At 39.5% G+C, this 61,752-nt stretch overlaps 2 protein-coding genes across 6 annotated transcripts; one reads left to right on the top strand and one right to left on the bottom strand.

Moving 5' to 3' along the window:
• Window positions 1–10,884: 10,884 nt before the first annotated feature.
• LOC116545888 (clathrin heavy chain linker domain-containing protein 1) lies at window positions 10,885–58,277 on the bottom strand. Of its 5 annotated transcripts, none has more exons than XM_032272298.1 (9): window positions 58,147–58,277; window positions 49,987–50,245; window positions 45,492–45,679; window positions 40,765–40,898; window positions 37,659–37,860; window positions 37,427–37,539; window positions 36,959–37,064; window positions 34,803–34,909; window positions 10,885–11,271 (listed from the first exon to the last, which is right to left on the bottom strand). In XM_032272298.1, the coding sequence occupies exons 2-9, from the start codon at window positions 50,161–50,163 to the stop codon at window positions 11,093–11,095; spliced, it is 1,206 nt and encodes a 401-aa protein (XP_032128189.1). In that variant the 5' UTR covers window positions 50,164–50,245; window positions 58,147–58,277; the 3' UTR covers window positions 10,885–11,092. The 5 variants fall into 5 exon arrangements, with proteins under 5 accessions (XP_032128189.1, XP_032128190.1, XP_032128191.1 ...); XM_032272299.1 differs by having other exon boundaries at window positions 36,959–37,043; XM_032272300.1 differs by having other exon boundaries at window positions 50,088–50,245; window positions 58,147–58,240.
• Window positions 58,278–58,407: 130 nt separating this feature from the next.
• LOC116545890 (ubiquitin-40S ribosomal protein S27a) lies at window positions 58,408–61,434 on the top strand. Its single transcript, XM_032272303.1, has 6 exons — window positions 58,408–58,626; window positions 58,720–58,790; window positions 59,279–59,333; window positions 59,999–60,084; window positions 60,660–60,791; window positions 61,257–61,434. Exons 2-6 carry the CDS (start codon window positions 58,743–58,745, stop codon window positions 61,404–61,406), a joined length of 471 nt encoding a protein of 156 aa, XP_032128194.1. The 5' UTR covers window positions 58,408–58,626; window positions 58,720–58,742; the 3' UTR covers window positions 61,407–61,434.
• The last annotated feature ends 318 nt before the right edge of the window (window positions 61,435–61,752 follow it).

The following is a 61,752-nucleotide window of genomic DNA, read 5'->3' as shown; positions in this document are numbered from 1 at the left end:
TATATATTTTTGTTGCTGTTGGTTTTTTTTTTTTTTTTTTTTTTTTTGAGACAACATTTAATTCTGTTGCCCAGGCTGGAGGACAGTGGCATGCTCAAGCTCACTGAAGCCTTGCTCTCCCAGGCTCAAGTAATCCTCCTACCTCAGTCTCCTAAGTAGCTGAGCCTACAGGTCTGCACCACCATGTCTGGATTATTTTGTTCTATTTCTTTTCATAGAGGCAAGGTCTCCTATGTTGTCCAGGTTGGTCTTGAACCCCTGAGCTCAAGCAATCCTCCTGCCCTGGCCTCCCAAAGTGTCGGGATCACAGGCATGAGCCACCATGACCAGCCTTCAAATTTTCTTTATAAGCTAACAAAACTGATTTTCTTGTTTTGTTCAAAGTTTAACAAAATTCAAAACATTTCTGGCAGGGTGCTGGGGCTCACACCTGCAATCCCAGCACTTTGGGAGGCCAAGGCGGGCGGATCACCTGAGGTTGGGAGTTCAAGACCAGCCTGACCAACATGGAGAAACCCTGTCTCTACTAAAGATACAAAAATTAGCCAGGTGTGTTGGCTCATGGCTGTAGTTCTAGCTACTGGGGAAGCAGAGGCAGGAGAATTGCTTGAACCCAGGAGGCGAAGGTTGTGATGAGCTGAGATCACACCATTGCACTCCAGCTTGGGCAATAAGAGCAAAACATCATCTCAAAAAAAAAAAAATTGTAAATAGCTGACACGACAGCCAGGTAAATCCACAAAGATGGGAAAAAACCAGCGCAAAAAAGATGAAACCATCAAAGACCAGAACACCTCTTCTCCTTCAAGGGATCACAACTTCTCAACAACACAGGATCACAACTTGACCAAGGAGTGTGACAGATTGACAGAAACAGGCTTGAAGGTGGATAATTAACAAACTTTTCTGAGCTAAAGGAACACGTTCTAACTCAAAGCAAAGAAACAAAAACCTTGAAAAAAGGTTAGATGAAATGCTAACTAGAATAACCAGCTTAGAGAAGAACATAAACGACTTGATGGAGTTGAAAAACACAGCACAAGAACTATGTGAAGCAAACACAAGTTTTAATAGCCGAATCAATCAAGCAAAGGAAAGGATATCAGAGATTGAAGATCAACTCAATGAAATAAAAAGAGAAGGCAAGACAAGAGAAAAAAGAGTGAAAAGAAATGAACAAAGCCTCCAAGAAATACGGGATTATGTGAAAAGACCTAACCTATGCTTGATTGTTGTACCTGAATATGATGGGGAGAATGAAGCCAAGCTGGAAAACATGCTCCAGCTAATATATCCAGGAGAACTTCCCAAGCCTAGCAAGCCAGTCCAAATTTCAAATTCAAGAAATACAGAGAACTCCACAAAGATATTCCTCAACAAGAGCAACCCCAAGGCACATAATCGTCAGATTCACCAGGGTCGAAATAAAGGAAAAAATGCTGAAGGCAGCTAGAGAGAAAGGTCAGGTCATCCACAGAGGGAAGCCAATCAGACTCACAGCAGATCTCTTGGCAGAAACCCTACAAGCCAGAAGAGAGTGGGGGCCAATATTCAACATCCTTAAAGAAAAGAACTTTCAACTCAGAATCTCATATCCAGCCAAACTAAGCTTCGTAAGTGAAGGAGAAATAAAATCCTTTATGGACAAGCAATTATTGAGAGATTTTGTCACCACCAGACCTGCCCTACAAGAGTTCCTGAAAGAAACACTAAGCACGGAAAGGAACAAGTACCAGTCACTGCAAAAGCAAACCAGTTGGCAAAGACCAAAAATGCAATGAAGAAAATGAGTCAACTAATGGGAAAGAAAACCAGCCAGTAACAAAATGGCAGGATCAAATTCACATATAACAATATTAACATTGAATGTAAATGACCTAAACACCCCAATCAAAAGACACAGACTGGCAAACTGGGTAAAATGTCAGAACCCATGGGTGTGCTGTATTGAGGAAACCAATCTCACATACAAAGACACACATAGACTCAAAATAAAAGGATGGAAGAAGATTTACCAAGCAAATGGAGAACAACAACAAAAAAAAAGCAGGGGTTGGAATCCTAGTCTCTGATAAAATGAACTTCAAACCAACAAAGATCAAAAGAGACAAAGAGGGACACTACATAATGGTAAAAGGATCAATCCAACAGGAAGCGCTAACTATCCTAAATATATATGCCCCCACCACAGGAGCACCCAGATACATAAAGCAAGTTCTTAATGACCTAAAACGAGACTTGGACTCCCACACAATAATAGTGGGACACTTCAACACTCCACTGTCAATATTAGACAGATCAAGAAGACAGAAAATTAACAAGGATATCCAGGACTTGAATGCAGAGCTGGACCAATTGGACCTAATAGACATACAGAATGCTCCACCTGAAATCCACAGAATATACATTTTTCTCAGCACCACATTGCACTTACTCTAAAATTGACCACATCATTGGAAGCAAGTCATTCCTCAGCAAATGCAAAAGAACAGAAATCATAACAAACAGTCTATCAGACCACAGCGCAATCAGACTAGAACTCAGGATCAAGAAACACACTCAAACCCGCACAACCACTTGGAAACTGAACAACTTGCTTCTGAGTGTCGACTGGATAAACAATCAAATGAAGGCAGAAATAAAGATGTTCTTTGAAACCAACCAGAATGAAGACACAACTTACCAGAGTCTCTGGGACACCTTTAAAGCAGTGTCAAGAGGGAAATTTATAGCCTCTTGACCAGAGAAGAGAGGAAAGATCCAAAATTGACACCCTATTGTCAAAATTGAAAGAGCTAGAGGAGCAAGATAAAAAAAAAACTCAAAACCTAGCAGAAGACAAGAAATAACTAAGATCAGAGCAGAAATGAAGGAGATAGAGACACAAAAAACCCTTCAAAAACATCAATAAATCCAGGAGCTGGTTTTTTGAAAAGATCAACAAAATAGACAGACCGCTAGCCAGATTAATAAAAAAGAAAAGGGAGAAGAATCAAATAGAAGCAATAAAAAATGATAAAGGGGATTTCACCACTGATCCCACAGAAATACAAACTACCATCAGCGATTACTACAAACAGCTCTACTCACATAAACCAGTAAACCAGGAAGAAATGGATAAATTCCTAGACTCTTGTACTCTACCAAGACTAAACCAGGAGGAAGTTGAAACCCTGAATAGACCAATAACAAGGGCTGAAGTAGAGGCAGCAATCAATAGCCTACCAACCAAAAAAAGTCCAGGTCCAGGTGGGTTCACAGCTGAATTCTACTAGACGTACAAAGAGGAGCTGGTTCCATTCCTTCTGAAACTGTATCAAACAATACAAAAGGAGGGAATCCTCCCTAACTCATTTTATGAGACCAACATTATCCTGATACCAAAACCCGGCAAAGACTCAACTAAAAACGGAAACTTCAGGCAAATGTCCATGATGAACATGGATGCAAAAATCTTCAATAAAATACTGGCAAACAGATTGCAGCAGCACATCAAGAAGCTTATCCATCACAACCAAGTAGACTTCATCCCAGATATGCAAGGCTGGTTCAACATACGCAAATCGATAAATATAATCCATTATATAAACAGAACCAAAGACAAGAACCACATGATTATCTCAATAGATGCAGAGAAGGCCTTTGATAAAACTCAACAGCCCTTCATGCTAAAAACTCTCAATAAACTAGGTATTGATGGAACGTATCATAAAATTATAAAAGCTATATATGACAAACCTACAGCCAATATCATACTGAACAGGTAAAAGCTGGAAGAATTCCCTTTGAAATCAGGCAGTAGACAAGGATGCCCTTTCTCACCACTCCTATTCAACATAGTATTGGAAGTTCTAGCCAGAGCAATGAGGCAAGAAAAAGAAATAAAGGGTATTCAAGTAGGAAAGGAGGAAGCCAAACTGTCTCTATTTGCAGATGACATGATTGTATATCTAGGAGACCCCATCGTCTCAGCCCAAAATCTTCTCAAACTGATAAGCAACTTCAGCAAAGTCTCAGGATACAAAATCAATGTGCAAATCACAAGCATTCCTATATACCAATAACAGACAAACAGCCAAATCAAGAACGAACTCCCATTCACAATTGCTACAAAGAGAATAAAATACCTAGGAATACAACTTATAAAGTATGTAAAGGACCTTTTCAAGGATAACTACAAACCACTGCTCAACAAAATAAGAGAGGACAAAAGCAGATGGAGAAACATTCCATGCTCATGGTTAGGAAGAATCAATATTGTGAAAATGGCCATACTGCCCAAAGTAATCTACAGATTCATCACTATCCCCATCAAGTTACCAATGACCTTCTTCACAGAACTGGATAAAACCACTTTAAACTTCATATAGAATCACAGAAGACCCCACATAGCCAAGACAATCCTAAGCAAAAAGAACAAAGCCAGAGGCATCACACTGCTGGACTTCAAACTATACTACAATGCTACAGTAATCAAAACAGCATGGCACTGGTACCAAAACAGAGACATAGACCAACGGAACAGAACAGAGACCCCAGAAGAAACACCACACATCTACAACCATCTGATCTTTGACAAACCTGGGAAAAACAAGCAATGGGGAAAGGACTCCATGTTTAATAAATGGTGTTAGGAAAACTGGCTAGCAATGTGCAGAAAGCAGAAACTGGACCCCTAACTGTCACTTTACACTAAAATTAACTCCAGATGGATCAAAGATTTAAACATAAAACCTAACACCAAAAAAACACTAGAAAGAAAACATACACAAAACCATCTAGGACATAGGCATAGGCAAGGACTTCATGACTAAAACACCAAAAGCAATGGCAATAAAAGCCAAGATAGACAAATGGGATCTAATTAAACTCCAGAGCTTCTGTACAGCAAAAGAAACCGTCATTAGAGTGAACTGGCAACCAACAGAATGGGAAAAAATTTTTGCAATCTACCCATCTGACAAAGGGCTAATATCCAGAATCTACAAAGAACTAAAACAGATATACAAGAAAAAAACAAAGAACCCCATTCAAAAGTGGGTGAAGGATATAAACAGACACTTTTCAAAAGAGGACATATACAACACACATATGAAAAAATGCTCATCATCACTGGTCATTAGAGAAATGCAAATCAAAACCACTCAGAGATAACATCTCACGCCAGTTAGAATGGCAATCATTAAAAAATCTGGAGACAACAGATGCTGGAGAGGATGTGGAGAAATAGGAACACTCTTACACAGTTGGTGGGAGTGTAAATTAGTTCAACCATTGTGGAAGACAGTGTGGTGATTTCTCAAGGATCTAGAAATAGAAATTCCATTTGACCCAGCAATACCACTACTTGGCATATACCCAAAGAACTATAAATTGTTCTACTATAAAGACACATGCACACATATGTTCACTGCAGCCCTGTGTACAATAGCAAAGACCTGGAACCAACCCAAATGCCCATCAATGATAGATGGACAAAGAAAATGTGGTACATATACATCATGGAATATGATGCAGCCATAAAAAATGATGAGTTCATGTCCTTTGTAGGGACTTGGATGAATCTGGAAACCATCATTCTCAACAAACTGACACAAGAACAGAAAGCCAAACACCGTATGTTCTCACTCATAGGTGTGTGTTGAACAATGAGAACACGTGGACTCAGGGAGAGGAGCATCACACACTCGGGACAGTTGGGGGGTGTAGGGGAGAGACAGCGGGAGGTGGGGAGGGAAGAAAGGGTGGGGAGGGATAACATGGGGAGAAATGCCAGATATAGTATGCACCTAAAGTAAAATAAATAAATTGAAAAAAAAAAACAAAAAACATTTTTTTCAGCCAAAAAAAAATTGTAAATAAAAAGTCAGTGTCTGAATAAACTGTATAATTTTGTGAAACATGATAATTTTAGGTACATGGGGACAGGTTATCAGGCCCTAAGATGTGGTTCTTCTTATTGGGAAAACCGAAGACTGATTCTGCCCTACCCCAAGGTATTCACACAGGAATGTGCTGTGAAAGGTCCTTACTTGTTCCCAAGCTTACAATTGTGATAGATATGTATACAAATATGTATATCCCCAGGGTGAGTATACACTTCCTTACAATCATTCCTACAATTGCTTTATGGTTTGCCATAAAGCAATTATGAAAAGCCAGCAGGCACAGCAACTGTTCGATTGTTCTACTTATAGTCAGAAGTATCCACAAGGAGAGAAATCTTATAGGAAAACCCAAGATTATTTTCTTGGATGACCTGATAGGATTTTCACCCTTTGCAGCTGTGTGACTGGTAAGAAAATTTCATAGACTAGGAAAGTCAAACATTTGGTTGAAATGTTGCTGCTCTGTTCTCTGCTCTAGCTGGGAGCCATCTTCCTGTAGATGCTACTTTAAAGCATCTCCTCCCTTTGCCTATGTCTATTGATAACTCTTGTCAATTTCTGTCACCCCGATAACAGTCAGTCAATATAAAAATAAAGTTATTTGGAATGTAGTTGTGTATTTGCTAAGAAAATTAGATTTCTATAGGAAATTAAATATTTTTTTTTTTTTTTTTTTTTTTTTTTTTTTTTTTTTAGATGGAGTCTGGCTGTATTACCCAGGCTGGAGTGCAGTGGTATGATCTTGGCTCACTGAAGCCTCCACCTCCCTGGTTCAATCAAGTCTCCTGCCTCTGCTTCCAGAGTAGGTGGGACCACAGCCATGAGCCACCACTCCTGGCTGATTTTTGTATGTTTAGCAGAGATGGGGTTTCACCATCTTGGCCAGACTGTTACTGAACTCCTGACCTCAAGTCATCTGCCCACCTCAGACTCCCAAAGTGCTGGGATTACAGGCGTGAGCCGCTGCGTCCCGCCTAGATGCATATTTTTATTTTCCATTTTCCTTTCAAATGGAAAGGGGAATGCTTTATTCAATCACTGAAAATCTGTGAAATGATTCTCTTTAAAAGACAAACTTTCAAGTCAGTAGACTGTAAAGCAGATTGCCCTCTCCAAAGTGGGTGCGCCCCATCCAATCAGTTGAAGACCTGAACAGTACAAAAAGGCTGACCCTCTCTTGAGTAAGGGGAATCCTCCTACCTGCTGCTTGAGCTAGCACATCAGTCTTTTCCTGCCTTCAGACTCAAACTGAAATATCAGCTCTTCTTGGGTCTCTAGCCTGCTAGCTTTCTGACTGGAACGACATCATTGGCGCTCCTGTGTCCCCAGAGCTTTCTGACTGAAGATCTTGGGATTTCTTAGCCTCCACAATTGCATGGGCCAATTTCTTATTTGTGTGTGTGTATAGATAGATACATACATACATTGATATACATATATATGTATATTAGATATAGATATAGGTATATATCTCCTATTAGCTCTGTTTCTCTGGAGAACACTGACTGATATATTCCTCAAGTAGACTACTGGGCATGAAAGTTGAGCAGGGTCAGTCTTATTTTCGAGATCCAGGTATTTACAATTGTCACTGGTTTAAGAAATAAACTTTTAAATACAAAGTGGTCTATTTGAAAAGAAAAAAGAAATATTCTTGAGCTCAGGAGTTTGAGACCAGCTTGAGCAACATGGTGAAATCCCATCTCTGCCAAAAATACAAAATAATAATAATAATAATAGTTGTGTGTGGTGGCACACACCTGTGGTCCCAGCTACTCAGGTGGCTGAGTTGGAAGGACTGGTTTCACCAGGAGGGAGGTGGAGGTTGCAATGAGCCGAAATCATGCCACTGTACTCCAGCCTGGGTGACAGAGTGAGACCCAATCCAAAAACAGTAATACTTTATCCTAAAGAATATCACTTCAAAGAATGAAGTGACAAGCTAACATTACCTGGATTCCACCTGAATCATCCATGGACCAAGTTTGGTTTTGGGGTTTTTTTCTTTCTCAGTCTGCTGGTTTTAGGTAAATCCATCCCTCATGAGGTCCTAGGTATGAGTTGCAGTAATGTCTCCCAGTCAATGGTAGCTGACATAGAGTCTGGGCCACCTGTCCATGAAGCTTATATATGTGCTCTGGGCCTGCTCCAGCCCAATCTTGGTTGTATCTGATTTTGGATGGATTCCTCAGAGCCTACCTGACCTCATGAGTTGGTGAGTCTGTCAGAATGCCATTCATGATGGGCAGTCCTCATTGCACAGTCTGATGTCCCATGGATAAATGCTCCAGCTTTAGCATGGCCTAGTAGCTGTTTTTTGAATGGCATACAGTTCTCAGTTATAGGTGGCAAATTATCTACTGGGATGTCTCAGGGTACTTCCATGCCAACTAAAAACTGCTAGAGGGTAAATCAACAACTGCAGTTTGATAAAGTCATGGTAACCAGGCTCGTCCTGCCAGGCAAGCTATCAAGATCAACGGAAGTCCAAGAGTGAGAAAAATCTAAAATGGGTGATAGAGGAGAAAAACAATGAATACTAATTAGTATGGATAAATCTCAGGCTGGGCGCAGTGGCTCATGCCTGTAATCCCAACACTTTGGGAACGCCAAGGTGGACAGATCACCTGAGGTCAGGAGTTCAAGATCAGCCTGGCCAAAAAGGCAAACCACCAACTTTACCAAAAATTAGCCAGGTGTGGTGGTGGGCACCTGTAATCTCAACTACTTGGGAGGCTGAGGCAGGAGAATCGCTTGAACCTAGGAGGTGGAAGTTGCAATGAGCTGAGATCACGCCATTGCACTCCAGCCTGGGCAACAAGAGTGAAACTCCATCTCAAAAAAAGATCTCAAAATAGCCAGGCGCAGCTCACTCCTATAATCCTAGCACTTTGGGAGGCTGAGGTGGGTGGATCACCTGAGGTCAGGAGTTCAAGACCAGCCTAGCCATCATGGTGAAACTCCACCTTTAAAAAAAAAAAAAAAAAAAAAAAAAAAAACTCAAAATAATTAAGATGAATGAAAGAAGCCAGTCCAAGAAAAAAAAAAAAAGAATATATACTATAGGATTTCATCTATTTAAAATTCTAGAAGATACAAACTAATCTATAGTGACAGAAAGCAGATAAGTTATTACCTGGAGATAGAGTAGAGTGGACTGAGAAGACAGGATGGAGGAGGAAGCATTACAAAGGACATCAGGAAACATATGTTTATTATCTTAATTATGGTGATGATGTTATGAGTATATGTACATGTCAAAACTTGTCAAATCCTACACTTTAAATATGTGTGGTTTATTGTATGTCAATTATATCCCAGTAAGGCTGGTTTTTGAAAAACTCATCAAGGCCAGGTGCAGTGGCTCATGCCTGCAATCCCAGCACTTTTGGAGGCCGAGGAGGGCAGATCAGCTGAGGTCAGGAGTTCGAGACCAGCCTGGCCAGCATGGCAAAACCCTGTCTCCATTAAAAATAGAAAAACTATCTGGGCGTGGTGGTGCACACTTGTAGTCCCAGATACTCAGGAGGCTGAGGCAGGAGAATGCCTTGAACCCAGGAGGCAGAAGTTGCAGTGAGCTGAAATCGAGCCACTGTACTCCAGCCTGGGGGACAGAGCGAGACTCTGTCTAAAGAAAGGAAAAAAAAAAAAGAAAGAAAAAAAATACCTCATCAAATTGTACACTTTAAATATATGTAGTTTATTCTATGTAAACTATAACTCAATAAAGTTGTAAAAAAAAATTAGATTTAGGACCAGCTGTAGCTATCGTAGGGAGCTACTGTGCATCCCACTAGCCCTCCTGTGTAAAGGGCTTACTTATCCTTTACATGTATTCACAGTCTGTATAAAAGCAGGTTTCTGCCTTTTTCCTCCAGCAGTGAGTTTTCTCAGGAATTATGACCACGGAATCTTGGAGAAGCTGTGTCGAGATACAGTGAACTTAATGTGAGAAGGAAAGAGACAAATAGATCTGTGTTGTGCAAATGGCTGACTGGGATAGATGTTGCTTTAGGGCGTCCTCCTTACTGAAATCCTCCTTACTAGGCAGTGTACCCTTCCCCTGCAGCTCTGGGTATTGACTGTCAATGGCTCATAGGTGCCTCTCCTCTACAGCAATTGTTGTTGGCTAGTGCTCCCACCCTCTCCAGGCAGCTCAGAGCCCTTGACCGATTGACAGAAAGAAACAAGAGGCAGGCCCTAGCCTCACAGAACAGCTCTGTATCATGGTTTATGCTCCAGAGTCATCATAAGCCAAAAGTAGACTTTTTCCTGAGGCCACATCCTTGGTTGGCTCTTTCCCCTTCTCTGTTCTGCTTCACTCACTCCCTTTTAGGTATTGCCTGAGAAGCCCTCCATCTATCAATCACAGGCATCCAAATTCCTGTCTCAGGCTTTGGCTCTAGGGAACGTAACCTAAGAGAACTCTGAACAAACTTGCCAATCAGTACTGAGACCCAGCTCCAAGAAGCCACCTCCTGCCCATCTGTGTTGGCTTGTATGTTCTAAATGCGACCTCAGTCCATGTCCTTCTGGCTTATATGTTATCTCTGGGTTTACCTTTATATCTGCTCACATCCTGCCTAGAACTAGGTTCCTGCCTTTTCCCTCCCAGCAGAGTGATACCCACCAATTCTCTATCTTCATTGCTCAACTTACATCCACCATTAAGTCATAATGAATCATCTTGAGAACTGTCAAGAATCAACTCTCGATCTGGGCTCATTGTGACTGGGCCTCATTACTCCATGAATTCTTAGAAAACACTTTTTTTTTTTTTTTTTGAGACAGAGTCTCGCTTTGTCACCCAAGCTGGAGTGCAGTGGTGCGATTTCAGCTCACTGCAACCTCTGCCTCCCAGGCTCAAGCGATTCTCCTGCCTCAGCCTCCTGAATAGCTGGGATTATAGCTGTGCGACACCATCCCAGCTAATTTTTGTATTTTTAGTAGAGACAGGGTTTTACCATGTTGGCCAAGTTGATCTTGAACTCCTGACCTCAAGTGATCCTCCCACCTCGGCCTCCCAAAGTGCGAGGATTACAGGTATAAGCCACCATACCCAACCACTAAACACTTTCTGATTAATTGCAATAGGGACCTGAAGCAAATGTACAAATAATGTATTGATAAGAAAATTATTAATATTTTTAGAGCAAACAACTTTATAACCAAATGTCAAAATTGAGTTAAAAGCTTAACGTTGCTTACCTTTCCTGTGTAACCCAATTGATAACTAAATCTAACCGTTTTTCTGATAATCCACATTTGATTCCTTCCAGGGTTAGAGCTGCATCAACAGGACATCGAAAAGCATGACTTGTGATAAAGAGGGCCTCAAAAAATAAGAGTAATGGAAGAGGCTTTCCTCTAATTTTTCCAACAGCTACAGAAAGAAGAAAATTTTCTGAGTCAAATACTTTAAGAAATAGTTTGCTTTTTCTTATTTCATATTACTATTTTCGTGCCTTTGGTTTTTGAAAACTTTAGCCATCTAAAATTATACATTTATAATTTTTAACACATGCTTATAAAGTTTATACTTTGGATAATAACTAAATGTCACGTGCCAAGTGAAGATGGAGGCAGAGACTGGAATGATCTGCTACCAGTCGGGGGAGGCTAACAATCCTGACAATCCTCAGAAGCCAGGAGAGAGGCATGGAAAGGAACCTCCCTTAAAGCCTCCAGAAGGAGTGACCCCTTGACATCATGATTTCAGACTTCTGGCCTCCAGAGCTGTGAGAGAGTATATTTTTCTTTTAAGTCATAGGATTCTCCTGTTAATGATGCCAATTTGCTATGACCAAAGAAAACAAAAGGTGCTGCTGCAGATACACAGAGGGTAAAATTCCTAATACAAACTATCCTGCTCTAATGACCAGTCAAATGAGGCATATATAAAACTGGACATTTAGAGGTATATATTTAGTCTAATATACTCTAACTTTGAAAATAATTCAAGGAGAATGACAAGTTAGGATCCTGAAATTTACATGTAGACTCAGCCACTGACCAAATAAAGTATGTCAATTTCAAATCAGCATGACTACAATTCACTTCTTTATTAAGCTGTATGTACACTCAATGCTTGAACTTGCAGGGGAGGAAGACTGTCCATTTGAATTCTTAATTAATTCATCAGACTATTTTCCTTTTGTGAGCAGAAAATAATTTTACCACCATAACTTATTTCCTAGATTTTTATTGAACTCTCCTCCTCAAAGTCAAGTGAGACATTTTAGAGAGAACAACTGGACATGGGTGTCTTACAATTTTGAGAACAAAAAGACCAGAGCCTGATATTTGCCTGGAAAGTTTAAAGGTGAAAGGCTAGATTGAGTAAAGGGAATTAAAGTACAAGCAAATTCTACTTCGACAAGATTGCATGTTCCTCAAGGGTGAAGGAGATTCCATGGAAGGCAGCTAGGCTGGTTGTCTTGAAAAGGCCCTCTCAGAGAGGTCTGCATGTGGGACCAGATAACTCCACTAAAGAGAGTCTTTGGGGGCACACCCTACCAGAATTAGCTAAAGGGGAATCATAAGCAGCCAGCTAAAGTAATACCCCCCGAATCAATAAAAGGCACAATGGAAAGTCCCCAGCTAAAAAGCAAAGATTAAAGCAGTCAACTAGGAGCCAACATGGGGCATCTGCCGCACCCAAGAAACATCAAAGCCAAATGACCACTGCACCTGTTGAGAAGATCTTTCCTGTCCCTTACATAACCCCACTGCAAAGCTGCCTCGTGATTAGAAGAGGAGGGAGTAGCAGAGTAAAGAAGAAGCAAATATGTCTCCTGAGCCTCAATAGGTTCTAGAGCCAAATCAGAGCAAAACCAGGGTAAGGGGGAAATTTTTAATTCAACAAGCGATTATAGTTTCTATTTAGTTTAGGCTAGACTTTTGGGTATCTAAAAATAAAACTATTAGTATCTGAAAGTGAATGAAAAGAAGCTATGTGATATGACCAGTATATTGTCCAATAAAAGAAATAGGAAAGTCAACACAGCCCTTTTAAAGGGCAATGGAGAGGAAGAATAAAGTTGTACTCTATCAAGTCTAGCTTGAACTTTAGACTCTATCATATCTAACTGATCTATGATTCAGTTTCATAGATATCAAACTTGGTAAAACCAGGTATGAAATAAAAAATTGATTCTGGGTCTGATTGAGGATCTACCAACAAAATGTATGGATTTTCACATACAGAATATATAATACCTATTTTTATTGTTCACAGACTTTTAAACTTACTTCTCAATTCTCAGATACACTGTATTATTAATAAAATTAATTCTGAATAAGTGGCATGGTACTAAAACCCCTAAAGCTTATATAGTGCTTTGAAATTATCAACTGATCTTAACCAATGACCCTAATAAGGTGGGTATCATCAACATTCCTAGCTTTCTTTTTGTTTGTTTGTTTGAGACATGGTATCACTCTGTCGCCCAGGCTGGAGTGCAGTGGCACAATCACGGCTCACTGCAGCCTTGACTTCCCAGGCTCAGGTGATCCTCGCACTTTAGCTTCCTGGGTAGCTGGGACTACAGTCATGTGCCACCACGGCCGGCTAATTTTTTGTATTTTTTGCAGTGACCAGGTTTCGTCATGTTGCCCAGGTTGGTCTTGAACTCCTGAGCCAAGCAATCTGCCCACCTAAGCCTCCCAAAGTGTTGCTATTACAGGCATGAGCCACTGCACCTAGCCAAAATTCCTATTTTTCAAGTAATAAAACTGAATTTCAAGGAGATAAGGTAGCTTGCCCAAAGATCACAATGCAAGTGTATACTAAAGACAAAATTGAAACAAAAGTATTGTGCCTCCTACGCAACATTTTATAATGTTCTATTCTCTTCATGTTTTGTGATTAATTAAATATGTATATATTTACACACATATATGATAGAAGAAAATAAAATATTTCTTATACCTACTATAGATTAACAAGATTAAGCACAATTCAATTAGACTTTGAAGTAAAGATGGTAGACTGAACACACATATTCAATCTTAGTTCATAAAGTCATTAAAGTAACAGTAAAGAAATTTCACAGAGCAAATTTAAAAGGAAATAACCAACACAATTCTGAAAGCCAGAAAATAGAGGGTGGCAACTAGCGTAGCAGATTCTTAAAAGTTTGATTCCTAAACTGTCAATAAGGAAAACCAAGAAGAAGCAATTCAATACACACCAAACGACACATAAAGTCTCAGGAATTGTCAGCACCAGGAACCTCTGTAATGAAATGAACTAAAACTAGAAATCTTGGCTGAAAGACTGTTTAAAAAGCTATCCCTCACCCAGTCAGATGATACCCCCTTCCAGTACCTAGAAAAAACTGAGGCTTATTTTCTGAAAAAGATAAAACAAAAGGTGTCTACATGAAGACAACAGGCACAGTTGAGGGTAGGAATACAAAACTGTTAATATTCCTTCTTTGAATTTCCAGAGAATGTTCTTCGTATCACTAAAATCACACTACATGTAAGCTCCGTGTTGTAAATCATTTGTGAAGGTTTTATTTTCTGCTGTATCCCAGCACCTAGAACAATGCCAAGCACATATCAGAGAACTAACTTTGTTGAATGAATGAAAGAATAAATGAATAAACAAACGAATAAGCTAGTTCCACACTTGTCTGCCTCTTCATCTCTCTTTTCGATTAGACCTTTATCTCATTGAAAGGATTGGGTCTTACTCATCTTGTATCTTAGTACCAAGGTCATAATAGTTTAATCTACAGTTAAAAACAGTCTATTTATAGAAATTTTCTGAAAATGTTATAGGAATGTACTGCTGTGAACATTATCAGAAGCTCTGTTTCTACCAATGATACCATCTTTGAGCTTTAATATGTCTTAAAAACTAGGTTTTATACAAACTTTTAAAAACAGAAAGCAACTGTCTCAAATATAAGTATTTTAAGATTTAAGTAATTTTAATCTAGTCTAAGCTATCAAACTTGAGAGAGGCCTTTAAAGATCTAAGACTCTGAAAACATGACAGTGTGGCTTACGTGGACTACTGATCCTGGCTATATTTTTCCCTCTCCTTAGATAAAGTAAAACAGCCTATATCCACATGGGAATTGAGTCTGAATTTCAGTTATGTATGTGATTCAGGAAGCCAAAGCCAAGAAATTAACAAAGAGCAGCTTAAGGCTGTTGAAACATTAGAGACCAGGCAGAGACAAATATAAAGCCTTTCCAGAGAATACACACTAATCCCACAGTAGGGGAGAAATTAAGATCACAATATTATAATTTTTTAAAGTGTACAATATTATACATAAAAATTATCAGTCACACAAATCACATGAGCAAGAGTGAGGATATCCAATAATCTGGAGAATTTATATACTTCAGAACTAGAAACAACTGACTATAAAAGAGACTATAAAATATCTATGTTTGGGTGGGCACAGTGGCTCACGCCTATAATTCCAGAACTTTGGGAGGCCAAGTCGGGCAGATCACTTGCGCTCAGGAGTTCCAGACCCTCCTGGCCAACATGGCAAAACCCTGTCTCTACCAAAAATATAAAAGTTAACTGGGTGTGGTGGTGCATGCCTGTAGTCTCAACTACTAAATGGTTGAGACATAAGAATCATTTGAGCCCAGGAGGAGGAGTTTGCAGTGAGCTGAGATCACACCACTGCACTCCAGGTAACAGAGCAAGACTCTGCTCCTGCCAAAATAAAAAAAAAAAAAAAAAAAAAAAAACTGAACTCCCAAATTATACTGAACACAAAACCAAGTTTCAGGTAGCTTATAAACCTAAATGTGAATAGCAAAACTATGATATTTTCAGAGCAGAAAAAAGAAGAATGATTTGGGATAGGGAAGGACTTTTACATAACACATAAAAATAACCTCAGAGGAAAAGACTGATACATTCCACTACATTAAAATTTAAAACTTCTGTTCATCTTAAGATATCATAATGAAAAAAAAATATTTGTAACTCATTTTAATTAACAAAAGACTAATATTCATAATACATAAGTAACTCCTAAAAATCATTGAGAAAAATATAGACAATCCAATAGCAAAATGGGCAAAAGATCTTAAGTACTTCACAAAACAGGAAATCCAAATACAAAGATATATATATATGAGCTGGGTACACAGGCTCACACTTATAATCCCAGCACTTTGAGTGGCCAGGGTGGGAGGATTGCTTAAGGCCAGGAATTTGAGACCAGCCTGGGCAACATAGCAAGTCCCCATCTCTACAAAAAAAACTTTAAAAGTTAGCCAGGCATGGTGGCTCACAGCTGTAGTTTGAGAGGCTGAGGTGGGAGGATCACTTGACCCCAGAAGGGCGAGGCTGCAGTGAGCCATGTTTGTATCACTGCATTTCAGGCTAGGTGACAAAGCAAGACCCTGTCTTAAAAAAAAAAAAGGTATATATATATATATATATATATATGCCTACACACACACAGACACACACACACACAAACACACACAGACACACACACACAAACACACACAGACACACACACACACACACACACACACACACATATGAAAAGATACTCAGTTTCACTGGTAATGAGGGAAGTTCATATTAAAACCATAATAAATTTACATAACCACAAGAATGATAAACATTTAAAGGTCTAACACTCCCAACTATTGTCAAAGATATGGAGCATAGAAAATCACATACTTTACCATTGGAAATATAAATTAATACAACACTTTGGGAAAATGTTTGGCATTCAAAAGCTGAAGATATGTATACCTTAGGACCCAGAGAGTTCAATCTTAGACACATATCCCAGAGAATTTTACATATGTGCACCAAGATATATTTTCATAGCAAAATTTTTTATAATAGCCCTAAACTAGAAACCATCTAAATGTCCATCTACCAGAGTAGATAAATACATTGTAGTATATTTCATTCTAGAAGGTTTAAAATAAACCACAGCTACATGTAGAAACAAGGCTAAATTTCACAACTAATGTAGTGAAAAAAGACATAAAACAATATAATTATAAGCAATGGTATAGTTCAGGAGCACATGTGATATTTAAGAACATATACAGTATAATTCAACTAACATTTAAGTGGAGTGGATTGCAAGGATATGATCCAGGAGGCAGGGATTAACAGAGACCATTTTAGAAGCTGCCTATCTCAGTAAATATAAAAGACATATTTTTATTTTCATCATTTCCTTAAAACATAAGTGAATACTTAAGGCAAAAATAGTAACAATGTATATGATAATAGCACAAAAGAAGAAAGGTGATGGTAAGGTTCATGCATCATATGTAGAGTAGTAAATTATTAATTCAAGGTAGACTCTGGCAAGGAGTGAATATATAATCCTTAGAACAACAACTAAAACAATAATACAAAGAGGTATAGCCAAAAAGCCAAGATAGAAGAAAAGAGGGAATTCTTAAAAACTACTCAATTTATACAATATAAGGTTGAAAAGAAGAAACTAAGGAACAAAGAACTGATGAAAATAATTGGGAAAAATATAGCAAAATGATAGGCTTAAAACCAAATATATCAATAATTTTGTTAAATAGTTATTATGTTAATTATGTTTAGTTATAGCAAATGAACTAAACATTCCAATTAAAATACAGAGGTTAGGACTCCTGCTTCTGGCATGAAACAACCATGAAACTAGATAAAATATATAAAATAACAGCCTTTAAGTCATTGGACATAAGGTAGAGAAGGACAGTGATCCTTGAAAAGTGGGGGAAAAAAAAATCAAGGTGAACTTGTCAGGGTAGACCCCGATCCCACGACGGATGAATAAATTCACTCAGACATGGAATACACTGAAAAGGCAAGCTAGGGGTGTCCGTGGCCTCTTACCCAAAGGAGTTAACGGCTGCTGCCCCCAACTCTCTGGCCTTCCTGGCCTTTATTCAACACACATTAAATGTCAAAGGCTTTGAGTCAACACCACTATAGGGTAAAGATTAAAGGCCAGGTTCTGAGGCCTAAAGCAAATACCATTAGAGGGTAATTAACTCTACTGACACCCCTAGTAGGAGGCAGTCAAGCACGGATGGGCAAAGGATGGTCTTAGGACAAAAAGCCATTAGATGAAGTCCTTTGCATTCCCCTATTAACTGCCTTATGCTTCAAGCCTCAAGATAAAAGAACTAACCACCTTCAGCCCATTCTTTCATCTGAAGGTATGTAAACCGCCTGGCCTTCCAAGGGTGTTTTGTGACTGTTTCCTATAACTATGCCTAATATTTTTCCCTTAACATTTTTTCCACCACCCTGACTGAACTACCACATGATCCCAACAATAGCCTCAGTTTATTGCCTGGAGAGAGTTTCCAAGCCAGAGTACAAAGATGGGGAAGCCAGTTACAGTCTGGGTTCCTGAATTGAGGACATGGAGCTGGAAGTTTGGAAAGGTCAATGCATATAAAGATCACAGGTCAGACACCAGAAAAAAGAGAGCTACCTAGAGTAAGAGCTTCAAATATCTGTACAGGGTCTCCCACAGGTCATCAGCTGAGTACTGATTAGCACCTACTGGTGAGGAAGCTACTTAAGGCCAGGGAAAGAACTACCCAGAAGGATTAGAGGGACTAATCCCTAGGCCTCAGAAATAGCTGAGAATAACTCTTACACCAGAATGGAAAACTTCATAATTCTCAAGTATCAGGTAGAACATTCAGAAGGGTTATGCCTCAAACCAAACACTGCTCCAGTCCTGCCTTACACAATTTGGAAACAAGCACCAGAAGGATCATATTGTTTCCAAGTAACTTACTATATCCTGGAACAAAGGTCAAGAAGAATTTACAAATACAAAATCCAACACACATCAAGGTAAAATTCTTAATGTCTTTCATCCAATCAAAAGTTAAACTTGCAAAGAAGCAAGAAAATATTACCCATGAGAAAAAAATTAATAAATCAAATTTGACATGATAGAATTTATGGAAAAGGGTATTAAAAGTTATTAGAACTATATTATTTCATATTTACAAGGGAGAGGAAAGATGAAATATGTTAAGTAGAAACATGAGCTATATATGAAAAACTCAAATCAAAGTTATAGAGATGAAAACTACAATTTCTGAAATGAAAAATACACTGGATGGGATTACTGCTAATTAGATACTGAAGATTAGTAATTTAAAGACAGCAATAGAAAATATCCAAAATAAAACAGTAAAAGACTAAAACTTGGACAAAGAATAAATGAGTTGTAGGACAACTTCAAGCATATAATTGATGTCCCTGAATGGTGAGTGGGGAGAAGGGAGGCTGGGGCAGAAACATATTTGAAAAATAATGGCTATATATTTTTGTATTTGAGGAAAACCAAAACCCACAGATCCAAGAATCTCAATGGACTCCAAGCATAAGAAGCATGAAAACAAAAGTATACTAATGCTCATAATCAAATTTCCAAAAAAAAGTAATAATGAGAAAATCTTTAAAGTAGTTATAGAGAAAAGATACAAATATAAAGATAAAGATGACAGAATATTTCTCAGCAGAAATAATGCAAACCAGAAGACAGTGAAACAAAATCCTTTATGTGCAGAAAGGAAAAATAAATAAATAAATTCTATCTAGAATTCTATACTCAGTAAAAATACCTTTCAAAAGACAGGTAAAATGAAGAATTTAAAAGCTGAATGAATTTGTCACCAGCAGATCTGTGCTAAAAGATTAACAGTTTTTCAAACAGAAGTAAAATGATACCAGATGGAAAAATATTATTTTTTTCTTTGAGATGGAGTCTTGCTCTGTCAGGTTGGAGGGCAGAAGCACGATCTTGGCTCACTGCACCTCCACCTCCTGGATTCCAGTGATTCTCCTGCCTCAGTTTCTCAAGTAGCTGGGATTACAGGTGTGTGCCACTACACACAGCTAATTTTTGTATTTTGGGTAGAGACGGGGTTTCACCATGCTGGCCAAGCTGGTCTCAAGCTCCTGACCTTGTAATCCACCCACCTCGGCCTCTCAAAGTGCTGGGATTACAGACATGAGCCACCATCCCTAGCTGGAAAAATAGATTTATACAAAGAAATGAAGACCAGAAATGGTATATACTATGAATATAAGTATTTAGATGTGTAGTGTTTTCATACTATACATCAAGTGGTATAATATCACTTGAGGATAGAATGGGATAAGTTAAAGATATAATTTATAAAACCTACAGCACAACCAAAATAAGCCAATAATGAATTATATAGCTCCTAAGTAAACAAAAGAGAAACACTGAATCATAAAAAATATTCAATTAATCCAAAAGAAGCCAGAAAAAGCAGAAAAACGTTAAAAAAAAAAAAGAAGAGATAAGAAAAATGGAAACAACATAAAACACACCAGTAAGGTGTGGTGGTACGGTGGTGCACACCTGCACTTCCAGTTACTCTAGAGGCTAAGGCAGGAAGATCCCTTGAGTACAGAAGTTTGGATTGTAATGCACTATGATTGTGCCTGTGAATGGCCAATGCACTCCAGCTTTGGCAACATAGTAAGATCCTGACTCTAAAAATAAATAAATAAAAACAAAACATAACCATGTCAACAACAACATTAAATGTAAATAACCTAAGCACTCCAACTAAAAGGCAAAGACCGTCAAATTGTTGTTGTTTTTGAGATGGAGGCTCACTCTGTCACCCAGGCTGGGGTGCAGTAGTGTGATCTTGGCTCACTGCAACCTCTGCCTCCCTGGTTCAGGCAATTCTCCTGTCTCAGCCTCACGAATAACTGGGATTACAAGCACATGCCACCATGGCCAGCTAATTTTTGTATTTTTAGTAGAGACAAGGTTTTACCATGTTGGTTAGGCTGGTCTTGAATTCCTGACCTCAAGCGATCTGCCCACCTCAGACTCCCAATGTGCTGGGATTATAGGCGTGAGCCACCGTGTCCAGCCTCAAATTATATTTTTAAAAAGTAGGATCCAAGTATATCTTGCTTAGAAGAAACTGATATACAAAGACACTCATAGATTAAAAGTTAGAGGACTGAAAAAGATATACCATGCTAATACTAACTAAAGAAAGAAAGAATCACTCTTCTCATTTCAAAACTTACTACTAAACTACAGTAAACAAGACAGTATACTACTGGCATGGGGTGGACATCTAAAGCAATGGGATAAAATTAAAAGTCAGGAAATAAACTTTGAATATTTATAGTCAATGATTTTTGACAAAGAGGCCAAAATTCAGTGGATACAAAGTATTTTTCCAACATGGTGCTGGAAAACCAGATTATCCATAAGCAAAAGAATGAAACTGGACACCCACCTCACACCATACACAAACATTAACCAAAAGGAGATCATATATCTGAATGTGTAAAACTCTTATAAGAAAACAGGAGTAGATCTCTGTGATCCTAAGTTAGGCAAAGATTTCATAGCTACAACCTAAAAGGCAAAGCCATAAAAGAGAAAATTCCTAAGTGGAACTTATCAAAATTAAAAACTTTTAATTTCAAAATAAACCAGTGAAATACTTTTTTAAAATCAAAAACAGTAAAAAGGCAACCTACAGGTGGGGAAAAAAATTGTAAATCAAATATCAAACAGGGTTTTAATTCAGAATAGATAAAGAAGCCTTAAAACTTAATAATAAAAACACAATTTACAAATGAGCAAAGAATAGACATTTCTCCAAAGAAGATATCCAAATGGCCAAGAGACAAGTGAAAAGATGCCCAACATTATTGGTTATTATGGACATGTAAATAAAAATGAGATACAACTTCACACTTATTAGAAAGTCTATAATCAAAAGATAGATAAAAACACATCCTGTTCATAAGGAACCCTTATACATTGCTAGCAGGAATGAAAAATAGTGCAACCAAACAGATTAGCAATTCTTCAAAGTGGTAATACAGAGTTACCATATAATTTAGCTCCACAATTTCACTCCTAAGTCTCTACCCAAGAGAAATAAAAACATATAACCACATAAAAATTTGTATACAAATATTCATAGCAGCATTATTCATAATAGCCAAAAAGTGGGAAAAGCCTAATGACCATCAACTGATGAATGTACAGACAAAATGCAGTACATTCATACAATGGAGTACTATTTGGCCACATAAAGACATGATACATGCTACAGCAAGAGCAAACCTCAAAAACATTATGCTAAGTGAAAGAAGCCTGTAACAAAAAGACCACATAGTATATGATCCTATTTACACAAAAGGACCAAAACAGGTAAATCTATACTGACAGCAAGTAGAAGAGTAGTTGCTTACAGTTTGGAGAGGAGGAAGAGAGCACAGAATGAGGAGTTAGAGGGTACAAAGTTTGTTTTTGGAATGATGAAAACGTTCTAAAATTAGGTTATGGTGATTGTTTCTCAACTCTGTATTACAGTAAAATCATTGAATTTTGTGGAGATTTTCCCACAAAGGCAACATATTCATTACACTAATAGAAAAGAACAAAACTAACATAATCATCTCAATAAATGTAAAAAAGTATTTGACCAATCTAATATCCATTCCTGATCAAAATTCTCATCAACCATGAGTACAGGGAATTTCTTCAACCTCATAAAGGGCATCTATGAAAAACCTACAGCTAATGATTCACAATGAAAAACTAAGTTCTTTATCCCTAAGATCAGGAACAAGGCAGGAATATCCACTTTCATCACTTCTACTCAAACTATATTGGAGGAAATAGCCAGTGTGATAAAGCAAGAGAAAAATGTCATTCAGATTAGAAAAGAAGTAAAACTGTCTTTATTAGCTGATGCCATGTTCACTTATACAGAACATTCTAAGAAAGCCACAAAAATACTAGAACTAACAAAGATTTAGCCAAGTCACAGGATACAAGACCAATATACAAAAGTCAAATGTTTTTAAATTGCTTTTTAAAAAAATAAAAACTATATATCTGTATATATTTAAAGTTTACAAGATGATGTTTGATGTACATAGAGAAATTATTACTATGTCAAGCTAATTAACATATTCATTACCTCTGTGTGTGTACGTGTGTGTGTGTGTGTGTGTGTGTGTGTGGGTGGGTGGGTGTGCGCACGTGCATGTGTGTTGAGAACACTTACACTCCACTCTCTTAGCAACTTTATTTTTTGAGATGGGGTATTGTTCTGTCACCAGTCTGGAGTACAGTGGTGTGATCATACCTCATTGCAGACTCAAACTCCTGGGCTCAAGCAATTCTCCTGCCTCAGCCTCTCAACTAAGCTGGTACTACAGTTATGTGCCACCATGCCCAGCTATGCAATTTTGATTATGCAATATAGTATTAACTGTAGTCAATATGCTGTACATTTATCCTACATAACTCAAACTTTGTATCCTCTGACCACAATTTCCCTATTTCCCCCACCTACCCTGTCCTTAGTAACCACCATTCCATTCTCTGCTTCTATGAATTCAACTTTTTTGGATTCCACATATAAATGAAATAATGTACTATTTGTGTTTCTGTGCCTGGCTTATTTCGTTTAGTATAATATGCTCCAGGTTCATCTATGTTGTTGTATCTGATGAAAGAAATTAAAGAAGATGCAAATAAATGGAGAGATATGCCATGCTATGAACTGGAAGAATAAATATTGTTAAAATATCCAGGAAGGCAGAGCATGATGGCTGAATAGAAGCCTCCACTGATTTTCCTTCCCACAGGAACAACAAATTTCACTATCTACATGGCCTAGCATGGCGGCTCATGCCTGTAATTCCAGTGCTTTGAGAGGTGTAGGCAGGCAGATCACTTGAGGTCAGGCGTTTGAGACCAGCCTGGCCAACATGGTGAAACTCCATCTCTACTAAAAATCCAAAAATTAGCCAGGCATGGTGGTGGGCACCTGTAATCCCAGATATTGGGGAGGCTGAGGCAGGAGAATCACTTGAACCTGGGAGGCAGAGGTTGCAGTGAACAGATCACACAACTGCACTCCAGCCTTGGTGACAGAGTGAGACTCTGTCTCAAAAACAAACAAACAAAAAACAAAACCAAAAAAACTATCTACACAAAAAAGCACCTTCATAAGAACAAAAGGTCAGTTGTGTAATCACAGCATGTGATTTTAGCTTCATATCACTGAGAGAGGCACTGAAGAGGGTAGGAAAGAGTCTTGAATTGCCAACTCACCACTCCCCCATCCTTTGACAGTGGCCATGTGCCATGGAGAACGTGTATTTCGGGGAGGGAGAGTGCAGTGATTGTTAGACTTTGCATTGGAGCTCAGTGCTGCCCTTCCACAGTGGAAAGCAACATCAGGCAGAACTCAACAAATTCTCATGCAGGAAGCAGTTAGACCAGCCCTAGCCAGAAGAGAATCATCTATCCCAGCAGGCTGGAATTTGAGTTCTGGCAAGCCTCATCGCCACAGGCTCAAGTGCTTTGGGGTCCTAAATAAACTTGAAAGGCAGTCTATACCACTAGGACTACAACTCCTAGGCAAGTACTAGTGCTGTGCTGGATGCACAGCCAGTGGACATGGAGGGCATATTACCTAGTAATAAATCAGACGATGTGGCCAAGGGAGTTTGTGCCACCGCTCTCCCAACCCAGGGAGTGCAGCTCACAGCTCTGAAAGAGAGTCCTTCTTTCCACTTGAGAAGAGGATATGAAAGAGTAAAGAGGACTTTGTCTTGCAATTTGGATACCAGCTCAGCCACAATAGGACAGGGAACCAGGCAGAGTCACGAGACGCCTGTTCCAGGCCCAGGCTCCTGGACAACATTTCTAGACACACACTGGTCAGAAGGGAAGCCACTGTCTTGAAAGGAAGGGCCCAATCCTGGCAGGATTCATCACCTGCTGACTAAACAGCCCTTGGGTCCCAAATAATCAGCAGTAGTAGTACATGCTGTGGGCCTTGGGTAAGGCTGGCTTCAGGTGTGACCCAGCACATTCCCAGCTGTGATGGCTATGAGGAGAGACTCCTTCTTCTTGAGAAAAGGAGAAGAGTAAAAAAGACTTTGTCTTGCAGCTTAGGTACCAGCTTGGCCATAGTGAGGTAGAGCACAAGCAGGCTCTTGGGGTCCCCAATTCCAGCACTTGGCTCTTGGATGGTATTTATAGACCTACCCTGAAACAGAAGGGAGTCCACTGCCCTAAGAGGTGAGTTCCAGGCCTGGTAGCATTCACCACAAGCTGACTGAGGAGCCTCTGGGCCTTGAGTGAACATTGGTGGTAGCGTGTTAGTACTTCCTATGGCCCTAGGTAGTGGTATCCATAGGGAGAGACTCCTCTGCCTATGGGAAGGAGAGGAAAAAATGGGAAGGACTTTGTCTTATGGTCTGGGTACAAGCTTAGCCACAATAGAATACAGCACCAGGTAGATTCCTAATGTTTCCAACTCCAGGCCCTGGCTTCTGATGGTATCTCTGAAGCCACCCAGGCCCAGGGAACTCACTACCATGAAGGGAAAAAAACCAAGCCTGGATGGCTTCACCAGCTGCTGACTGTAGAGCCTTAGGGCCTTCAGCAAATGTACGAGGTAGCCAGGTAGTGGTTACAGTGGGCCTTGGACAAGACCCTAGTATACTCCCAGAGCTGGTGACCACAGTGGTGCTTGTGTTCTACCCCTTCTCCAGCTTCAGGCAGCTCAGCACAGATCTGAAGCAGTCTAACTCACAAAGACTGCAACTTGGAGAGACTCCATGTTGGGGGAGAACGTAATGGAAGAGAACAAGAGTCTCTACCTGGCAATCCAGAGAATGCTTCTGGATCTCATCTAAAACCACAAAGGTGGTACCTCTATAAGTCTGCAAAAAACACAACATTAGTGGGTTTGGGGTGCCCCCTAATGCAGATATGGTTGCAGTAACAAAAAACTTAGATCACAACACCCAAATCTCCCTTAATATCTGCAAAGCCTTCCCAAAAAGGACAGTTACAAACAAGCCCAGACTGTGAAGACTATAATAAATATCCAACTCTTCAATGCCTAGACACAGATAAACATCCACAAGCATCAAGACCATCCAGGAAAACATGACCTCACCAAACAAACTAAATAAGGTACCAGGGACCAATCCCAGAAAGACAAAGATATGTGACCTTTCAGGCAGAGAATTCAAAATAGCTGTTTTGAAGAAACTCAACAAAATTTCAGATAACACAGAGAAGGAATCCAGAATCCTATCCGAGAAATTTAACAAAGAGACTGAAATAATTAAAAAGAGTCAAGCACAAATTCTGGAGTTGTAAAATGCAACTGACATGCTGAAGAATATATCAAAGTCTCTTAGCAGCAGAATTAATCAAGCAGAAGATTAGTGATTTTGACGCCAGACTATCTGAAAATAACACAGTGAGAGGAGACAAAAGAAAAAAAGAATAAAAAATAATAAAGCACACCTTTAAGATCTAGAAAATAACCTCAAAAGTGCAAATCAAAGAGTTACTGGTCTTAAAGAGGAGGTAGAAAGAGAGAGATGGGGTAGAAAGTTTGTTCAAAGGGATAATAGCTGGCTGGGTGTGGTGGCTCACACCTGTAATCCCAGCACTTTGGAAGGCCAAGGAGGGCAGATCACCTGAGGTCAGGAGTTTGAGACCAGCCTGGCCAACATGGCAAAACCATGTCTCTACTGAAAAATTAGTTGGGCGTGGTGGTGCACCTGTAGTTTCAGCTATTCTACAGGCTGAGGCAGGAGAATCGTTTGAACCCAGGAAGTGGAGGTTGCAGTGAGCCAAGATCACACCACTGCACTCAGGCCTGGGTGACAGAGAGTAACTCAGTCTCAAAAAACCCAAAACAAACAAGAGATAATGCCAGAGAACTTTCCAAACCTAGAGAAAGTTATCAATATTCAAGTACAAGAAGGTTATAGAACACCAAGCAGATTTAGCCCAAAGAAGAGTACCTCAAGGCATTTAATAATCAAACTCCCAAAGGTCAAGGATAAAGAAAAGATTCTAAAAGCACCAAGAGAAAACAAATGACATACAATGGAGTTCCAATATGTCTGGCAGCAGATATTTTAGTGGAAACCTCACAGGCCAGGAGAGAGTGGCAGGACATGTTTAATGCGTTGAAGAAAAAAAAGTTTATCCTAGAATAATATGACTGGCAAAAATATCTTTCAAACGTGAAAGAGAAATAAAGACCCTCACAGACAAACAAGCTGAGGGATTTCATCAACATCATACTTCTCCCTTAAGAAATGCTGAGGGGAGTACTTCAATCAGAAAGAAAAGGATATCAATGAGCAATAAGAAAGTACTAAATATACAAAATTCACTGGTAATAGTAAGGTCACACAAAAAAGACAGTATTGTAACACTGCAATTGTGGTGTGTAAATATTCATACCTTAAGAAGAAAGGCTAAAGGATGAACTGATCAAAAAGAATTACTACAAAAACTTCTCAAGACATTTACAGCACAAGATATAAACAGAAACAACAAAAAATTAAGCGAGAGGACAAAGTTAAGGTGTAAAGTTTTTATTAGGTTTCTCTTTGCTTCTTTGTTAGGTTTTTGTTTGTTTATGCAATCAGTGTTAAGTTGTCAACAGTTGAAAATAATGGGTTATAAGGTTTCATTTGCAGGTCTCATGATAACCTCAAATCAAAAAACATACAATGGACACACAAAAAATAAAAAGCAAGAAATTCAAACATACCACCAGAGAAAATCATCTTTACTAAAAGAAAGACAGGAAGGAAGGAAAGAAGGAAGAGAAGACCACAAAACAACCACAAAATAACAAAATGGCAGGAGTGAGTCCTTACTTAAGAATATCACTGAATGTTAACAGACTAAACTTTCTAATCAAAAGACATAGAGTGGGCCAGGCACAGTGGCTCACAACTGTAATGTCAGCACTTGGGAGGCCAAGGCAGGAAGATCACCTGAACCCAAGAGTTCAAGACCAGCCCAGGCAACATGGTGAGACTGTCTCCACAAAAAATATAAAAATTAGCCAAGCGTGGTGGTGCATGCCTGTGGTCCCAGCCACTTGAGAGGGTGAGATGGTAGGATCACTTGAGCCCAAGGGTTAAGACTGCAGTGCACTGTGCTCATACCACTGCACTAAAGCCTGGGTGACAGAAAAAGATTGTCTCCTTTTTTTTTTTTTTTTTTTTAAAGAGTGGCTGAATGGATTAAAAAATAAGGCTCAATGATCTGTTGCCTACTAGAAACATTTCATCTTTAAAGACGCATATAGTTGGAAAATAAAGGGATATTAAAAGATATTCCATGCAAATGGAAACCAAAAAAAAACAGGAGTAGACAAAACAGATTTCAAGGCAAAAACTATAAAAAGAGACAAAGAAAACATTATATAATGATATATTGTCCTGCCATTAACTAAAAAAAAAAAAGAGAGAACAAAAAAAAAAAAAAAGAAAAAAATGAGAAAGTCATTATATAATGATAAAGGGTTCAATTCAACAAGAGGATATAACAATTGTAGATATATATGCCACTAACACTGAAGCAACCAGCTACATAAAGCGAATATTAGAACTAAAGAGGGAAATAGACCCCATACAATAATAGTTGGAGACTTCAACACCCTCACTTTCAGCATTGGACAGATCACCCAGACAGGAAATCAACATAGAATAATCAGACTTAATGTGCACTACAGACAAAATGTACCTAACACATATTTACAGAACATTTCACCCAACAGTTGCAGAATACACATTCTTCTCAGCACATGGATCATTCTCAAGGAAAGACCATATGTTAGGCCACAAAGCAAGTATTCAAACATCAAAAAGCTGAAATAATATCAAGCATATTTTCTGATCACAATGAAATAAAACTAGAAATCAATAAGAGAAATATTGGGAACTATATGAATATGGAAATTAAACAACATGCTCCTGAATAATCAGTGGCTCAATGAAGAGATTAAGAAGGAAATTTAGATTTCTTGAAACAAACAATAATGGAAATACAACATACCAAAACCTATGGAATAACAATAAAAGCAATACTAAAAAAAAAAGTTTATAGCTATAAATGCTTACATCAAAAAAAAAAAAAAAAGAAAAACTTCAAATGAGCACCCTAATGATGCATCTTAAACAACTAGAAAAGCAAGAGCAAACCAAACCCAAAATTACTAGAAGAAAAGAAACAATAAAGATCAGAGCACAAATAAATGAAATTGAAATGAAGAAAATAATTTTAAAAATCAATAAAGTTTAAAAAGTAAAATAAAATTGACAAATCCTTAGCCACACTAAGTAAGAAAAAAAAGAGAGAAGACCAAATAAATAAAATCAAAGATGAAAAGGAGACATTACAACTGATACCACAGAAATTCATAAATTACTATAAGCAACTATATGCCAATAAATTGGAAAACCTAGAAGAAATGAATAAATTCTTAGACACATAAAACCTAACAATATTAAACCATGAAGAAATCCAAAACCTGGACAGACCAATAATAAGTAATGAGACTGAAGCCATAATATAAAGTCTCCTAGAAAAGAAAAGCCCAGGACCTAATGGCTTTGCTGCTGACTACCAAACATTTAAAGAAGAACTAATACCAATCCTACTCAAGCTATTCCAAAAAATAGAGGCAGAGGGAATACTTCTAAATTCATCCTACAAGGTCAGTATTGCCTTGATACCAAAACCAGACAAAGACATATCAAAAAAAGAAAACTAAATATCAATAATTCTGATAAACATTGATGCAAAAATAATCAACAAAATACTAGCAAACTAAATCCAGTAACACATTAAAAAGAACATCACGACCAAGTGGGATTTATCCTGGGGATGCAAGGATGGTTCTACATACACAAATGAATCAATGTCATATATCATGTATCAACAGAATAAAGGACAAAAACTATACGATCATTTCAACTGATGCTGAAAAAAGCATTTAATAAAATTCAACATCCGTCATGATAAAAACCATAAAAATATCTGGGGATCCCAGCACGTTGGGAGGTCAAGGCCAACATGGCGAAACCATGTCTCTACTAATAATAAAAAAAAAAAAATTAGCTGGGCATGGTGGTGTGTGCCCGTAGTCCCAGCTACTCAGGAGGCTGAGGCAGGAGAATCACTTGAACCCAGGAGGTGAAGGTTATAGTGAGCTGAGATTGCATCACTGCACTCCAGCCTAGAGTGGGATTCTTTCTCAAAACAAAAACAAAAACAAAAACTTTTAGAACTGATAAGCTCAGTAAACTTGAAAGATACAAAATCAACATATAAAAATTAGGGCACTTCTATATGCCAACAACAATCTGAAAAAGAAACTTAAAAAAGGAATTGTGCTGTAAAAGCCACAAATTAAATACCTAGAATTAACTTAACTGAAGCATTGAATAATATCTATAATTAAAACTAGAAAACACTGATGAAAGAAACTGAAGAGGACACACAAAAAATGGAAAGATATTCCATGTTCATGGATTGGAAGATCAATACTGCTAAAATGTCTATACCACCCAAAGCAATCTACAGATTTAATGCAATCCTTACCAAAATACCATGAAATTCTTCACAAAAATAGAAAAAAAAAAAAAAAACGCAAAATACAATTTTTTTGTATTATTAGTAGAGGCAGGGTTTCACCATGTTGCCCAGTCTGGCTGCAAACACAAAAGACCCAGAATAGCCAAAACCATCCAAAGCAAAAGGAACAAAACTGGAGAAATCACATTATCTAACTTCAAATTATACTCTAGAGCTATAGTAATCAAAACAGCATGGTAATGGACTAAAAACAGAGACATAGACCAATGGAACAGAATAAAGAACCCAGAAACAATCCACGCACCTATAGTGAAATCACTTTTGACAAAGGTGCCAAGAACATACACTGGGGAAAAGACAGTCTCTTCAGTAAACGGTGTGGGGAAAACTGGATATCCATATGCAGAAGAATGAAACTAGACCCCTATCTCTTGTCATATAAAAATCAAATCAAAATGGATTAAATATTTAAATCTAATATCTCAAACTGTGAAACAACTGCAAGAAAACACTGGGGAAATTCTCCAAGACATCGGTCTGGGCAAAAATTTCTTGCATAATATCCCCACAAGCAAGACAATTGAAGAAAAAAATAGACAAATGGGATCACATCAAGGTAAAAATCTTCTGCACAGAAAGGATAAATCACAAAGCAAAGAGAAAACTCACAGAATGGGAGAAGATATTTGCAAATTACCCATCTAACAAGGAATTAATAACCAGAATACATAAGGAGCTCAAACAACTCCACAGGAAAAAAAAGCTAATAATCTGATTAAAAATGGGCAAAAGATTTGAATAGACATTTCTCAAAAGAAGACATACAAATGGCAAATAGGCATATGAAAAGGTACTCAACATAACTGATCATTAGAGACATGCAAATCAAAACTACAACGAAATATCATGTCAGCCCAGTTAAAACAGCTTTTATCCAAGAGTCAGGCAATAAGAAATGCTGGCAAGGATGTGGAGAAAAGGGAGCCCTTGTAAGTGTACAAGAGTCAGTGGGAATGTAAATTAGTACAATCACTATGGAAAACAATTTGAAGGTTCCTCACAAAACTAAAAATTGGGCTACTATATGATCCAGCAATCCTATGATCATACCATATGATCAACAGTCCTATAATTAATGAAGTGCTATTCACAATAGCCAAGATTTGGAAGCAACCTAAGTGTCTATCAACAGACAAATGGATAAAGAAAATGTGGTGCTTATAGGCAATGGAGTACTATTCAGTCATAAAAAAGAATGAGATCCTATCATTTGCAGCAACATGGATGGAAATGGAGGTCATGATGTTAAGTGAAATAAGCCAGGCACTGAAAGACAAACTTCACATGTTCTCACTTATTTGTGGAGTTAAAAATAAAAACAAATGAACTCATGAACATAGCAGAAGGTTGGTTACCAGAGGCTGTGAAGGGTAGTAGGAGACTTGGGTGGGGGGAAATGGGGCTGTTTAATGGGTTAAAAAAATATTTAAATTGTTATGGCCATACTTCGCAAATCAGGGAAATCTACAAAGCAGGGAACTACAAAGCCGCAACGAGATACCATCTTACACCAATCAGAATGGCTACTAATAAAAAGTCAAAAAGCAACAGATGTTAGAAAGGATGTGGAGAAAAGGGAATGCTTATACATTTTTGGTGGGAATGTAAATTAGTACAATCTTTATGGAATACAGTATGGAAATTTCTCAACGACCTAAAAATAGAACTACCATTCAATCCAGCAATCCCACTGTTGGGTATCTACCCAAAGGAAAAGAAACCATTGTATGAAAAAGACACCTGCACTCATTATGTTTACCACAGCACTATTCACAACAGCAAAGTCAATCAACCTGTGTCCATCAAGGGATGACTGGATAAAGAAAATACACACACACACACACACACACACACACACGCACACTCTCTCTCTCTTTCTCTTTCACTCCACAGAATACTACTCAGCCATAAAACAGAACTGAAAGCCATTATCCTAAGTAAAATTAGCCAGGTGTGGTGGCACATGCCTGCAGTCCCATACTTTCCCTGCTTTGGGAAGTACAGCCATAACAATTTAACTATTTTTTTAACCCATTAAACAGCCCCATTTCCCCCTACCCAAGTCTCCTACTACCCTTCACAGCCTCTGGTAACCAACTTGGGAGGCTAAGGCAGGAGAATCACTTGAATCCAGTAGGCAGAAGGTTGCAATGAGCCAAGATTACACCACTGCACTCCAGCCTGGGTGACAGAACAAGACTCCATCTCAAGAAAAAAAAAAAAAAAAAAAAAAAAAGGCCAGGCGCAGTAGCTCACACCTGTAATCTCAGAACTTTGGGAGGCCGAGGTGGGCGGATCACCTGAAGTCAGGAGTTCGAGACCAGCCTGGTTAACATGGTGAAACCTCGTCCCACCTAAAAATACAAATTTAGCTGGGCATGGTGGTGTGCACCTGTAATCCCAGCTGCTGGGGAGGCTAAGGCAGGAGAATCACATGAACCTGGGAGGTGGAGGTTGCAGTGATCTGGGATTGCACCACTGCACTGCAGCCTGGGTGACAGAGTGAGGCTCCATCTCAAAAAAAAAAAAAAAGAAAGAAAGAAAAGAAAATATGAACCATTTAAGGATAAATCTTACAAAAGATGTGCAGACCTGACTACAAAATATTTCTGAGAGAAAATTTAAAAGACATAAATAAATGGAGAGATATATCATTTTCATGCGTTGATTGGGTCAGAAGATCCAATACTATTCAGTGTCTTTTTTCTCCAGATTGATCTATAAATTCAATGCAATCCCAATTCTAGCAGGCTATTTTGTAGAAATTGAAAGGCTGACTATAAAAATGTGTACAGAAATGGCTGGGTGCGGTGGCTCACGCCTGTAGTTCCAGCACTCTGGGAAGCCAAGGTAGGCGGAGATTGCGAGACCAGCCTGGTTAACATGGTAAAACCCCATCTCTACTAAAAATACAAAATTAGCTAGGCATGGTGGCGTGCACTTGTAATCCCAGCTACTTGGGAGGCTGAGGCAGATGAATAGTTTGAACCCGGGAGGTGGAGGTTGTAGTAAGCTGGGATAGTGCCTGGGTGACAGAATGAGATTCTGTCTCAAAAAAAAAAAAACTGTACAGAAATACAAAAGCTCTAGAATAGCCAAATCAAATTTGATAAAGAATAGCATTTGAAGATTCACACTATCTGATTTCAAGACATATAAAGCTAATATTTATACACACACACACACACATACATCCCTCCCAAAGTGCTGGGATTACAAATTCGAGCTACTGTGTGTATTTAAGACAGTGTGGTATTTCTATCCAGACAAATGAGTAGATCAATGAGACAGAAACAACCCACACATATATGGACAACTGATTTTCAACAAAGATACAAAGGCAATTCAGCAAAAAAAATCTTAATGAATTGTCCTGGAACAACTGGACCAGTCAGAGGCATATATCTGATAAAGGACTCCTATTCATACAATGGGATACTACTCATCAATAAAAAGAAATGAACTACTGGATAGATCCAACAACATAAATTTCAAAATAGTTATGCTGAGTACAAGAAGTCAGTCAAAAAGAATACTTACTGTATGATTCAATTTGCATAAAACTCTAGAAAATGCAAACTAATCTATTGTGACTAAAAGCACACTAGTGTTTGCCTGTAGACTGGGGGAAGGAGAGGCTGTCGGAGAGGAAAGGGTGAGAGAACTAGGAAGTAGTGGGAAGAGAGGGATACAGAGGGGCATGAGGGAACTTTTGAGTGATAATCTCATGGTTGTATACATATGTCAAAACTTACCAAATTGGGCCAGGTGCTATGGGAAGCCAAAGCAGGAGGGTTACCCGAGGTCAGGAGTTTGAGACCAGCCTGGCCAACATGGTGAAACCCCATCTCTACTAAAAATATAAAAAAATTAGCTGGGCATGGTGGTACACACCTGTAGTCCCAGGTACTTGGGAGGCGGGGCTGGGGGAGAATTGCTTCAACCCGGGAGGTGGAGGTTGTGGTTGCAGTGAGCCAAGACTGTACACTGAACTCCAACCTGGGCAACAAGAGTGAAACTCTGTCTCAAAAAAAAAAAAAAAAAAAAAAATCTTACTAAATACTTTAATATGTACAATTTTTTGTATTATGACAATTTTACCACAAGAAAGCTGTTTTAAAGGAATGTGGAGCAAATTTGACAAAACACTAACATTTATTAAATCGTAAGAGTGAGTACATGGGTGTTAATGTTCCTCCATACTTTTCTATATACTTAAAATCGTTCATAATACAATTTAGGAAATTTAATCAAACCCCTTAGTATTACTGTTAAGCAAACTGAGTAAATGGTAGAGATTGGGCTGGGGCCTAAATCTTTAGTCTCCCAGTTTAGTGCTTTTTCCATTCTATGACAGAAAAAGTAGTAAATGTGCATACATATATAAGGTTCAGAGAGAAATGCTTACCCTTAAATGTATTCACTGTACCAATGTTTCGAAGAATTCTTCTAGGACTGTTGGCTGCATAACTAGCTGCCTTTTCATATTCACCAAGTGAGATTAATTCATTAAATCTATAGCCATCACATTTTATAATGCATTATAATGACACAAAGAAAAAGAAAAGACAGATTACAAATGTTTAATACAGACTAAATATAGTGGCATAACGATAACCACAAAACAAAAAGGAATTCTAATAAACTATAATTAGAATCATCCACTCTATAAGATGTTCTTTGAAATATTTCTCTAATATTCTGTTGGTTTTTTTTTTAAAGTCTCAGAATAAAACTCTCAATTGCTAGCTGACTTTGAACATGATCCTATACTTTATTCCTATAGCACTTACAGTGAGCCATAGAGAATAGAACTTGAATTTATTATTAACTCAGATTTTTTCCCTTCATATCATCTCCACATGAAAAAGTCCTGGTATCAGGGGAAAGAAGGGCAATCTGCTTAGAAACACAGCCTCGAGGAAATATTAATTGGACATAAAAGTTGCTCAATTGGAGAACAAGAGGTGTCCTTGGCATTCAGAAGCCTATGTTGTTCTGCCAGGCAATAGGCTCCCAATCAAAGATTAACACAAGAAGGGAAGATAATAGTTACAATAACTTAAGCCTCTACTCCTCTTCCTATGGCAAAAGATCTTCAAATCAGTCCTTACCTCACAATTAATAAAAATATGACAAACAGAAGTTACTTAGTGTTGCAAACAAATGTGGAACTCCAGGGGGAAAACCCACTAAAGTAATATGAAACAAAATACATAAAACTGTCTATTTCAACCAGGGTTTTTCTCTCATATCAAACTGTTAGACTTAGAGAAGCATTACAGTACAAGGAAATAACACAAGCTTTTCTGACCTCTCCAAAATTATCTTTACCCCCCTCTTTTTACCATACCAACAACTGAAATAACAGCTAAAAATTGTTCAACATATAAGACCAGGAATATTACATATGTTCATCACAGATAAGCCTCATAGCCTATGAATTAACCTCTTAAAGAATAAGTCTTACTATATATTAAAAATGTTTAAAAATCTAAGGACATGTTAAACACCAGGGGAACAGCTATGTGAGGAGACAAGGAGGGAAAAGGGATTGAAGATAGGAGGGATGGTACACAGCGGGACGCCAACAAACTTCTACAAAAAGGGCTGAAGTAAATATGGCAATATGTTAATTTCCTGCAAAGCTGGTAAACAGTTGACACATGGGTGTTCATTTTGTTAGTGTTACTCTCTGTATTTTTATGTATACTTGAAATATTTGATAAAAAGTAAAACAAAGTATAAAAAAGAATATAGTCTCAGATCTCTTTAATCTTCTATTATATACCATACATAATAACTTAACTGTTAGGGAGAAATACACCTTCTTAATAAGTCATGGGATAGAAATAATGAGAAAAAAAGGACTGAATTGGCTAGAATCATCTGAATCAGGAATACATTTTTTTTTTCCTCTCCAAATACGGTTTCAGCAAGGAAGACATTCTCAAAAACACTTTGTAACATCAGGTTGACAGCCAGGAAATGTAAGAAAAATACAGGTTGAGTTTCCCTTATTTGGGACCATAAGTGTTTTGGATTTCAGATTTTTTCATGTTTTGGAATATACACATATACATAATGAGGTATCTTGGGGATGGGACCCAAATCTAAACACAAAATTTATGGTTCATATACACCATATACACATAGCCTGAAGGTAATTTTATACAATATTTCTGATAAGTTTGTGCATGAAATAAAGTTTGTGTATACTGATCCATCAGAAAACAGAGGCATCAGTATCTCGTGTCAGCCCTCAAAATTTTTCAGATTTTGGAGCATTTCAGATCTCAAATTTTTGGATTAGGAATGCTTAACCTGTATAAATAAAACATATCAACATTATAATCCTCTTATCTCCTCTGAAAAATCTCCTAGATTCCCAATCTGGTATTTTTTTCACAAAGAATCTATGAAAAAATATAATTCTAGTTTGTTTTCTAATTCATAAAGATAAGAAAGCTAGAGACTATGACTTATTTTGATGAGCCAAAATACAAAATAAACAGTAAATATGGTCACTTTAACATGGAAAATTAAAGCTTTAAAAATATTTGCCTTTCAATGTAGTGAAGCGTCATTTCAGCTTCTTTTGCCCTGTGTGGATCATCTTTCAGTAGTTCTTCAACAACGCCTTGGTCACCTGTAAATATTGGAAGTACCACTGAAAGATATTTAAGGTTACTTATCAATAGAAAATAACAAACATACATGTGTTTAATACCAACAACTTGTTGCTATGGTTCCTAACAGCATCAACCTCTTCCAAAACTTAGTGGCCTCCCTGTCCCTTCCCTCTTTATCTTGAGGTACATTTTCAGGCATTCTGTCTTTGGCTCACCAAGTCTGTTCTTTACTAACTACCTGTTAGCTGTTGAAGGAAGAAACCCATAGGGTAACAGAGAACTAGCTGAAGTATGTTTTTGCTTTCTTTAAATTCAGCCTAAGAAAACCCCATTCTAACTTTCTAGGGAAAAAAAAATGTCTTCCATTATCCATACTAATGTAAAACTATAGATAATCTACCTTGTAAACATTTGGTTTTCTGAATTTGCTCCACAAAATCTTGAAATGGGGTGCTCATGTCAGATGTTATCCATGAAGTAAGTGCCTGTGAAATTATCTGCAGTCTTTGATGACTATAAAGATTAAAAAAAAAAAATCAATAACATACTGAACCTAAAATCAAATGGTGGAATATTAGAATAAACACAAATAAAAGCTCCAAACTTTAAAAACATATAATCAACTTCCATACCTAAACTGTAATTTTTTGTTCAGATTTTCAGCTACATCTCGCCGTTTTACTAACACAATCATTTCTTCATCTAAATCAGCCTTCCTCTGAGCTGGTACATATTTTATCAACATAGTTTGTTTAATTTCTGCATATTTGTCTTCAAGATGTTTCATGTATTCAGTGAGAGCATCTAGATTGACGGATTCCTGGACAGTCATGCCTGTGGGAAAAGGGAAGAAATCAAGCAGTCTAAGCCATGTGTGGGACTCCTGTGTTCAAAGAGCAAGTCTTAGCAAGATAGTTCACTGTGTTAAGAAACCATAGTATGTACTTGTAGCTTAATGAACATATGTAAAATTAGCATAAATTTGTAAATGGCTAGCAGGTTGGTTGGTTGGTTGGTTGACTGATTGATTGACTGTATAGGGACAGGGTCTTGCTATGTTGCTCAGGCTAGTCTTAAACTCCTGGGCTCAAGCAATCTGCCCACTTCAGCCTACCAAAGTGCTGGGATTATAGGTGTGAGCCACTGTGCCAGGCCAGGCTAGAAGTTTATTTATTTATTTTTTTACTTTTTATTTTTTTTGAGTTGGCATCTTGCTCTGTCTCCCAGGCTAGAGTGCAGTTGTGCGATCTCAGCTCACTTCAACCTCCACCTCCCAGGTTCAAGCGATTCTCCTGCCTCAGCCTCCCTAGTAGCTGGGACTACAGGCGCCTGCCACCATGCCTGGCTAATTTTTGTATTTTTAATAGAGACAGAGTTTCACTATGTTGGCCAGGCTGGTCTCAAACTCCTGACCTCAGGTGATTCACCCACCTCGGCCTCCCAAAGTGTTGGGATTACAGACGTGAGCCACCACACCTGGCCTCAGATTAGCTGTTTTAAAGATTGTCAATGAAGATTCAGTGAAGACTGTCTGAGAACACACAAACCTTAGCATCTCAAAACAATTTTTTTAGTGATTCATTAATACAGCCTGAAGACCCCTAAATATCACTATAAGTCAATAACACCAAGAGCTTCTGCCTAACAATTCAGGATTTGTCAACAGATTTCTCTCTAAACAAATCTCCCATTACTCTATTACAGCTAACCTCAGAGTAATCAGTTTATTATTTCCAACACAAAATGTAAATGCAATCTAAAGCTTCAGTCCTCTCTCACTGTCCCCTCTGCTTATTATTCATAACTTTCTCTCTCTCTTCAAATGCCTTTAAAAAAAAAAAAACATAGAGAGAGAGAGAGGCTCTTACAGTGTCTGTCCAGGTTGATCTCAAACTCCTGGGCTCAAGAGATCCTCTCAACTCAGCATCCCAAAGTGCTAGGATTACAGGTGTGAGCCACTGTGCCAAGCCCTAAACATCTTCCTTTCTCATTTGGGCCAATTGTTGACTTTAGGACATACCACAAAATACTCCTCCTCCAAAAACTTTCCTGGATTGATGCTACTTGATTTTAACCAGTCCCTTACCCTCAATCTTCTCAACACTGAGTCAATTTGTCAGTTATACTGTACTTATTAATATGTATCTTATTTGTCATTTGCTAGTCACAATTTATATTTGAAAGTGAATCTAGGCCAGGCGCAGTGGCTCATGCCTGTAATCCCAGCACTTTGGAAGACCAAGGAGGGAGGATCCCAAGATCAGGAGTTTGAGACCAGCCTGGCCAATATGGTGAAACCCCGCCTCTACTAAAAATACAAAAATTAGCCAGGTATGGTGGTGGGCACCTGTAATCTCAGCTACTTGAGAGGCTGAGGCAGAAGAATTGCTTGAACCCAGGAGGCAGAGGTTGCAGGGAGCTGAGATCATGCCGTTGCACTCTAGCCTGGGTAAGAGAGCGAGACTCCGTCTCAAAAAAAAAAAAAAAAAAAAAAAAAAGAGAGAAAGAAAGTGAATCTAGTCCCTACTTTTATGAAACACAGATAATTATTCAACCACAGTTGAAATCCTCTAGCACAGCAAAGCTAATTACTTCAGAACACAGCTTCTTCCACTGAGACCAAATCTGGTTTCCCAAAATTTCTACCTATTAATCCTGCCTCAGAATAAACACTAGCCAAAATCGTTAAGAGTTTGGAATACTATTATCTATTCTCAAAGTCTTTCTTTTTCCCAGATGAATATTTGTAATTCCTCTATCCACTCATTGTAAAAACCTCTCACTATCCTAGATGAATTCCAGGACATACTACAATTTCTTAAAATGTGGTAACAGTATTATACTGAAGATGTGGAAGCAGAGAATGCTGACATCAACATGAATCAACAATATCCACCAGAACTTAATACACTACAGTTTTCCTTATATTATACCAAGGGTTCTCAAACTTTAAAGAGCATCCAAAAAACCTGAAGCGGCCAGGCACAGTAGTTCACGCCTGTAATCCCAGCACTTTGGGAGGCTGAGGTGGGTGGATCGCTAGAGCCCAAGAAATTGAGACAAGTCTGGCCAACATGGCGAAACCCCATCTCAACTAAAAACACAAAAATTAGCTGGGTGTGGTGGCCCGTGCTTGTAATCCCAGCTACTTGGGAGGCCAAGGCATGAGAGTCATTCGAACCTTGGAGATGGAGGTTGCTGTGAGCAAAGATTGCGCCACCACACTCCACACTCCAGCCTGGGTGACCGAGAGAGATTGGGTCTCAAAAAAGAAGAAAAGAAAAGAAAAGAAAAAGAAAAGAAAAGAAAAGAAAAGAAAGAAAAGAAAAGAAAAGAAAAGAAAAGAAAAGAAAAGAAAAGAAAAGAAAAACCTTGAGGACTAGTTAAGACACTGCTGAACTTCACCCATCGAGTTTCTGACACAGTTAAGTCTCTGATCTGATGGGACCCATGAATTTGCATTTCTAAGACACCTTTAGGTGATGTTGTTGACTTTGATATGGGAACCACATTTCAGGAGCCACTGCATTACACTTTATATAACCCAGCAGACTTAAACTCAGTCTTTAAGAGTTTGTTTTTCCATTCCCTTGAATCCACCTAGAGTCCTGACTAAAATTATGTGTATAACACACTTTCAAGATGCACGCACATCAGATACATATTTATATTAACGTATGGCTTAGGTAAAATTTGGAAATAGGATTTCTCTCAAATATTGTAAAGAAAATACAATACCTGGAATAGGCTTTGAAGGATCTTTGGAGAAAGGACAATATTTTGCTTCTTTCGTGTCATACTCTGCCCTATGCTGCTTGATTTTATGTATTTGAGATTGAATCTTTGAGGAATTATTTTCAATAATCCTCATTCTAGAAAACAGAAAGCCTTCATTATGTCTTTCAACTAACTTGATTCTTGAACCACAAAATCTAAAGTAAAACAGGTTAAATCGTTACATTATTTTGAAGCATTATAGACTAAGTGCAATGCCCTCGAAAAGTTACCTAGCCTCACAAATGAGGAACAATTTTCTTTCTGAGCATCGATAAAATCTCATACTATGATTCTGAACCGTATTGGAAATTCACGCTAATCATAATATGACCACAAAATGCTATCTATCTATTCTCTTTAGTAGAAAATTACTTTTCTAATTTAAAAATTATTTTCATAAGTAATTATATTACTTTGCTGTGGCAATTGTAACAAATCACCACTACCTTGGTGACTTCAAACAACAGAAGTGTATTCTTTTACAATTCTGGAAGGTAGAAATTCAAAACCAGTATCACTGGACCAAAATCAAAGTGTTGGCAGAGCCACGCCTCCTTCAGAATCTGTTCCTTGATTTTTCCAGCCTTGGGGCTGCAAGCATTCTGACTTCATCACTTCAGTCTCTGCCTTTATGGTCATACTGCCTTCTCCTCTTCAAGTAGCAAAGCTCCTGTTTCCCTCTTATTAGGACATTTATGATTGTATTTAGGGCTTACTTTTATAACCTCCCTATCTCAAAATCTTTTTTAAAATTAATTAATTAATTATGTAAAAGATGGGGCTTCACCATGTTGGCCAGGCTGGTCTTGAATTTACGACCAGGTGATCCACCCACCTTGGCCCCCCAAAGTGCTGGGATTACAGGCATGAGACACCATGCCCAGCCTCAAAATCTTTAATCACATCTACAAAGACCCTTTTTCCAAATAAGGTTAACATTTAGGGGTTCCAGGGATTAGGACCTGATGTCTTTGAGAATCGTTATTCAGTCCACTACAGTGATTCTGATCTTAGAGCTAAAGGAAAGACAGCATTATACTGAGATAAAACAAAGTTTATCCAGAAATGGAAATTTTAAAGACCAAAAGGTAGTATAAACTTCTCTTAAGCATTATTTGAAGTTTTCTTCCTAGTTATGTTGGCCCAAGGGGGAAATAACATATTAAAATACACACTTACAGAAAAATTATTGATGACACGTGTTAAAGTATGGTAAGGAAGATTTTTTACAGGAGGGGCCATGGTGATAGGTATAGGAACTACAACAATGGAGAATGATTAGACTCAGCCTGAATGCGACATGGGCGAGTATGAATTTATAGCTAAAGAGCAGGGTGGGGTCAGAGCATGACAAGTTACTAAAAGGAAACATCAGAATAGAGGAGAGATTCTGGATAAATTGACCTACCAGGATTCTTGCTGAAGGCAGGCCACAGTAACTAGACATCACCTGGAGGGTGGTTGGGGGATCACGTATCAAGGATGGTGTGTTCTGACTAAACTTACTTCACAGGATTCTTGCTAAAACTGAATGGTGCAGAGATGAAAATGTGTAAGTCTGAAAGTCAGGCCTAGTTGAAAAGGGTTCAGGGGAGCCTGAGTAAAATTTGATCGGGAAGCGAATTTTTGTCAATATATAAATGTCACAGGGTTTTTGGCGAATTAAGAACAAGCTTGTCAGTAGATAACTGCTGGCTACTTCGGACTATTATATAGCGTTCTTGGCAACTATTGATGGCTCAGAGTAAAGAGCTTGCAGGATTTATGAAAGGACTGTGGACATAAAATATTCACTGGCTTTATTCCAAATAAATTTGTGCTTATAAATGGAAGATATGTTAAAAATAAGCAGACTTTCAAAAGAAACTGAAAGCAGATACTCGTACATGAATTTTCAGAGTGGCATTATTCACATAGCCAAAAATGGAAACAATCCCAAGTGTCCAAAAACAGATGAATGGATAAACGAAATATAGTATATACATACAATGGAGTATTATTCAGCCATAAAAAGGAAAGAAGTTCTGATACACGTTACCCCATGGATAAGAAGGTATCTAATTGTTGCTCTTTATGATCTCTATTTGTTGCTACTTTATGATCTCTATTTTTGACAACTTCGCTAAAATGAACCTTGTTGAGTATTTCCTAGCATTTATCATACTTGGGATTCTTTGGGTTTGTTGAATCTATGAATTGGCGTTGTTCACCAGTTCCAGAAAACTCACAGCCATTATTTCTTTAAATATTATCTGTGTCCCATAGTCTCTTCATTGTAGAGCTGTGATTAGACATAATAATATGACCTTCTCACTGTGTCCTCTGTATCTTTTTATAATAGCTTTATTGAGATACAATTAACATACCTTGAGAATCATTCTCGTAAAGTGTATTAATTCAAGGAATTTTTTAGTATAGTTGTGCAACTACAACCACTAATTCCAGAACGTTTCATTGCCCCCAAAATAAACTGTGTACTCATCAGCAATCAGCTCAGTAAACGGCAATTTTCCTTGCAGTCCCAGGGGTGGAGCAGTTTACCCCTGGTTCACCCTATGATGGCATATATAGCCTTTTACCTTCCTAGCTTCACATGGTGAGTGTTTCCCAATAGACTATATCATGTGGAGTGATCCTGGGCTTTGCTTTTTATTCTGTATGCCATAGTAAAAACTGAAAATTATGGTCATTCGTTTTTTAAAAAATGTTCTCAGGGCCAGAGCAGTTTTAGTGCTCTGCTTATCTCTTGTCTTCTGTTAGATTTTGTCCTGATTTTGACTTTCTGATGCTTTTAGAAAGATTTTTTAAAAAATATATTATGTAGTATTTTTCCCCAATAGGAGGGTCTATCTCAACATCTAGTCAGCCATATTAACAGAAATGGAGGACAAACTTTGCATAGTTTTCAAAGTATTGACTTAAAATTATCTATAAAAATACTTTACTCATCATTTCCCAAATGTAACACTGAAAATAAAAGACTACTCAACAAGATTGAGCATCTTATCCTCTCCCAGTCGGTTACTTACCTTTGTGAATAACAGGATTAAGTGCTCTAATTCAGATAGTACTCATGAAATTGTACTATTAAATCTTCCATGGAGGAAATTACTTAGGGCGATTACCTGTATCCCTTATTTATTTTATTTTATTCCTTTTTTTTTTTTTCTTGAGACGGGGTCTCACTCTGTCACCCAGGCTGCAGTGCATTGGTTCAATCATGGCTCACTACAGTCCCCATCTCTCCGGCTCAAGCAATCCTCCCACCTCAGCCTCCCAAGCAACTTGGACCATACTCAGCTAATTTGTTTTTACCTTTTTTGTAAGGACAGGGCCTCACTATGTTGCCCAGCTTATCTCAAATTTATGGGCTCAAGAAATCCTCCCTTGGCATCTCAAAGTACTGGGATTACAGGTGTGAGTCATCCCACAAAGATCCTCATTTTATGATACAACAGTGTGCCTTCAATTATACTAAGAGGGCCAGGCGTGGTGGCTCATGCCTGCAATCCCAGCACTTTGGGAGGCTGAGGCATGCAGATCACTTGACCTCACAAGTTGGAGACCAGCCTGGGCAACATGGCAAGACCCCATCTCTACAGAAAATACAAAAATTAGCCTGACATAGCAAAATTCCATCTCTACAAAAAATACAAAAATTAACCAGGCATGGTAGCTTGTGCCTGTAGTCTCAGCTACTTGGGAGGCTGAGACAGGAGGATCACTTGTGCCTGGGAGGCAGAGGTTGCAGTGGGCCAAGATCAGGTTACTGAACTCCAGCCAGGGCAACAGAGCAAGACTCTGCTTCAAACAGACAAAAGGACTAAGACTACAGGTCGGGCACAGTGGCTCATTCCTGTAATCCCAGCACTTTGGGAGGCCGAGGCAGGCGGATCACAAGGTCAGGAGTCTGAGACCAACCTGGCCAACATGGTGAAACCCGGTCTCTACTAAAAATACAAAAAATTAGCCAGGCGTGACGGTATGCACCTGCAATCCCAGCTACTCAGCAGGCTGAGGCAGGAGAATTGCTTGAACCCAGGAGGTGAAAGTTGTAGTGAGCAGAGATCGTGCCATTGCACTCCAGCCTGGGTGACAGGGTGAGACTCTGTCTCAAAAAAAAAAAAAAAAAAGACTACATTTGCCCACTCTTGCCTTTTGGCTGGGCAGAGTGGTTCACACCTGTAATCCTAGTACTTTGGGAGGCCGAGGCAGGAGGATTGCTTGGACTCAGCAGTTTGAGACCAGCCTGGGCAACATAAGTGAGACCCCATCTCTATTTTTAATATTAAAAAAAAATTAGCCGGTCATGATGGCATGCACCTGTAGTCCCAGCTATTCAGGAGGCTGAGGCAGGACAATTGCTTGAGACCAGGAGGCAGAGGTTGCAGTGAGCCAAGATTTCGCCATTGCACTCCACCCTGGGCAAGAGTGAAACCTTGTCTCAAAAAAAAAAAATTATACTAACAGGTACCATAAAAGTTCTCAAGCAAAAGTAATGTTTTTTAATTGAAATAAGTAAACAATACAGTAATTTCAAGTTACTAAGAGGAGGTAACATAAAAATATAGCATTTAAATAAAATGGAAATTCAGTAAGACTAAGAACCGCTGGCTAGAATTACACTGGCTAGTTGCTATAACCAAGCTACAACTATAATCTTTTGGACTAGTTACTAAAATACTTACTTTGCTTCAAGTTGGATTGTTCTTTTCCTGTGATATACCAACGCTGTAGGCTCTGCTGCCAAACTTTTAAGTTTTCCATGAAGACAGACTGCAGTTCTTTGGCTTTTCTTTATTGTCTCAATAAAGGCATCATATTCTTTTTTGATTGAAGTAAGAATGGATTTGTATGCAGTGGCATGCTCAATTACCTGAAATATTATTTTTTTGCCTATGGTATTGATTTTTTTTCTAGAAGACCATAGATTGAAAGTCTTACAAATAACATTACAGATTTTTTTTTTTTTTAAGAGATGGGGTTTCACCATATTGGTCAGGCTGGTCTCGAACTCCTGACCTTGTGATCCACCCGCCTTGGCCTCCCAAAGTGCTGGGAGTACAGGCATGAGCCACCGTGCCCAGCCATTACAGATTATTATTTTTTTAATGAAACATGATTAGCAATTCGAAATCTAAAAACTTTACAGCAAGCTCAAACATAACTGGACACTAAAGGCAAAATTTACTAAATATGTGCGCTTTGTGGATGATTACAACAGATACTGCAGAGTTTAAATATTAGAGGGAAAAAAAGACCAGATTTTTGTTCTACTTCGTATGAACACATACATAAGATTTCAGTTAAAAATAATATCAGTTCTAATTTTCCCAGTTCTGAATCTTTTAAATATAATTCTGTGTCTTCTCTTACTCCCTCCAAATCTAGTCTCTAACTTCATTTAAACCTTAAAATCCTGGATTCTCTTCACCTCCTTATTTTTCAAATGAATCAGCTCCTATTGATTCATCAATATTCTCAATATCTAATTGCATTTCTATTCCCAGGATTTCATGTGCAACTGTAAAAAAATCCCTCATCACTCTACATTCATGGCGTCAAATGGTGTTTCAGCACAAAAAAACATCTCTGGAAAGATAACAGAAGAAAACAGACACAGTGGGTGCCTGTAGAGAAGGACAGGAGAAATAGAATCTGAGATGAGAAGGGCCAGACTTTCCATTATACAATCTCCTTTACTGGTTTATTTAGTCATTTATTTTTTGTTAATCTTATATATGCATTACCCATGTAAAAATAAGGAAATATTTTTAAATAAGCCAAAAAATAAAAACAGAAAAGTTATAAATAATGTGTGGTTTCCAAATTCTGCACATAAAGATTTCAGAAGGGATTGATGAATATGGAGAATAGACAAGATCAATCCCTAATTTTCTCTGAAAGCTGCAATTATGCTTTCTATTCCTGCTACATTTCTAGCCTCTGGTATCCTCCACTGGCTTTCTTTACCTAGGCAATATCTAGAAAAAGTATCTAGGAAGGCATCTGGTCGATCAACAAATGATATAAAAAGATTATTGATCTCCTGGCAAGTGCCAGGAGAGGATATTTGAGTTGGTGATCCTGGTGGTCTTTATGACATGACCATACTACTTATCCACCCAAATCAAGAAACTTTGACAAAATAGAGGTTATCAATCTGTGGCTTTTCCAATCTGTGGCCAGGAGCAACAGGGTGCACTCCAACAATCTAAGACAACTCAGATACATTAATGAGTAGATAATAAATATGCAGTGGTATCACGATCAGCTCCAAAGTCTGTTTGCTAGAAGAAACAGATTTCAGAAGAGCACTCATGGGAACCTTTAAGAATGCACAGAAAACACGCTAAAGTAGAAGATGCAAACTGACACACCATAGGTTGAATAGAACTGGCAATTTTGCTTAACCAACAAAATATTTTAAAATTTAGGAAACTTCATCCCAAAACCACATTTTCAGCTTCTCTTGAAAACTCTCTGAAAAATCTTCCAACATGGAACCCCTATTCCTTAATGGCAATAATAGCTGGAGCTTTCAATTAAGTTGGTTTTTCATTTTACCACAATCCCCACCATTCCTTGTTCTCTAATAGCCAGCCCACTTAACTCTTTTATATTACCTTGCTGGCTTCTACAGGCATTTAAGTTTGAGACCACTGCATTAAGGTTGCTATAAAATCCAAGAAAATGACCATAGCTATACATACCAGGTACAGGGGTCTCAGGGAGAAGAGGAATGGTTTTCATTCCACCTCAGCTCCTGCATATGGATCTGAACTACCTGTACAATATGCTATAGGAACACAAAACATCAGCTGCTTTACAGAGTCCAGCTACCTCCATATCTCTGCCCCCTTTTTCTTTTTTGGTACAGACAGAGTCTTGCTATGTTGCCCAGGCTGGTCTCAAACTCTTGGCCTCAAGCAATTCTCCTACCAAGCCTCCCAAAATTCTGAGATTACGGGCATGAGCTACTGCAGCCAGCCCAAAAAGTCATCCATTTCTAAAGAAGCTCATTCTTCGGAGCTTTGGTCTTCTTTGCTTACTAGGTTTTTGGCTCATCCTACAATCCACCCCCAACTGTTGTTATGAATCTCAAGACCTCCTTACTTTGATTCAGGTATGATTCTCCAGGTTAAACTATCTCTCTTTGATTTTAAACACAATTTGGCATTTGTTCCCTGATTCCAAGTACCCAGAGATGCAAGCTGACACTTTTATCTTCTGCCCAACTAGTTCCTTCTAAGATCAAGAAGATTAAAGAAGATAGTCATTAATAGTTCATTAACAATGTGCTAAAATAATGTGGAAAGGAAAGAGGTAAATTATCTGTTATTAAGAAGCTAGAAGAAAAGCTTCTCAAAGTATCAAATGATTTCCATTTCTAGATCCCCTTTCAGTCCTGAAAAACAGAATTCTTTACAATGTAAAATTTACAATTATGCAATGTGCAAATAGCACAAATGGAAATTTTTTCCTCTCACCAGGAGAAAAGAAACATGGATTATAGATGTCAATATTATTTTCTATTTAACATTGTATGTTTTCTCTAGGAATTAAATTTACCAACAATACCTCCAAAATGACTTTACTATAACTACATTAATGTAAAGCAGACAGCTCTTCATGTAAGAAAAATACTGACAAGTGTTAGCACTTGAGCATGCAAAGATAAACACGTTACAGTTATGACTTTCCTTTGCTAATTTCACACAGGTAGAGTCACAGCATGACTCTTGATAGTTATAAAACCTATTCAATGCATTACCTTTATTTAAACATTCATTCATTCAATACATTCCTTAATAACTAAAACAAAAGCAGTATCATTGATCATAACAGCATATAAAATGAAGCTAATCTGCCAATGTACCAATTCTAAAAGACAGATTTTCTGTATGATGTAAAAGGAAGGAAAGACTCTGCTTCTCTATTTTATACTCCTATGGATATGTATTAACTTTCCTTATTCTACTGGTAGGTATATATCATTACCTTATGCTCACTTTCCCTTAGCGTGAGGCATTAGGTTTTTATTTAGAGGAGAAATAAGGGTCATAGTGTGTAATGTTTAAAAATCAAACAAAAGACTAAGTTTCTATTTTGCCTGTGGCTGTTTTTCTCAGAGACTAAGAGTTTACTGAAGTCTTAAGGTAAGTAATTCCTCTGACAAAAAGGAAAGATGCTGATTTCACTTATTTAAATGTCAGGGTATCTTCTAGGGATGGGGTGGGAAAAAAGAGTTGCATAAATAAATTAGGAGAGGTGGAAAAACTGCAATTGTTTAGAAGGATAATAGGTATTTCTAAAACCTTAAAAAGCAAAATCAAATATGTTCCACAAAGTCACAGCATTTTGTAAGCTGATCTCCATATTTCCAACATTAAGTCCAGTCTAATTCCTTATAAACCATAACTAGATAGTTCTAGATAGAGCTCCAATCTACAAGGAACCTCAATTTAATGTTAGATCAAATCTTAACCAATAATTTAACGATACCACAAGCTCAAAATAACAAGGAAGTACCATGTTCCTACTTGCAGCCCAAATCCTAATAAATCAGATACTCTGAGATGAAAAGGTCAAAATTATTATCAGAGGGTGCATACAGTCAGGCAGTTGATCAAAAACTGAGAATCTGGGCTAGGCGCCGGTAGTTCGTGCCTGTAATCCCAGCACTTTGGGAGGCCAAGATAGAAGGATCACTTGAGGCCAGGTGTGCAAGACCAGCCTGAGCAACATAGAGATCTTCTCTCTACTGAAAGTTAAAAAAATTCGTCAGGAGTGGTGACACAAGCCTGTAGTCCTAATACAGGAGGCTGAGGCAGGAGGATCACTTGAGTCCAGGCGTTTGAGATTGCAATGAGCTATGAGTGTGCCACTATACTCCAGCCTGGGTGGTAGAGTGAAACCCTGTCTTTAAAAAATATATAAAGAAAACTTACAATCTGGTCTCAAGCTAAAATAATGAAACACTCATTCACAGTCAGGAAACACAAATCTAGAATTGTATTTTTCCCATTCATGCCTTTCTGAGAAATTAGATGAACTTCTCAAAATCGGCAAATGGAATGTGATCACTCAAACAGTGGTGACACTACGGCAGGAATGTTGGTTGTCAAGACTGATCATTGCTCTCTTCATGAAAACTTAATTGTCTTAAGAGCATTATGATACCTTGTCAAAAACATTTCGGTATATGATGTAATATTCATCAGCAGGTCCTTCCTCATTACAGCCCAGTCTTTCAGTTTCTGTGATTATGTATCTTTGCATACTTTCCAAAAATTCCTTGTCACTTCTGCAAATGATAGGTGGGAGAACTGCATGTTTTCTTATTTGATGGACTGACATAGGTGACAATCCGCACACTTGTTCACTGGAGAAAAGTTAAATATTGATCTGCTCTTGCAACAAAGTCAAATCTTTGATAAGTCTGAAAGAAAAAAAAGAGCAGCAATTAATATAATCATTTTTAATTAAGTCAAATGTAGATCTAAAATGTATATTTCAGAAAAAATTGCCCATCTGTTTCTGTGATAAATATGTCAACCTATGTATTAAAAGGTCTGTGCTATTTCACTGCCGCAACAGAAATACCAAACACCAGTCAACTAAGAGCTCTTCTCTTCCGAACTATGCAGAACTCCTCATATGTATCGTATAACTGATGGTCTCTTACGCTAATTCACGCTTTCTAATAGAAGGTTTGGTATTTTATATTTATTTGTGTCATGTGGGAAAACTAGTTTGTAAGCCTCTTGACACAAACAAGGTCAAATACTTTACGACCCTGGCGCTTATCTGGCCTAGTTTCATCCAGCACACAATAGCTATAAATAATAAACTTTATTATAATTCTCATCTTTAATATTAAAGTACCAAGCAAAAAGAGGTAAGGAGTTCTGCTAAAATTTGTCCCTCAATGATGTCAAAAATAACAGTATTTTTCAGAGAACAGTTTTCAAGCAGCTGTTACACTACTTTCAATAAAGAATCACGAACCGCTGGAAGGGCGAGCGCGCTGTGCTGGCCCCGCGCCACCTCAAGGCGCCTCTCGCTCGCTCGCCGGGACTGAGATCCACGCCGGTGCTCTCGGCTTTGGGGACGCAACGGAGGAGCGGGTGGTCGCCCTTGCGGACGGTCCTGCCTGACCTCGCGCGGCGCGAGGGCGAGAAAGGGCGCGCCGAGGCTCGCGGGGACCACCAGCTCCTCGAACCCACTTAACCGCCCCTGCTGACAGGGCGCCGCCCCTTGGCGGCAGAAGAAAAGCGGGATCAGGTTCACGCACTTTTTTGTTTGAGACAGAGTATCGCTCTGTCACTCAGGCGGTATTGCAGTGGCGCAATCTCCGTCTCCCCAGTTCAAGCGATTCTCCTGCCTCAGCCTCCGAAGTAGCTGGCACTACAGGCACACGCCACCACGCCCGGCTAATTTTTTATATTTTAGTGGAGACGAAGATTTCACCATGTTGCCCAGGCTGGTCTCGAACTCCTAAGCTCAGGCAATTTGCCCGCCTCGGCCTCCCAAACACCTGCTGGGATTACAGGCGTAAGTCACCTGACCGATCCTAACCGTTAGTCATTGGTAACCCACGCTTCCTGGAGTTGCATCTGGGGTCAGCCAGCAGCAAAGCCCTTGGCATATGCCCTTACACACCACCTCAGTTCAGGCGACAAGAGGTCACAGCCAGGGGCCAGCTGATAACGTTGTACTTAATTCCATAGTCAAAGAAGGAACTGGATGGCGTCCCATGCGGAGTGGCATCCTCTGGGAGGGTCTGAGTGTGAACTCTGCCTTGACAGCTCTGCACAGCTAAGGGGGGCAGAAGCCCCCAGACACCCAGTCGATGGTCCTCCTGAAGGAAAGCTATGTCATGAAGGATCCCTGCACCTCCGACAAGGAGATCCCTGGGATTCTAGGCTCACACCGCAGTTTCTCCAGCAGGCTGCATGGCCAGTGTACTCAGAGTGATCTTGGAGTCTGAGAAGTCCCAGATCATCTGCCGCAGGGTCATGTGCACACAGGGGAGCTGTATCAACAGCCAGAGGGACCAGATGGGCCAGGACAGGAGGAGCCTCCGCAGGGTGCTGTAGGGACTATTTGAGGCACATGGAGGAGTTCTTGGTCCAGGAGAAGCTGGGAAAGGAAGACTGGAAAGGAGTGCGGTTTATTCTACTCCAAGAGAGTCTGCCTCCCTTGTGTCCAGGAGAACATTAGTGCTTTTCCTCCAGGAATTCGGCAAGACTTGAAGAAAAGGAAAGCTCTGCCAGAGGCCCCCCAGCCAGCTGGGTTCTTGGACGTGAGTGCAGCCAGGGCTGGGTCATTGGGCAGCGTCCTGCACAGAGCTCCTAGGCCAGCCTGCACCGGGATGCTGCTAAGCTGGGAGCTGCCATGCCAGCCTTGTTTGTAGACCATTGGGAGCAGCACTGCAGCTCAGGGGAGATGGAGCCCAGCTTGGAGCAGCCACAGGCCCAGGGAGCTATGCCAAGAAGGTAGTCCAAAGGCAGATGCCAGGCCAGACACAGCCAGGGACCTGGCCAGTCACCCCTGCGTTCCCCTCAGGGCCGAGGCATGAGTGAATGCTACTCAGATGTGACTGAGAGGGATGACCTCCTTCTGTGGGGCAGCTCCTAAGAGGCCACCAGCAGGTGCATGTAGGGGAAGACGTCATGTTGTGTTGAGGCCATGGAGCACCATAGGTGGCTGCAATGGTCTCTCTGTAAGGAAACTCACTGACAGCAGCTGACTGTTGGATAACATTGCCTGCATTCACATTAAAGCCATATATAACACCTGGCAAACAGAAATATGATCAATGAAGTAGCACAAATATTACAGTATAATCATTTATTTGTCTTCTTTATTCAGCATTCTATAGGACTTTATTCATATCAGAATCCACTGCCATGGCTCACATCCAGCTTACATAAGTAGCATTTTCCTAGAGCTTTTGTTTTTATTTATAGCACATTTTCTTTATATTTCTATAACTAAAGGCTTTTCAATGGCACTCATAATCTCTGTGTTTCATCCCATCTGCTTTCTACCACTACTTGCTGGTATGATGAGTGTGTTATACTTCCTCTGTAAAGGTGGTCTTTATAGGCATATTAACACATTTAAACCAAAATGAAATCAAGAATATAACCAAAGAAAATTAATGGATAGCCACCAAAAGACATGTAAAGGTTTATTCATAATATCTAAAACTTAAAAAAAATAAAGAATCAAATGTTCAGCAAGAGTAGAATGGATTAATTCATGTAAAGAAATACTATATAAATGGTTCACAATAGAAAGAGAAACCATGGCCGGGTGCAGTGGCTCATACCATGTTGGCCAGGCTGGTCTTGAACTCCTGACCTCAAGTGATCTGCCCGCCTTGGCCTCCCAAAGTGCTGGGATTACAGAGCTTGGCTCACTGCAACCTTCGCTTCCTGAATTCAAGCAATTCTCCTGCCTTAGCCTCCCAAGGAGCTGGAACTAGAGGCGTGTGCCACCACATCTGGCTAATTTTTTATAATTTTAGTAGAGATGGGGTTTCACCATGTTGGCCAGGCTGGTCTCAAACTCCTGGCCTCAAGTGCTCAGCCCACTTTGGCCTCCCAAAGTGCCGAAACTACTGGCATGAGCCACTGCACTCGGCTACTATTTTCACTATTACAAACAATGCCATGATAAATAAATGTCTAAATCATCAATTGTATCATGTTCTGGCAATATAACTGATATCTAGTTATCTGAAATAACATATATAGCCTAAAAATACTGCCCATAGCCATATACTAGAAGAGGAGACACCAAAATAATTCTGAAGTTTAAAAGACCAGATTTATCTTCATGTTGATGAACTGGAGTCAATTTATAAATTAATATAAAGTAGTTCCAGCAGGAGGAATAACCCATAAATGAATCAAGTTTTCCTAAATGAGAAATAATTTTTTTTTAATTTTGTATTTTTAATTCCTTTATTCAGCCAGTATTTATTCAGTGTCAGCAAAGCACCAGGCAGTGTTTCACAGCTAGGAATTCAGCAGTAAGACAGATAAGATCCCTGGCTCCTTGCAGCTTATGATCTCATAGGGGAGACAGACTATAAATAAATAATATAATTTCAAATAGTAAAAGAAGAAAGTCAAAGGAGGAAGAAACCGGTGTAATCATTAGTGAGGTGGGTAGTGACATTTGGATACCAGTGGCTTCCTACAGTATTACCCTTAGGATAAAATCCAAGTTCCTTTACCTGACCTATTAGTGTCCTTCAGGAACCAAGGACTCTTGTTCTCCAGCCAAACTTACTCTCTTCATGGCCCTATCCTTTGCCCCATATCCCCATCCCCACTCCCATGAACTTGCTCTCTTACCTTAGGATCTTACATAGTTCTCTCCCCCTCCTTGCAGAACATCCTTCTATATTACCCCCAATCCCCAAAACACATACATACTACCACTTTGATTCACTTGGCTTTTAATCTTTCTTCAGTTTCAGGAAAGCTGTCCTGGATTCCCTTAAAATTGGTCAGATGCCATTGCTATGTTCTCCATAATACCATGCACTTCCTCCATCATGGTATTATCTTTCCGCCACACTGCCTTGCAGACTTCCTGTTTATATTCTGTCTGTTAGGCTGTAAGCTTGACAAGATCAGGAAACAAAATGTTCTCATTCCCTATTAACCCTCCCCCACCACATGCATTCAAGTGCATAATACGGTTCCTAGCAGAGCAGCACGCAAACACATATTTGCCGAATAACCAATAATCACTGAACAATAATCTAGTCTGTCCATAAGACACTGGACTTGATACTCTCAAACCAGAACACAGCTAAGGTGATTGTTCCTTAGCATCTACAAAATGCCACTGAGTTACATAAACCAACTAAGATTATCATTCATTCATTCATATTAGATATTTAGGGATATGTTGACAAGTCACAAGGGTTCCCAGACAAGCGTTTCAGGTCTAGTAAATGAGCCACTTCTACAGAGCAGAAAAGGCAGTGTGACAGAGGTGAGCACAATAGGCCACAGAAAGCCAGAGGGGCATCTCATTAGCCTGTGGAAGGGGGCAAGGAAACATCAGGGAAAATATCTAGTAAAAAAAATCTGGGGCAATGCTTAAGTTGTGCTGCATTTATTTACTCAGTATTTGGAAGGCACTAATTGTTTGTCTGCCATTATTCTAGATACTGGAGATACAGAACTGAATAAAACAAAGTCCCTAGTCTTATAGAGGTTACATTCAAGTAGAGACAGAGAACACACAAGGGAAAAAAATAGGCCAGGCATGGTAGCTCACACCTGTAATCCCAGCACTTTGGAAAGCTGAGGCGGGCGGATCACTTGAGGTTAGGAATTTGAGGTCAGCCTGGCCAACATGGCAAAACCCAGTCTCTATTAAAAAATACAAAACTTAGCTGGGCGCAGTGGCTCACACCTGTAATCCCAGCTACTCAGGTGGCTGAGATATGAGAATCACTTGAACCAGAGAGGCGGAAGTTGCAGTTGGCTAAGATTGCACCGCTGCACTCCAGCCTGGAAGACAGAGGAAGACTCTCTCAAAAAAAAAAAAAAAAAGAAAGAAAGAAAGAAAGAAAAAAAGAAAAAATATACAGAAATATAATATGATGAGGGTTAAGGTATACAAAGAAAAATAAAACAAGGTATGGGGGATAGAGACTAAGAAAGGTGGGAGGGTACTGTTTTCCGTAAAGCAATAAGTCAGGAAAGATGAAAGACCTCACTGATAAGGTGACATTTCAGAAATCTGAAAATAGCAGGTCATGTAGATTCATGGGAGAAGAGTAGTTAAGGCAAAGAGTAGCCAGTCCAAAGGCCTTGGGGTAGGACAGCACATCTGAGGAACAGCAAGAGGGCCCATGGGGCTAGAAGAGAATGAGAATGGGAGAGAAGAGATGAGATCAGAGAGGTACCTGCCAGATTATGTAGGATGTAGGGCCTGGAGGGCAAAACTACTATCAGCCCAAGGGGGACTTCCGTGTGGTTTAGTAAAAGAGGTCCCTTTCTCTGGGCAGACTTGGCAAGAGGAGCAACACTGGACTGTGGCCTCTACTTGTTCCAGTGCTGGAGCAACAGTCTCACTTGTAGGAATTTAGGCTTTCCTCTGAGTGAGATGCAAATCCCTTCAAGGCCTGTGTGCAGAAAAATAACAGCTGACTCACATTTTAAAGAATTGTTCTTGTTGCTCTGTGGAAAACAGATTATAGGATGCAAGGGTGAAAGCTGGAAGTACTGTTAGGAGGCTATTGCAATAATCAAGGCAAAAGATGATGGTGGCTTGAATCAGGGTGTAACAATGGAGGTAGTGGGAAAGGTTCTGCACATATTTTGAAAATAAAGCCAAGATGTGCCGAGGTAGATAAAACGGGGGATATAAAAGAGCAGTCAAGGATGACCATGAAGTTTTTGGCCTCAGTCGCTGGAGAAATGAAAACTGCCACGTACAGATGGGAAGAGCAATTTCATGAGATTAAGAGTTTGGGGACTGTCCATTAGAGATGCTGAGTAGATAGCTGGATATGTGAATATGAAGCTGAGCTAAGTGGTCTGAGTGACAGATAAGTTTATGAGTCATTTGCATATGAGGATACTTTAAAAGTTATTAAACAATATGATAACCAAGAAAATGCTAACAAAGCAGAGGCCCAAGGACTGGGCCTTGAGGATACTCCATGGTTAGAGGTCTGGCAGATCAAGAGGGGGCAGCAAAAGAGCCTGGAAAAGAACCTCCAGGGTGGTGGAAAAAGTGAAAGAGATGAAGTCAGGTAAAGAAAGGGTTTCACTTTGGGAGGCCGAGGCGGGTGGATCACGAGGTCAAGAGATCGAGACTATCCTGATCAACATGGTGAAACCCCATCTCTACTAAAAATACAAAAAATTAGCTGGGCATGGTAGCGCGTGCCTGTAATCCCAGCTACTCAGGAGGCTGAGGCAGGAGAATTGTCTGAACCCAGGAGGTGGAGGTTGCGGTGAGCCGAGATCGCGCCATTGCACTCCAGCCTGGGTAACAAGAGCGAAACTCTGTCACAAAAAAAAAAAAAAAAAAAAGAAAGAAAGAAAAAGAAAAGAAGGGTTTCAAAGGGAGATGGATGAGCAACTGTGTCAAATGCCGCTGTCAGATCAAATAAGATGAAATGACCATTGAATTTAGTAACATGGAGGTCGTCAGTGACCATCACAAGAGCTATCCCATCAGAATGGTGGGGACAGAAGCCTGACAGGAGTGTGTTCAGACAATGGAAGGGGAAGACTGGAGACAATGCGTGCAAACAGCTCTAGGAAATTTTGTTGTAAAGTTAAAGACTAGTTGGCAGACTATGGGATGAAAAATGTTCCAAGAAGAAACGATTGGATTCTTCAGAAATGCCAAAACAGGGAAGAGCAAAAGTCAGGAAACTAAATTAGCTCGATTTACTGAAATGTAATGTGTTAAGCAGATTAGGTTGTAAGGAAGGCAGAGGCTGAAGGTCATTCTAAGAAATTTGTATTGTATCCTGAAGGTGAGATATTTTAAGTAGAATAATAACACACTCACTTTTACTTTTTAGAATGAGTATTTGGAGCCAATAGTCAAGGTGGGTTAGAAAGGAGGAAAGACTGGAGAGAGGAGTTAGACACTGAACCCCTACAAGGGAAAATTAAGGTCTGAATTTGGGGATGGGGTCGCAGGCGGCAAAGGATGAAGAAATAAATACAGAAGATATTAAGAGGGTACATTAGAAAGGACTCTGGTTCGTAGAGTGCAGAAAGGACAGGGGCAACTTGCTTCTAACTGGCCTCCTTGCCGGAAAAGCACCCCATCCATACTCCAAAAACTTCCTCTCAGATCCAACACTTCCAATGCCCAAAATTGAAAATTCTACAACTAAATAATCACTCTGCAAGTTTCTTTTCCGTGCGGCTTCATATGAAAATCTGAAAACTCCTGAGATTTTCAACATACTAAAGCGTGTCACACTAAGGAGTGACACACCAGACCCAGACTCTTCTCTGGGCTGGGGCTGGGAGAGGCTTGGCGGTTGAAAGCAGGGAGGGGCTACAGGCAAGAAAGGGCTGAACACCCGCTTCCGAAGATTTCACCTATTTTTCCGTTTGCCTGGAGCAGGTCACGCAGATTCCTTTCCCTTGGAAGCCCAGGGAGCGTCTGGTAGATCACTGATTCTGTACCCCTCATCGTTTCTACAAGTGGGTGACGGACACCTTTCGTGCCCCGCACTCTTTGCCTGCCCCTTAACCTTTCCTCCTAGTCACTTCCGGCCCGGTCCCACACTCGGGAATCGTTATTCCGCTTCATCCTCCCCCCGGTTCTCACCTGAATCCCTTTCTCCAAACACCAACTCCAGTGCTTAGCGATAGTAACTAGGGAATCTGGGAGGTGGAAGTGCATCTTGGGACTAGTAGTCCAAGGTAGAAGAAAGCAGTGGAAAACTACAATTCCCAGAACACACTTCCATTTCCTCCCTCTTCCCCAATGAGGGCCCCCTCTCGACCCACCTCCTTTTAAAGACTCTCTTAGCCAAGTTGACTGTGCGGGAAAAGCCTTTTTAAAACATATTTTACGTTGTTTAAACCTACCATTTCGGGAGCATTCCGAAGGCTAAAGTGAGAAATAAGCCCAGGCTAGGGAGAGGAGAAACAAGGTTTACGATCCAGTCTGGCACCAGGTTGGACAGTCGCTGAGACGGCAGTCGGGCATATGGTGTGGTCGCCTAAAGGGTGGGTCCTTCGGCTGGGGCGCTGGGAAACCCCGTGGGCCTGCGCGGCGTTCTTCCTTTTCGATCCGCCATCTGCGGTGAGTGTCTGCTGTTCGCATGCTCTCGGGCCGGCGCCGTTTGCCTCGTACATTTGTGTCCTCTGACCTAACCCGTCTCTTTCTTTTCCTCAGCCTCAGGTGGGGCCGCCACCAAAATGCAGATTTTCGTGAAAACCCTTACGGGGAAGACCATCACCCTCGAGGTACGGGCCAGGTGGTCCTGAGGAAGCTAAGGTTCAAATAAGGTCTTGAGGTGGATTTTGGCACTGGCGCTGCCTTCCAAGCCTTAGACCATGATTCCGAACGAATTTGGGTTCTAAAATGTAAGCCCTGAAATGAGGATCTTTTGCTGAGCAAAGGCCTAGAGCTGATTTTTGGTGACCAGAGGCTGGGCCTCTCGCTCCTCGAGGGGTTTGGGGCCAGTAGCTAACTAGCTAAAAGCGGAGGAGCTGCGCCTGCCAGGAGCGAGCACGTGTGGCCTTGCAGCCCCCGCCCGCCCTGGGCTGGGGAGTTGAGGGTGCTCTCCGGGGCAGACTTGGGAGGTTGCCCACTGGATAGGTAATCAGCTCCCTTGAGTAGCTTTCAGCCCTGCCGTCGGTTCGGTTCAGTGGTAATTACCAACGTGAATTAAACGAGTTCTGCTGTAGTTGCTTAATGTGTAACCAACTTACTTTCATTTTAACACTTACAGGTTGAACCCTCGGATACGATAGAAAATGTAAAGGCCAAGATCCAGGATAAGGAAGGTAAGTAATATTTTGTAGTTAAGAAAAATTAACCTATGAAGACGTTAACCTACCTGCTAGGCATGTCTGCTCTTGGTGAGGGGGGAAGGGGTCAGATTGACAAAGCGTAATGCTTGTGAAATAACACAACAAACAGATGTTCATGATCCGGGAGCACAGTACCTAGATTGGAATCCTTGAGGTGTATCTCACTTGTGTGAATTCGGACACTTTTTTATTTTGGGTGTGAGGGAGAGTCTGCTTTGTCGTCCAGGCTGGAGTGCAGTGGCGCGTCTCGGCTCGCTGCAACTTCAGGCTCCCGAGTAGCAGGGTTTACAGGCGTGCACCACCACGCCCGGTTAATTTTTCGTGTTTTTAGTAGAGACTGGGTTTCACCATGTTGACCAGGCTGTTCTCAAACTCCGGGCCTCAAGTGATCTGCTCACCTCGGCTTCCCAAAGTGCTGGGATTACAGGCCTGAGGCATGGCGCCCAGCCAAGTATTGGCATTAAGATTAAATGCAGTAAAATGTGATGTGTAAAGATTGAGAACTATGTCCTGTAGTAAGGGCTTATTATCAGCCGTTATTATTCATGTATTTGATTAAGGGATGTTACCTTATAAATCTGGAGCACATCAGGCTTGGTGTGCTGTGACTTAATTTTTGTTGTTTTTTTTCTCATTAGGAATTCCTCCTGATCAGCAAAGACTGATCTTTGCTGGCAAGCAACTGGAAGATGGACGTACTTTGTCTGACTACAACATTCAGAAGGTCTGTCTGGGGGAAGGAGCAGCCTCTTAAAATCTTATTTTGGAAATATTTCATTCTACTGTTTTTGAGACTGGCTCTGGCTCTGTCACCCAGGTTGGAGTGAGTGGTGCAGTCACTGCAACCTTCACCTTGCAGGCTCAGGTGATCCTCCCACCTCAGCCTCCTATAATTGGGGCTAATGGCACATGCCTCCACGCATGCCTAGGCTGGTCTCAGACTCCTGGGCTAAAGTGATCTTCACACCGTGGCCTCCCAGTGCTGGGATTACAGACGTGAGCCACTGCCTGCATTGTTTTCTGGACATTTTGACACAAGTGGGGAGAATGGGATTAGATTAGCAATAGATTTTTTAGGTGACTCCAGTACTGATACTTGAAGCACTGCCATAGTTTCTCACATGTATTTTGCAAGTTGCATCCCATGGTGTAAGTCAATTCATTCTTTAATCTCCCTGTAAACAGTTAAGAATCAGATACTTTATTGGGATAGAGGTGGCAAGATTCGATGCATGATGTTGGTGTGCCCATTCTTAGTGCAATCATGAAAGCTTGCTCCATTCTCTCTCCCATTAACAGGAGTCTACTCTTCATCTTGTGTTGAGACTTCGTGGTGGTGCTAAGAAAAGGAAGAAGAAGTCTTACACCACTCCCAAGAAGAATAAGCACAAGAGAAAGAAGGTCAAGCTGGCGGTTCTGAAATACTATAAGGTGAGCCAGTTAAAGAGATGGACAGAATGTCAGCAAAGTCTTGGTTTATTTGGAAAACTTAATCTTTATAGTAACTTGTCAATATTTTCTTGGACTTAAGCATCCAACATTATCCCACTTTTGTTTAAATGAAGTATTCTGGAAATGGGAAATTCACACTTTCTGGGGTTTTTGTTTGATATTTGAAATCGCTTATGTAATAGGGCTCTGAGTTTAAAGTCAGGTCTGGGTTCAGGTCTTACCTTTGTTGACCACTTGGAAAGCTGGCCTTTAATGTTCAAAAGTCCCAAGACTTCTGAATGTTTTCACTGTAGTAATAACTGGTGAGAATTTAGGGTGCTTTGGTTTATAAGCACTAAAACTACCAGTATCATATAGCTAAAAACTTAAATATTTTGAGTCAGTTAAATTAGACTTCAGAATGTGTTGTGAAATTATCTTAAAGCAAGTTTGTGTACTTTTCAGGTGGATGAGAATGGCAAAATTAGTCGCCTTCGTCGAGAGTGCCCTTCTGATGAATGTGGTGCTGGAGTGTTTATGGCAAGCCATTTTGACAGACATTATTGTGGCAAATGTTGTCTGACTTACTGCTTCAACAAACCAGAAGACAAATAACTGAGTTAATAAAAGACATGAACTAACATTTATTGTTGGATTATTGCAGTGCTTTAAAGAATGATTTTTAAGCACCAAATTGATGGTCACACCATTTCCTTTAGTAGTTCTGTCACTGTATGAGTGTTGCTTCTGGGGATTGTGTGATCCAGTGGTTCTGTATACCTGCCAGGTGCCAACTACTTGTAAAGGTCTGGATATTTTCAATTCATAACTTCTTAGGCTACCTAAACTTTGGCAGAAGTTTATTTAATGTAAGTTGTCTAAATAGAAGCCAGTTTGTATTTCTGTCCATTTCCTGACCTCAGCACAACAGACATTTAGGGCTAGGTAATTCTTTGTTGCG

This window comes from Sapajus apella, unplaced genomic scaffold (genome assembly GCF_009761245.1).
Source record: "Sapajus apella isolate SASKATOON/1434 unplaced genomic scaffold, GSC_monkey_1.0 scaffold423, whole genome shotgun sequence".
Taxonomy (NCBI): domain Eukaryota; kingdom Metazoa; phylum Chordata; class Mammalia; order Primates; family Cebidae; genus Sapajus; species Sapajus apella.
The sequence above is the reverse complement of the archived record's forward strand: the minus strand, read 5'-3'. Positions and strand labels throughout refer to the sequence as shown.

Coding starts and splice junctions, on each gene's coding strand:
- LOC116545890 (XM_032272303.1), top strand. CDS start 58,743: ATGCAGATTTTCGTGAAAACCCTTACGGGGAAGACCATCACCCTCGAG. Junction 58,791..59,278: donor GGAAGACCATCACCCTCGAG/GTACGGGCCAGG, acceptor TAACACTTACAG/GTTGAACCCTCGGATACGAT. Junction 60,085..60,659: donor CTGACTACAACATTCAGAAG/GTCTGTCTGGGG, acceptor TCCCATTAACAG/GAGTCTACTCTTCATCTTGT.
- LOC116545888 (XM_032272298.1), bottom strand. CDS start 50,163: ATGTCAGTCCATCAAATAAGAAAACATGCAGTTCTCCCACCTATCATT. Junction 45,680..49,986: donor ACCGAAATGTTTTTGACAAG/GTATCATAATGC, acceptor ATAATATTTCAG/GTAATTGAGCATGCCACTGC. Junction 37,540..37,658: donor AACAAAAAATTACAGTTTAG/GTATGGAAGTTG, acceptor TAATCTTTATAG/TCATCAAAGACTGCAGATAA.